Source organism: Oryzias latipes, chromosome 20, assembly GCF_002234675.1.
Source record: "Oryzias latipes chromosome 20, ASM223467v1".
Lineage (NCBI taxonomy): Eukaryota > Metazoa > Chordata > Actinopteri > Beloniformes > Adrianichthyidae > Oryzias > Oryzias latipes.
This window is the reverse complement of record NC_019878.2, coordinates 9,776,041-9,828,768: the sequence shown is the minus strand read 5'-3', so window position 1 is coordinate 9,828,768 and position 52,728 is coordinate 9,776,041. Positions and strand designations below refer to the sequence as shown.

Genomic DNA, 52,728 nt, shown 5'->3' with positions numbered 1-52,728 from the left:
AATGTAAGTTACACCTTTTTTGTTTGATTGCAAGAGACTGGACAAGATTCAAATTTACACTTTTATTGTTCATATTGTAATTTGTTGACAGACCATGTCATACCAACATAGAAAAACCCACTGCAAACAGTAACACAATGAGGAAAAAAAGATAGGACAATATTCTGTACAACAGTACAGGCAGTGCAGTAGGAATTGGTGTGGTCTTACTACACCTCTTGTCATTCCTGTATGTTAGGCCACAAATTCTCATCCACATCAGCGAATATCCTCTCTTGCAATGCAACGAAATATGTTTGTCACATTATGACAACTTGGTCAACGTTTTTGCAGTTAATGACTTATACGATGAACTACTGATTAGGTGTTTTGAGGAGTAAGACTATTGCACAGTGAACTATATAATACATTTTGATCAACATGACAAACAATTGATAATGTAGCAAAGAGCAGATAAATGTACATAATCATTTGCATGGATGTACCAAAGCAATTGCAACTTGTTCAAAGTGAGAAGCTGCTTATATGATGTGCACAAGTGACATCATGATGTGAAGATTGAACAAATAGTTTTGGGAATTTCATTCTGATCTGAGAATTGTACTAAAGCGACTGAAAAAACTGTAAGTTGTCTATCCAAAGATCGTGATACTCTGTTACGGGGCTGTGCCGAAGGTCAATCGCAGAGTGATTACTTCTGAGAACAAATTTTGTATGTGTGTTAAACATGTGAAAAGTTTACTTTTTCAACTTCAGTCATACGGTTCCTGTTACGGCCCCTTTGATGTATAGGGGATGTCTAGCATAACATGAAATTAAAGATTTGCCCTGACTATAACAAAAACACTTAAGGTTTCTCCAGCCAAAATATACCATATGTTTTTACAATTAAGAAATAACAAACAACAATAACTTAAAAGTGAAGCAAAAAGGCTTCAGGGTAAACCAAGGCCAAAATAACAACCAAAACCCCACCTAACTGGAATATGTAATCTTACCTGTCAATTAAAGAAAAGGGAAATCAATGACAAAACACTAACCAACCTAGGCTAACAAAAACAGGAGAAAACGAGTAATAAATAAAATGGCAGTTCACCCTTGCAGCTTCACTTAACCAAATCTACACTAAACAAAAGACAACACAGAGTGGTTCTGGTTACAAAACCACAACATTACAAAGTGCAACACAAACTAAAACAGGTGGAGAACTACAAAACAAATGGAGAAGAGTGCCAAGCTGCAGCAGAGACAGGTTGCAGCAAATCTCCTTTCTCGCAGGTTGGAGGTCTACATGGTGCTTTTAAAGGCCGCCTCGATCAGCTGGGGTCCGAATGGAAGCCACACTCTTTCCAGCACAACACATGAAAATAATCACACAAACATACAAAGATGCACAAAAACAACAAAGTCCCACTCTGATAGAAATAAAATGTACAAAACAGAACAAAAAGAAACAAACAAAACCAAATACGGCCACAAAATAAGTGTGGTATTTTGACTTACATAATGGCTGAATAGGTCATACCTTTGTCATCTTACATTTCTGTACAGCATTAAACCTTAAAAGACTGCAAAACTACAAAGCATCAAGCAAAAGAAAAACTTGACAAAAGCACTTGAAAGACATGAGACATCCGTCTGGTAGTCATTGGTGACCTGTATCTCACCTGATCCTGATAATCTGCCAGATTGCATTTGGAATTTCGAAAGACGTCTGTATTCATTATCCTCATCACTGGTATCTTCATCCATTTCCTCATCTTGGAATTGTAAATCAAGTTCTGGATAATCAATAGTCTCATCTAAGATTGGATCTACATAAATATCATCAACAGGTTAATGGACTTGTGCAATTACATTCTCATAGTCATTATCATTATCATTGGTGTCTTCATCCATTTCCTCCACTAGACTTTTACTCTCAGCACTCACACACTTTCTTTGGGATTGTAAACCAAGTTCTGGATAATCAATACTCTTGTCAAAGACTGGATCTACATAAGTATCATCGACTGGCTGATGGAAATGTGCAGTTACATTCTCATAGTCATTATCATCATCACTGGTTCCTTCATCCTCTTCATCCGTTTCCACATCCTGCCTGTTATTCTCCGTATTCAAACACTTTCTTCTGGATCGTGAATCAGCTTCTGGATAATCAATCTTCTCATCATATATTGCATTCACATAATCATAACTGTTTTCATCTTCTGATTCCTTTGTGAGTCTTGATGGAATGTGTTCTCCATCAGGATTTTCATAATCTTCCTCACTGTCTCTAGTGCATTCTTGAAGAGCCCCTGAAAAATTGAAACCAGAGTTAAGGGACTCTTTGAACAAACTGCTGTACTTTAAATATATTTTATCTTGAAGAAGACAGACTTTGAGTCTGGTAAAGAACCGCTGAATTCTTGAGTTTTCTTCTCCTTCGAACCAGACAGATCAGGATCAAGATGAACAGCAGCAGAAGAAAGATTCCACCAGATATCAACAAGATCAACAACAGGGACTCTGGAAGACACAATTGATCCACAAAACAAGTCTAGTTCATTTCCAGCACAGGTTTTTTTTTGACGATTTTACAAAAATATTTTGTTTATAACTAAAAATACTTGCCTAAACATAACACATACATTCAGATCTTGAGAAACTGCATAGCACATGATCTCATACATTCTTGTGTAACTAAACTACACAAAGCACATGCTTAGTACATGTGTGTTGTTTTCCTTCCATTGTTCACCCACAAATGACCATAAAAGATCCATGTTAGACGGTCCACCATTTATTGGCAGCTATAAGTAACGTGGTCATAAAGTCAAAGCTTGTATAGCCAAACCAGCTTTCTCCTGATTAGCCGACGCAGGTGATCCACATCCTCATTGCTTTTTTTATTCACTGTTTTACTATTAAAGTGAGCACTTCTTCATAACACTGCTAAGAGTGTAAAGTTTACTTACGTTCAACAACAACAGTGATGGGTGCTGATGCAGCAGAGGTGAACGTGGTTGTAGGCAGGATGACCTGATACACACAGCTGTAGTTACCTTGGTGTTCAAACTCTGCCTCAGGAAAGGTAAAGGAGGCTAAGTTGTTGGCGGCTGGGAGTCTGTTTGTCTTGTTGGAGCCATGAAACATGAGGAGGAAATGACCCTGAGGAACGTCATCAGGGATGAAGCAAGTTAAGTTAAAGCTGTGACCCCTGGTAACCTCCGCTTCTCCAGGACCCCAGACCAACCCCACTCCAGGAGACGTGAGTGAGATATAAGGCATCTGCAGTTCCGCTACAACAATAAACAGGACATGATTAGCACATGAAACCTGCAGAAATTTCATTTAAATTAAATCATTTAAATTTCTGCCTTTCTCTGTCTCTTCTGGTGTGCCCCAAGGTTCTGTCCTAGGTCCCTATTCTTTTCAGTACTCATCTTTACCCCTTAGCAATATCTTCCATAAATCTAATATACAATTTCATTGTTTTGCAGATGACACCCAGCTCATCTAGCAAACTTTACTTCTCTCTTCCACCCTCCTTCCTCCACTCCTGTCTAGCTAAAATCAAAAACTAGTTAACCTTAAATTTTCTAAAACAAAATAGTTATAAAACCAAGCTACTTCTTGTCGGTTCCGAATCGACCATCTCAAAAAGCTACAGATTTTAGTCTTTTCATTGACTTATCGTCTGTCTCCCCATCTTCGCAGGTATAGAGTCCTGGTGTCATCCTGGACGGTTCAATATCTTTTCAGTCTCATATCAATGACATTGATCGGGGTGCCCATTTCCATTTACGTAACATTAATCACCTACATCCCTCCTTTTTTTAATTTTATTTTTTTAACTTGTCCTGTCCAACAGCTGGGCAGGCAGATGAGAACTGAGGGCCTCTTGTGTTGGACATATTTTACTTTAACAACAGGAGTTATTAATCTTCAGACAAACCAAAGGTATGTCTGAATAAACCCCTTTTGTAATTGAGGCCAAACTTTATTAATTTCAATCATGTTTGAAAATCTTTGGTGTTGGACCAGACGGAAAAGAAGAAGGGGAGAAGAGAGAGGAATGTTAGAGAGGGGGGAGGAGGGGGGTAAGAGGGTGATAATAGGAGGGGGGGGATAAGACCATGAAGCAGCATAGAGCAGCAAGTTTACTGGTAGTTTATCATTAAGGTACGGTTCAAATGTAGTACAAAAAGGGCGGGGCCTGTCCACACACACACTCAAATGTTATCAACACACCTGCTGGCTGCAAAAATGTCCACATGTCAACATGTACACAAAACAGATAGTGTTCACACACCCATACTTATGCCTTCAAACCAACTAGTGAGAAATATTTCATTCATTCAATCATGCAAACTATTAGTGCAAAGGTGAGCTAACACCTGTGCTCAGGCGAGTGTTTATGTTCTTCTGAAATGGACGGTGGAATGTGAAAAGAAGGAAGGAGAGTGCCCAGCCATCCCCAAACCAAGACCCCCACCGCAGCAGCAGCGGCAGCCAGAACCCCCCAACGCCACATGGCAGCAGGCAGAGAACAACCGCCCGCCGGGCGACCAAATCCGCCACCCAGGCCAGGGCCAGTAGGACCGCTGCGAGACCCCCAGAGCCAGAGAGCAGGGAGGCGCGGGGGAAACAGAGCGCCGCCCCAGCCCAACCAGGAGAGCAGCCCCCCCGCCGCGCCGGGAGAGCCCAACGCAGGGCCCCACCCGAGAAGGGCGCCCACAGCCCCAGACGAGCACCCCATCACCACCCAGGAGTTCTGGGCATCCCCCCGCCCCAACCCGAGGTACAAGCCAGGACCCCCCAAGGGAGAGGGGAGGGGGACAGATGGTCCTAGGTCCCACCTTCCTTGCAAAATGTGTGTGCGTGTATGTGTGTTTGTGAAGGTGTGTGTGTGCATGTGTGTGTGTTTGAATGTATATTTTGAGGGGGGAGGGGTGTGTGTACTAAGGGGGGTGCAGTTAAAATTGGCGGGTAGGGCACTGAGGGGACATCTCCTGATTACTCACAGTGATGTCCCCTCACCCTCCCCACCAAGGGGCCCTAAATGTCTAAGGTGCGGTTAAAATTGGCGGGTAGGGTGCTAGGAGGACATCTGCTGCTTGCTGGCAGTGATGTCCAAGCACCCCCCCTACCAAGGACCCTACATGTCTAAGGTGCAAATAAAACCGAAAGAGGGGGGGCCCACTCCATACGGACACGTATGGAGTGGACTCCAGCCAAGCCACAGTCAAGTACTCCAGCTACGCCACAGTCAAGTGCTCCAGCCACGCCACAGTCACGTATATTCAGCCACGCTGCTGACTAATGCTCCTGTCACGTCAAGATCAAGACCCGACTTCTCAGCACTCGACTCAATCGAGTCTCCGCCACGAACTCTGAAATGCTTCACCCTTATCTTCATCCTCGCCTCAGTCTCAGCTCCGCCAGAGTACCAGTCTCACTATTCACCAAGACCCGCTGGTTCTACAATAAAACTCATTACTTACCTCTCCACCTACCTGCCTCATCCTTCCCGGGTCCAGCTTCTGGGTTTGTCTCGTGTTCTGACCATGACAGAACGAAGTGGCCCAACTCCCGACCCAGCTGACCCGAAAGAAATCCGTCTCATCCTCTCACAGCAAGAAATCATTCTTCACCAGCAAGCAGATGTTATAACCCAGATGTCTACAGCGCAATATGATCTTTATCGCCGTCTTGACAGTGTGTCACAAACCTGTATGGAATTATCTGGACAAATTTCTAACTCCCCAGATACTACTCCACTCTTGTCTTCCGGCAACATTACAATTTCCGCTTCCCCCTCGACCCCAGAAAACTATCGTCTTCAGCCGGAGCCTTTGTACGGTAACGTAGAAGCTTGTGGGGGTTTTTCTCTTGCAATGTCAGCTCTTGTTCCAACAGTCCCCCGGATACTACCACACGGACCACAGTAAAATCACCATGATCATCAACTCTCTCAGGAACAAAGCGCTACAATGGGCCCAAGCCTTCCTAGCAGCTAACCCCATCACGTATCTGCCGTTTGAACGCTTCATGGGTGAGTTCAGACTCATTTTTGTTCAACTCCGAAAGCAGGAAGAAGCCACCAAACAAGTACTAAGGCTCAAGCAACGTAATCGATCTGTCAGCGATCACATGATCAACTTCCGGATCCTAGCGGTGGAAGCAGGATGGACCGATCCAGCGCTTTGAGGTATTTTTTATCAGTCACTCAACGAAGTTATTAAAGATCATCTGTGTACCCAGCCCGAAACATCATCTTTTGAAGAACTTGTTGCTGCCGATGGCAGTTGTTAACCAGGCTTCACACATAAATATGTAAAACTGTGGGACACAATCATGAAGTGGAATGAAATTTATTGGATATTTCAAACTTTTTTTAAACTAATAAAAAACCTAACATAATATTGGGCGTGCAAAATTATTTGGCCCAATTACTTTCATTGCAGCAAACTCTCTCCAGATGTTCAGAGGATCTCCAAATGATCCAATGTTGACCTAAATGATTAATGATGGAAAACAGAATCTACTTGTATGCATTCAAGTCTCTGTAGAAAAGCACCTGCTCTGTGAAACCTACAAAGACCATGCCGTCCATCTGAACTTTCAGCTCAAACAAGGAGAAGACTGATCAGAGATGCAGCCAAGAGGCCCATGATCACTCTGGATGAACTTCAGAGATTTACAGCTGAGGTGGGAGAGTCTGTCCATAGGACAACAGGCAGTCATGTACTGCACAAATCTGGCCTTTATGGAATAGTGGCAAAAAGACAGACATTTCTTAAAAATATCCATAAAAAGTGTTGTTTAAAGCTTGACGTAAGCCACCTGAGAGACACACCAAACATGTGGAAGAAGGTGCTCTGGTCAGATAAAAACAAAATCAAACTTTTTTGGCATCAGTGCAAAACATTATGTTTGGCACAAAAGCAACACAGCTCATCACCCCGAACACACTATCCCCACTGTCAGACATGGTGGTGGCAGCATCATGGTTTAGGCCTGCTTTCTTTCAGCAGGGACAGGGAGGATGGTTAGAATTGATGGAAAGATGAATGGAGCCAAATACAGGACATTTCTGGAAGAAAACCTGCAAAAGACATGAGGCTGGGATGGAGATTTGTCCTACAACAAGACAATGATGCAAAACATCAAGGAAAATCTGCAATGCAATGGTTCACAAATAAACATACTGTATCCAGGTGTTAGAATAGCCAAGTCAAATCCAGACCTGAATCCAATCAAGAATCCGTGGAAAGATCTGAAAACTGCTGTTCACAGACGCTCTCCATCTAATCTCACTGAGCTCCAGCTGTTTTGCAAGAAGGAATGGACAAAAATTATGGTCTCTTGAAGTGCAAAACTGATGGAGACACACCCCAAGCAACTTACAGCTTCAATCACACCAAAAGGTGGCGCTACAAAGTTTTAACTTAAGGGGGCTGAATGAATTTTCCTGCCCAATTTTCAGTTTTTCATTTGTTCTAAAGGTTTGAAATCCAATAAATTTCTTTCCTCTTCATTATTGTGTCCCATTTTTGTTGAGTCTTCACAAAAAAAATACAGTTTTATGTCTTCATGTGTGTAGCTTGAAATGTGGCAAAAGGTTTATAAGTTCAAGGTGGCCGAATACTTTCACAAGGGACTGCAAGTTTCCTCACGTTGAACATACAAAAGTATGACAGATTCTCCCAAACCTGCTTTCAAGAGGCAGGGGTATCTCTTTCCAACAAGCTCACTTCTGATTGGCAACGATGTTGCCATAGAAATATTGATTTGATAGACTCTGACCAACCACTGCTTACTGATGACTTCTGGCTCCAACATGGTGGCATGTGTACCATGAAAAAAAGGCAACTGGACTGACTTTATTGATAACGCTTTCTTTTACAGTACAGTACATACAGTGCACTTAAGTGGTATTTACATGGTACTTATTGTGTAACTACTGGGTACTTTCAGGGTATTTACATGGTACTTTTTATGGGACTTACTGGGTACTTACATAGTACTTTTTTGTGTCTATTCTGTACTTACATGATACTTACTGTTTATTTATGTGATACTATTTGGTTCATACCTATGTGGTACATACTGGGTATTGAAGATATACTTACTTCATGATCCACTTTTGCAGCATACAAAGTGTCATCACATTGACATTTGTTTTAGGTTCTCAACAAAACAGTAAAAAGGAGCATTCCAAAGAACGTATTCTTTTTCATATTATTTATCTTTTCTTCCAGAGTTTTGTGTTATTCCCGGAATGATTTGCACTCGTTTGGCAGTCAAGCATTGCAGTCAAAGCAATAAATAATTCACAGAGATTTATCAAACTCATTACAGAAATGATTAAATAAGTAAAATATATTTTGCATTTTAAAAGTCATTGTGCTTTTTACGTTCATTTGAGCTTCTATTGTGATTTTTCTTGCAGTTACAAACCTTGAAGAAGTCCTGCACCGTTACCAAACTGCCAAAGGAGTGCAAATTATTCCTGGAACAACACAAAACTCTGGAAGAAAAGATAAATAATATGAAAGAAAAATCTGTTCTTTAGAATGCTCCTTTTTACTGTTTTGTTGAGAACCTAAAAAAGAATGTCATTGTGATGACACTTTGTATGCTGCAGAAGTGTATCATATTAAAGATTGTTGTTTTCACTGCTGTCTTGTTTCTCTTTACATTTGCCTCATGTTACAAGACGTAATCAGGCCAGAATATGTTTTTACAATGCAGTTACTTAACCTTTACCAACAAGTTTGCATTGTGTCATTTATAAGGTCAGAAGACCAAGTGTGTTTGTAAACTGTACGGGAAGGTAATACGTGAACATGTCCAGCATTTACTACTGAAAGTACCATGTAATAGAGTGGAAATAGGGCTGACTTTCTTTTACAGTCCAGTTTCATTGTACTTAAGGGGTAAGTACCAAGTAATGTTCAAGTGAACATACCCGGGATTTACTACTGAAAGTACCAAGTACTAAAGTGGAAATAGGAATGACTTTCTTTTACAGTCCAGTTTCATTGTACTTAAGGGATAGTTTCTGTGGTAAATTCATGGTAAATACAATGAAACACACAAGTGCAGACCTAAAGGTCAAGGTATTTTATTTGTACTTACCTTGTTCTTACATGTGGTACGTACCACAAAAGACACATTTGTACGACATGTAAATACCCAGTAAGTATATCTTCAATACCCAATATGTACCACATAGGTATGAACCAAATATACCACATAAATACACAGTAAGTACCATGTAAGTACAGAGTAGACACAAAAAAAAGTACCATGTAAGTACCCAGTAAGTCTCATAAAAAGTATCATGTAAATACCCAGCAAGTACCCAGTAGTTACACAATAAGTACCATGTAAATACCACTTAAGTACACTGCAAGTACTGTACTGTAAATGAAAGCGTTACCACTTTATTTTGTTGGAGTGGGCAAAAAGTCATTTTCTATGGGTGAACCCACACTCAGTCCAGTTCTCATTCAGTGTTTCTAACTTTGAAGGGTAAGATAAACCTTTTGAAGGATGTACTATGTACTGACTAGACAAAAATATGTTTGTTAAAAAGTGAGATTTCTACTTTTCATTTAAGATTAAAAAAATTTATTTTTTTTAAATGCATCAACATTCCAACATGGTGATGGTCTGGAAATGGTTTGTAGCTTCAAGATCTGGACAATTTGTGCACATTTTATGTAATCTGGAGTTATTTTCAGTTTAACCAGAAAACTCTTGGAAGAGCATGTTTGGCATTATATTTTGCCCAAAAAGCTTGTCTTTTGCAGCAAAACAATGACCAAGCACATAACAATTTTAAATGAAAAAATGTTTTAAATAGATTTTGGAAAGTGCCTAAAATTTCCTCCTTAACTTCAAGCTCTAAGTGTTTTACAGACAAAATCTAGACGGTAATAAAATGTTGCTAAGCAATAAAAAAGAGAATTGTTTGTAATAGGCTGCAGAGAATCATGTTTGACACTTGTTGAACAGTTAGAGGTTACACTCAGTATGTTGAATAGAACAGAACAGAATAGAATAGAATAGAATAGAACACATTAGAATAGAATAGAATAGAATAGAATAGATCTTTAATAATCCATAAGGACATTTAAAATTGGCCATCTGCTCATAAAACACACACAAATGTTAAAAACAATAAAAATGTGCTGAGGCCAAAAAGCAGAAATCTACTTTTTGACATTTCATAAACTACAGAGAAGGAACTATAACTTGCTAAGGTATTACAGCAGTAATTTAAATTCTCTAAAAAGTAAAATAATGCTCTTCTGTTCTTCTCACTGATAAGGCTCAAATTCTGAGGGGCACTTAGAGGTGAAGTGAATGTTTGACCAGAAACTTTCTCGTAGTGACACTGGTACAATCCGTCATGATCAAAGTTTACTTTTTATGGAAGCGATTCTGTAGCATAAATAAAAAGCAAAGTCAAAACCAGAAATGCTTTTTAATTTTCAAAATGAAGCTGCATTTTTTGACTCAAAAATAAAATGAAAAAGCAATCCACCAAAATGCTTTTTCATTTCCTTCCTCAATACAGCTTTTTCTGTCACTTAATTAAAATGATAATGAAAATGGTATTTGACATTTCAATTTCAAGACGTTCCATGGTAAATGTGTAGCATAATTCATTTAGAAATGTCTAATTTGACAATTAAAATGGATTAATAGAAATGCTTTTTAATTTTCAAAATGAAGCTGCATTTTGTGACTCAAAATTAAAAAGAAAAAGCAATACTTCAAAATGCTTTATCATTTTATACTTCAACACAGCTTTTTCTGTCACTTAATTAAAATGATAATGAAAATGGTATTTGACATTTCAATTTCAAGACCTTCCATGGTAAATGTGTAGCATAATTCATTTAGAAATGTCTAATTTGACAATTAAAATGGATTAACAGAAATGCTTTTTCATTTTCAAAATGAAGCTGCATCAAATGACTCAAAATTAAAAAGAAAAAGCAATATTTCAAAATGCTTTTTCATTTTATACCTAAAACCGCTTATTCTGTGTCATAATTAAAACGAAAATGCAAAGAGGGGATTGCATTTGCATTTTAACATCCACCCCGCGCAAGTTGTCACAATATTCATTTAGAAAAAGCAATAGCAGAGGGGAGGCGGGGCGATGACGTCACTGCTTTCTCCGTGTGTCCGGCTGCTGACTGACGCACACACCAGGAGCAGACTGTGTTAGTGGCAGAGAAGACGGCTTTGTGATGGTTGTGAACTTCTGATGAGTTTCCACAGCTTCTCAGGACTAAGTAGCTGCATGTCCGCCTTCTGCGGTCCTCCTCCGGACCCACCGCGGACAAGCTTTGTTCTTCGGACCGCCAGCTGCCTTCGCATAGCCGAGCGCGAAGCTCCCGACGATCGCTGAAGGCGGAAATGCTGCTGCGATCTGAGAAACCATCATATGAATTTGTGTTTCCAGTGGTGTCCAGAACAAAATAAAGACATGTAATTCACAGATATTTACACCTTGATCTGCAGCTTCGCGGTGAATTTGCTGTTTGATTTATTAAGATCCAGGAATCCAGGTTTGAGCAGGCCAGGTCCAGCGGTTTTTGAACAGGACCCGGTTTTAGGTGATCTTAATGTGAAAAATGCAGCAGAATGTTCCTTCAGCTCCCTCGCGAATCAGAAGCTGTGAAGCCAATGTAAGCCAACTTTAGCGTCGTCTGACCGCACGGATTTAAAAACATATGATCGAGCAGGGCAGGCCCTTAAATATTACCATAAATGTAATAAAAGCACATTATGAAGATAGTCTCCTGGAGCTTCGCGCTGAGTGAGTGTTTTGGTCCAACCAGCAAACGTTTAGCATGGAGAAATCTGCTATCTGTTGATGGGGCTCCAGCTGTCATCAAACAGTAAATTCACCGCGAAGCTGCAAATAAATGTGTAAATATGTGGGAATTACATGTCTTTATTTTGTTCTGGACACCACTGGAAACACAAATTCATATGATGGTTTCTCAGATCGCAGCAGCATTTCCGCCTTCAGCGATCATCATCGGAGCTTCGCGCTCCGCTGTGCGAAGGCAGCTGGCGGTCCGCAGAACAAAGCTTGTCCGCAGTGCGTCAGGAGGAGGACCGCAGAAGGCGGACATGCAGCTACTTAGTCCTGAGAAGCTGTGGAAACTCATCAGAAGTTCACAACCAACTCAAAGCCGTCTTCTCTGCCACTAACACAGTCTGCTCCTGGTGTGTGCGTCAGTCAGCAGCCGGACACACGGAGAAAGCAGTGACGTCATCGCCCCGCCTCCCCTCTGCTAATGCTTTTTCTAAATGAATATTGTGACAAGTTGCGCGGGGTGGATGTTAAAATGCAAATGCAATCCCCTCTTTGCATTTTCGTTTTAATTATGACACAGAATAAGCGGTTTCAAGTATAAAATGAAAAAGCATTTTGAAGTATTGCTTTTTCTTTTTAATTTTGAGTCAAAAAATGCAGCTTCATTTTGAAAATTAAAAAGCATTTCTATTAATCCATTTTAATTGTCAAATTAGACATTTCTAAATGAATTATGCTACACATTTACCATGGAACGTCTTGAAATTGAAATGTCAAATACCATTTTCATTATCATTTTAATTAAGTGACAGAATAAGCTGTGTTGAGGAAGGAAATGAAAAAGCATTTTGGTGGATTGCTTTTTCATTTTAATTTTGAGTCAAAAAATGCAGCTTCATTTTGAAAATTAAAAAGCATTTCTGGTTTTGACTTAGCTTTTTATTTATGCTACATAATCGCTTCCATAACTTTTTACTTTAGAGATGGTGAATGTTGCAGCGCGGCTTGAAGAAATTTGTTTCTGTCTGAAGGAACCTGAGCTTTTCTGGAGAATAAATGTTTTTTCCAAAAGTTCAGCTGCAATGGAACAAGTATTTCTAACTTCCCAACCACACCAGATCTCTTCAGCATGATCCATGGAGATGCTGGGGATTCTCAAGGATTTCTGTGGAAAGTTTAGGTAAATAAAAAATTGACTGAAGAAGTGTCTTCTGACATTAGAAAAATCAACCACTTTATTAGCTGTTTTCAGATAAGTATCTTTCAGTCTTCCCTGATATTCACATTAAAGTTGGGAGAATGTCAACTGTAGACATAGATCTCTGTAAATATTACGTTGATATGACATTCCAGACTGGAAATAGTTCAGAGCCTCAGCAGAAGATGACTGCATCACAAACTCTGAGTCACATGTCAGGAAAAGTAAAGGATTTTCATAAAACTCACAATAATGTAAGAAATCTCCTTACCTGAACAGATGACACCAGCATCTTCACCGTGATTACAGTTATGTTTTCCATAACCATTGTGACCACACTGAGTTAATGAGCTTTCATTGCCTGAACATGCTACATTATCCAGCCAGATTTTGTCTGATCCTTGACCAAAATGAGCTGATCCAGGAGCTTGAAGAGCTGTCCCACAGGACAACTGTCTACAGACTACATTTGCATCCTTTAAATCCCATTCATCACCACAGACTGTTCCCCAAGATCCTTTGTGTTGGACTTCAACTCTTCCAGAGCAGCGAGTCGATCCAGACCCAACCAGCCTGATCTGATCTTAAAACACATAACAAAAATGTATTGTTTCCCTGGAAATGGTTCAGAGACTCAGCAGAACATCACAGCTTCACAAACTCTGAGCAGCATGTCAGGAACAGTAAAGGATTTTCATAAAACTCACAATAATGTAGGAAATCTCCTTACCTGAACAGATGACACCAGCATCTTCACCGTGATTACAGTTATGTTTTCCATAACCATTGTGACCACACTGAGTTAATGAGCTTTCATTGCCTGAACACGCTACATCATCCAGCCAGATTTTGTCTGATCCTTGACCAAAATGAGCTGATCCAGGAGCTTGAAGAGCTCGTCCACAGGACAACTGTCTACAGACCACATTTGCATCATTTAGATCCCAGTCATTATCACAGACTGTTCCCCAGGATCCATTATGTTGGACTTCAACTCTTCCAGAGCAGCGAGCCGATCCAGACCCAACCAGCCTGATCTGATCTTTAAACACATCACAAAAGTGTGTTGTTTCCTTGGAAATGGTTCAGAGACTCAGCAGAACATGACAGCTTAACAAATTCTGAGCAGTATGTCAGAAACAGTAAAGGATTTTCCTAAAACTCACAATAATGTATGAAGTCTCCTCACCTGAACAGATGACACTAGCATCCTCACCGTGACCACAGTTATGTTTTCCATAACCATTGTGACCGCACTGGGTTAATGAGCTTTCAATGCCTGAACACGCTACATTATCCAGCCAGATTGGGCCTGATCCTTGACCAAAATGAGCTGATCCAGGAGCATGAACAGCTGTCCCACAGGACAACTGTCTGCAGACCACATTTGCATCATTTAGATCCCAGTCATCCTCACAGACTGTTCCCCAGACTCCATTATGTTGGACTTCAACTCTTCCAGAGCAGCGAGTTGATCCAGATCCAACCAGTCTGATCTGACCTTAAAACACATCACAAAAAAAGTATTTTATATCCGTAGATTAACAGAAATTTATGAAGAGGAAGAGATAGGAAAAAGAACTAACCTGAGGCAAATGAGTTCCAGGCACAAAAGACTGTAGTATTGGAAGAAACAGAATGTGTTAAATGAAAAATTAACATTCAGATTATTAAAAATAGAGGTTTTGAGTTAATCAGAGTAATGTGTAGTAAACAATACTTACTGAATATCAGATGAAGGAACTTTTTTTGTAGTTTGTTGAGCATGGCTGAGATTAATCTGCTGTGTGACCAATTTGAAGAAACAAGAAAAACTGAAGCACATAAGAGAGAGAAATATTTCCTACTGCCTTTACAGAAAAGTTCCTCTTTCTGAGAATGCATCTTATAATTTCCTTTTTCTTAAAAATAAGATCTATTCTAAATTTAGCTGCAGCGCTAGGTTGTATTTTTTCTTTTTCTTTTTTTTTCTTCATAATTTTACGTTCAGTCTCTTCTCTTTCTCTCTCAAGGCGACGAGTGTAAGCAGCAGTTTCTTGATCTGCTGTTATTAACTTATTCTCAGCCTCAAGTTTCTCCAACTCTTCTCTACGACACTCTTGCTCAGCCATAATCTGCAACACAGCCCGTGTGGCTGCATACTCTGCTGCTGCTTCTTGTCTACTGAGTGCGGATGCTACAGAGTGACTCAAAGTCCTTTTAGAGTGGTCAGAGACCGAAAGTGAAACACTAGAACTTGAAGATGCGAACACTGAACTAGCATCAGGCCAAACAATCTCCTCCCTTTCCCCTCGTGTCTGTGACTGTGCATTTTTGATTACAATCTTGGTTACTGACACAGCCTTATCCAACTTATGGCGCATGTCATGAGGTGGACTATCTGTACATCTGTACTCATCATACACACTGTTTAGTGTTAACAGTTCCTTTTCTACAGAACTAATGTGTTCCTGCAGAATGTCATTAGGATCCTGTCTCATTACAGATTTTTTAGCCAACTTAGTTAAGGCTTTCCATCGTTCGTAGATGGTGTCAAAACGTAGCATGAGTCCCTCTAACCTTTCTCTTTGAAAGACTTTTCCCCTTTCTGTTAATGTACGGGCTCTTTCACTTCGACGAGGTTCTTCATGTTGCTCTGTAGCCACGTCTGCTGGTTCTGGCTCTGCAGCATGTTCTGTATTGCTTTCAGTCCTTTCATCAGGTTGCAACATTTTGATTTATAAATGGTAGTTATCCCTATTCTAACTTCAATATAACAGAATTTTCTTACATATCTAAATCAAACATAAACCCAGAAACTTCAATAACAAAATTAAAAGGAAACTTATATATATCAACTTATCAAATGTCAAATGTCAGTCTTTGTCACACTTCAAAACAAACACTTGTTTATCCGTCTTGTGAACATCTTCTCGAACTAACACAGGTGCAAAAGCGTTTGTTGTAGCTTATCTGCAGTTCCCGTCTAGATGAACTGGCGGGACGGTCTGGTGACGTCACGCTGATGAGCAGGCTCGAGTTTGACTTTCGCTCCCTCATGAAACACGGGACCACGGTTCTTCATACAGATGAATTTATTGGCTCTTTATCCACAACTTCAACAACTCCACCAACTTCGCCAACTCCACCAACTTCGCCAACTCCACCAACTTCGCCAACTCCACCGTCAAACTGACAGAACAAATAAATACACATATAAATTGTATAGACATTTCACAGAAATATAAATAATACAAACAAACATACCTCGCTGGCCGCATATATAATGAGGGAGGGATGTACGTGAAGGAACAACAAATATTCAAAACACTTTAACAGCTCTTAACTTCACTTGAACTTCTTTTCTTTTCGATTCACACGTCTTTTCCAGCTCTCCTGTGTTCTCATTAGAATTGTCCGTGCACAGCACATCACGCCACAACATTCCGCTTTGGTTTTCCTATTTAACTAAACAAAAACACAACACAAAAAAATACAACCTAGCGCTGCAGCTAAACTAAAGAACCAAACAACATGTAGAACTTTAAGCCTTTTCTTAAAATAATTTGATCATCAGTTCAACTAGTTCTTGTCTATGTTTCTGTGTGCTGTACACTACTGGGGTGCAAATATTGTCTTATGGAGGCTCTAAGGGCAGTTTCTCATTTGAATTTTTGCCTACATAAGAAAATGTCATAATTCTTTAGTAGGCTAGAAGTTCCTCCCTTTCAGTTAGTAAATGAATAAAAAGTTGAGTTCTGTTCTTTTGCTGCATCACTAAGGCCATTTTGAGGTTTGTGTGCAGATGGGTGCTTCCTGTTACTGCTCAACAAGTGTGAAATATGAGGCTCTGCAGCTCGTTACAAACATCTTAACTTTTACTCTTAACACTCACACTCTCTATTGGATTGTGTCAGGACAGATTAAGGGCTGAACTCAGACACAGACTTTCAGAGCCTTTAATCTCAGATAATGGCAATTTTTGTGGTACAAGATACGACCAAACACACTGGCACAGGACAATATGAGGAAGGGAATCACAGGTGGAAACAATCAGGGAGGATTAGACAGTCACGCCTGTAGAGAAACACACTAGGGCTGGAAGTAACAAGGCCTAAAACGAGAGGAGTGTTAGTGTTTCAAAATAAAACAGGAAGTTCAACACAAAACAACACAAGTGGCAGACATTGACCAAAAGTGTACAACTCAGGACAAAACCTAAGACTGACGACACATGACAGGTTGTTAACCAAGCTCCGGATAATCAATACTCTTATCTAAGACTGGATCTACATAACTATCATCAACAGGTTAATGGACGTGTGCAATTACATTCTCATAGTCATTATCATCATCATTGGTGTCTTCATCCATTTCCTCCTCTAGACTTTTACTCTTAGCACTCACACACTTTCTTTGGGATTGTAAACTTCTGGATAATCAATACTCCTATCTAATACTGGATCTACATAAGTATCATCAACAGGCTGATGGAAATGTGCAGTTACATTCTCATAGTCATTATCATCATCACTGGTTCTTTCATCCTCTTCATCCGTTTCCTCATCCTGCCTGTTATTCTTCGTATTGGAACACTTTCTTCTGGATCTTGAATCAGCTTCTGGATAATCAATGTTCTCATCATATATTGCATTCACATAATCATAACTGTCTTCGTCTTCTGATTCCTTTGTGAGTCTTGATGGAATGTGTTCTCCATCAGGATTTTCATGATCTTCCTCACTGTCTCCGGTGCACTCTTGAGGAGCCCCTGAAAAACATTAAAGCCAGAGTTAAGGGACTCTTTGAACATCATCATCATCATCATCATCAAAGTGACGTCCGCTTCCTGCCATTCTGCTGCTCGGTGAAACCAGAAGGTCCCACGGCCCACACTAACCGGACTAAGCCCTCCAGCCACGACACCAGCTGTATTCAAGCCTAGACTACCTCCACTATTTACATTACCATACCTGGAGAAACAATAAATTCTTTTCTCGCCAAAATCACTTACCTGTCTTTTTCTGGGTTCCAGGGTCTGGGTCCTCACGCCTTGAGCGTCATGACAGTAATACTGCTAAAAAAAAATTGGAATTAAACTTTACTTACGTTTAACAACAGCATCAGCAGTTACGGTTAACTGCTGATGCAGCAGAGGTGAACGTGGTTATAGGCAGGATGACCTGGTACACACAGCTGTAGCTACCTTGGTGTTCAAACTCTGCCAAGGTAAAGGTAAAGGAGGCTGAGTTGTTGACTGCTGAACCTAAGGTTGTCTTGTTGGAGCCAGAAAAACACGAGGAAGAAACGACCCTGAGGAATTTCAGCAGGAATGAAGCAGGTTAAGTTAAAGCTGTGACTTATGGTAACCTCCGCTTCTCCAGGACCCCAGACTAACCCCACTCCAGGAGACGTGACTGAGATATTAGGCATCTGCAGTTCTGCTACAACAACAAACAGGACATGAAACCTGCAACAATTTCATTCAATTTAAATCTCTGCCTTCCTCTGTCTCTTCTGGTGTGCCCCAAGGTTCTGTCCTAGTTCCTCTTCTTTTCAGTACTTATCTTCTACCCCTTAGCAATATCTTCCATAAATTTAATATACATTTTCATTGTTTCGCACTATGAATCTAGCAAACCTTACTTCTCTCTTCCACCCTCCTCCCTCCACTCCTGTCTATCTGAAATCAAAAACTGGTTAACCTTAAATGTTCTAAAATGAAATCGTTATAAAACCAAGCTACTTCTCCTCGGTTCCAAATCCACCATCTCCAAAGCTACAGGTTTTAGTCTTTTCATTGACTCGTCTGTCTCCCCATCCACAGAAGTACTGTAAAGAATCTGGTTGTCATCCTGGATATTTCAATATCTTTTCAGTCTCATATCCATAACATTGTTCGGTCTGCCAAATTTTCATTTACGTAACATTAATCACTTACATCCCTCCTTAACCATCCGCTCTGCTTTTATTCTGGTTCAGAAATCCTCTGTGAGCTTCAACTGATCCAGAACTCAGCTGCCTGCATCATATCCGGAGCTCCTTCCTTCAATCATGTCACCCTGGTTCTCCACCAGCTGCACTGGCTTCCCATTACCTCCACAATCAAATTCAAACTCTTCCTATTTACCTTTAAGAACCTCCATAACATCTTATCCATATCTTTCTGTCTGACCTACTCCATATCAAAACCCCTCTTGTTTTCTTCGGTCCTCTTCTGTTCAGCTCTCTGTTCCTCCAGCCTGACTCGTTACCATGGGAAGCAGAGCCTTCAGCTGCTCAGCTCCCAAACTGGAATTCCCTCCCCAGTGACCTCCGTGACATAGACTCTTCACAAACGTTCAAATCAAAACTCATCTGTTTAATTATGCCTTCTCATTTTGATTCACTTTTGATTTTCTGTCAATTTCAATTTATTGTGCTTTTGAATTAATATTGTTTTTACCTTTGTTTTGTACAGTGTCCTTGGGTTCCTTGAAAGGTGCTTTTAAATAAAATGGATTATTATTATTATCATTAATTTTGTCCACCAGATTGAGGTATTTGTTATGCTTGTTTTTGTGTTTCTTTGTATCGTTATCATTTTCTCAAATGCTTTGTTATGTTTCATATATAATTTTCACAGTGTGATTAGAGCGAAGGCATGCATTGTAACCAACAAGAAGTATGATGCCATAAAGATGTGCACATAAGTGTCTGTGTCAAGAACTGACCCGTGTTGTCACGAGAAGAGCTACAACACTCTTCGGAATAAATAAACCTGATCTCTAAACCTCATCCTTGTCTACCATGCATTGTAAATAAGATATATAGTCAATGCTCACGTTTAATCGCTTTTTTTTCACTATCGTAAAAGAAAGTGTTGCTAAGCCCTTAAAGTTCAACACGTTTGTAACAAGCTGCAGAGCCTCATATTTCACACATGTTGAGCAGTAACAGGATGCATCCAGTTTACACACAAACCTCAAAGTGGCCTTAGTGCTGAAGCTTAAGAGCAGAACTTAACTTTTTATTCATTTGCAGCAGGAACCAAAAAGGAGGAACTTCTACTTTAGTTTTCTTATATAAGCAAAAATGCAAATGAGAAACTGCAAAAAGGTTTACCTAAAATGTCAAAAGAAAATATGTTTAGATATTTTTTCCATCTCCCTGCTCAAAGTCAGTTGGTTTAAATGTTCATCAACATCTATCTTCATCCTGTTCAGTATTTATAATCACATATCACTGATCATATCTTGATGTATCCTAACAGCGTTCCCGGTGGTCTTTTCATTGTGATTGTGGCATTTTTGCCAACATCAAATTCAAATTCAAATTCAAATTAATTTTATTTATATAGGACCTTTCATGACAGCAAAGACAGCTAAAGGTGCTGTACATAAAAACAAAATCAAATGCAATAAAATACAATAAGATACATTAAATTAGCCCCACACAATAAAATACACAAAGACAAACACCAGTGGAAAATAAATAAATAAATAAAGATAAACCAGAGAAACCAGAAGACGCCATCTGCCCTGTCAAAAACCTGTGTTGTTTTCTAGGACATAGTTTCTGCAGAGCAGCAGTGTTTCATCAGACATTCACCTATTGCTATTACAAGAGAGTGTGTTCAAGTATATGAGAACTGGATTGAGTGACCCCTCCCTCCTGGCGTTCCAGACAAGAAGTACCCGTAGGTTCCAGGAACCCATAATCCCAGGGACTTCTATTGAGACATAGAAGTCTTTCACTTTTCCCTTCAGGGGTTGCCACAGCAAATAGGGTTCCTCCATCTAACCCTAACTTCAGCATCCTCCACTCTAACACCAGCTACCATCTACTCCAGGGGTCGGCAACCGGCGGCTCCCGAGCCGCATGCGGCTCTTTCATGCCTGTGCTGCGACTCTGTGGTTTAGTAAAATAACTATTATGTTGTAAGATTTTCGTGGTGCCTTTAACACCGTCAGGTAGTGCGAACGGGCAGGAGGAAGAGAGCAGCGTGAATGTGGAGGGGACATGGAAAGTTCTTCTAAAAAAGAAAGTCAGTGGTGATCTTGTAGGGGACACATGAGCGCCCCCTCCCCAAAAAAAGCATTTTCCCCCTAGACTAAAACCACCTATTTCCACCTATTAAAATGAATTAAATTTGTGTTTGGGTGCCCCTACTATCCTGCCCCCTTCTGCTATGATGACCGTATGTTGTGCTGTCAGTGTAGAACACACTAGAGCAGTGTTTTTTAAACTTTGTTGAGCCACGGCACACTTTAACCTTGAAAAAAATCAGCATCCAAAAAAAAAAAAAAAAAAAAAACGGAGCAACTCATAGTCTGTATTGATCTACAGCCCCTCCATAATATTACATGCATTTTTGTGATAATTGTGGCAGAAAAAGCTGGAAGTTGCAGCTGTTTTTTTTCTAAAAGATGTAATAAAAGTTAAGTTAGAAGATTTAAAAACTGTTTGATGGGTGTTCTTTGTGGGTGCAAGACGTTTAACAAGGAAGACTCATTGTGCACTGAGACCCTGTCACTTTAACCCAATGCATCATGGGAGATGTAGTGTGAAGAGCTGCCGAACGCAAACAGACTCACTTCTCTGAGCTTCATTGTTTTGTTTACTTGTTCCACGGTCTGATACCAGATTCTGTGGAAAGCTACACCGCTAAAGACGAGCTTTAGCTGGTATTTTTGTTGAATCAGTCATGAGAGACTTCATGACTGATTCGGAACAAGGAATTGAAGACTATAGCCACTTCTGATTGGTCAGACTGATGATGTGGGATTAAGTCTCCAAGAATGATTGGTGGAGACAGTTAAAGGACTTTTCCCAAAAACAGCTGAAGCTATGGCTAAATCGCGGTACCGTCATTCTTCTCAAAGTGTCTTTAATAGAATCAAATAAACACAAAGAAAAAAAGTATTTTATGATCTTTTATAATCAGGAGAGAAAAACCCAAGAACAGGAATTAACGATTCAGACCCACTTTCCAAAATGAGAAGGCTTTAATGCCAAAACCACAAACGTAAACTGGAGCATAGAATAGGAGATGCTCAGATACAGAATCAAGTACAGCCATAGCTTAAGTAGACCCAAACCTAATTAACATAAAATCAGAATACCTGTGACTCTCGCAGGGGACCTCAGGAAGGAGAAGGGGCTCCAGGAGAGATCCTAGCAGAGAGAAATTCAAGCCTTTTCATGACAGAACCCCGACCCCTACGTACCAGACGGACGACGCATAGGTTAATCAGGGTGGTCACGATGGAAACAAGCAACCAGGGATTGGTCAACAATGAAATGGTCAGGAACCCACTGGCGATCCGCCGGACAATAAGCCTCCCATTCCATCAGATATTGCTAACATCAACCCACCCTTCTGGAAGTGTGGAGAGCCTTGACGGTGTACACGGGACCCCATGCACGATACGGGGGGCTGCAGAGGATGCTGCGAGGGGAGTATCTGGCAGGTTTCTGCTTTCTCACATGAAACACAGGATGGATGCGTAGAGTGTGATGAAGATCCAATTTAACAGCAACAGGATTGATGACTTGTGTGATGGAGTGTGGACCAATGTAGCGGGGAAGTAACTTTTTAGATAACCCCTTTAACGGAACATCTGCAGAGGAGAGCCATACTCTGTCTCCCACCTTATACTCTGGAACTCTTGTCCTCCGGCGATTGGCCACCACCGTGAGACGTTCTTGTGTACGCATGAGTTCGAGCCTGTACTTGCTCCAGGTTCGGCGACAGCGTCTCACGAAGGTAGCGGGTCCAGAAGAGGTGGCCAGTTGTTCCTAAAGAGGAAACACAGGTAGCTGATAACCATAGGCAGCCTGGAAAGGGGAGTATCTGAATGAGTTCACCAGGGAGTTATGGGAGTACTCCGCCCATGGGAGCTGAGAAGACCAGGTTCTGGGGCTCTTGCTGCACATGGCTTGTAATATAGCCTCCAAGTTCTGGTTGTGTCTCTCTACCTGGCCGTTAGTCTGAGGATCAAAGCCAGAATTCAGACAAACCTTGATCCCGAGGAGGTTTCCGAACTCCTTCCAGAAAGCAGCAATGAATTTGGGGCCACAATCAGAGGTGATGTTCTGATGGAAATCCATGTAAGCAAAACAGATGTTGACTGACGAGCACAGTCAATTCCTTGGCTGACGGAAGTTTCTGCAGGGAAATGGCATGACATCACACAGGTAGAGGGTGAAGCAACCCAGCAGGCGGGGTCCGGGGGGTCTTGACACTGGAACATGTGGGACAAGCAGCCACAAAGGCCCTAATGTCGGAGGACATAGCGGGCCACCAAAAACGCTGAGCCACCAGAAAACTAATCCTGGTCACTCTGGGATGAGAGGCCAGTCGGGAGGAATAACCCCACTTTAAAACAAGGGTGCTTAGGTATGGAGGCACAAAAAGGCTGCATCTGGACAGCCAGCAGGTATGGTGGCAGGATTAGGAACTGATGCCTTTACCTTGCGCTTTAGCGACCAGCGAGTGGTTCCCAACACCAAGTGAGGAGAAATAATGGTGGTGGTGGCCGCAGGCAGTGAGACACAGCGTCAGCAGTGACACCATCCGGGCCTCAACGGATTGTTTAATCTGTCATGGCGGTTTCTACGGCTTGTCAAAACTGTTGCTGTGACCAAATGAATGAAACTGTCACTAAGCTTAAGGATGAACTAGTAAACTTGCTGATGTACTCACCGAGAAAGAGACCCTCCTTTACTGCGCCTATCAACTCGCTGCAAAGCAGTCGCAGGCAATCACCAGTTTAACCGTCACCCAGGACACACTTCTGTGCGACCTGGAATGTATGCGGCCTTCCTCCTGCTCCACTCCAAGAGACCACCTATCCTGAGGTAGTTGTTCGGGATGCAAGCATGAAAATCCTAGACGAGGCCGACACCGCCATCAACGCCTCCCCAGGTCACCCTCTCCAATCGGTTCACCGTTCTGAGAAACGAAGACGCAGCCGTGGCTGGGGCGGGCATGGACTAGGATCATCTTCCGCCACATCGGCATGGTTGCCCGGCGGAGCGAAATGCTCCCCCACAACTGCAAATGACAACCACACTGGGGGATCCGGTCATCCTTTGCCCACAAGTGGCCGAGATAGGCCCCATGCAGCCGCGTGACCCCGAAAGGGAATAAACGGAAGAAGATGAATGAATGTTTGTAATAAGCCGCAGAGCCTCATGTTTGACACTTGTTAAGTTCCTCCCTTTCGGTTAGTTAATGAACATAAAAAGTTGAGTTCTGCTCTTTAGTTTCAGCACTAAGGCCATTTTGAGGTTTTTGTGCAGACTGGGTGCTTCCTGTTACTGCTCAACAAGTGTGAAATATGAGGCTCTTCAGCTCGTTACAAACATGTTAGCTTTAATGGCTTAGCAACACTTTCTTTAAATTATAGTACAGGGAAAAGGTATTTACTTCAATCACCATTGCCTTGATAATTCACTCAAATTCTTCTAAAAATGTTTTTCTGAGATGGTGATAACACTTACCAGGGTTATCACTTCTGATCCTGATAATCTGCCAGGTTGCATTTGAAAATGCACGTAGCCAGAAGTGGAATACCTGAAAGCCACAACTATATTCTCCTTTGTTTCTGAATGTTTCTCAACAGGCAGTTGTAAATATAGTTACATTCATGTATTCATTATTATTATCATCATCACTAGTTCTTCATCCATTTCCTCCTCTTGACTTTTACTCTTAGCACTCACCCATTCTATTGGATTGTGTCAGGACAGATTCAGGGCTGAACTCAGACACAGACTTTCAGAGCCTTTAATCTCAGATAATGGCAATTTTTGTGGTACAAGATACGACCAAACACACTGGCAAACGACAAGGTATCACAGGTTGAAACAATCAGGGAGGATTAGACAGTCACATCTGTAGAGGAACACACTAGGGCTGGAAGTAACAAGGCCGGAAACAAGAGGAGAGTTAGTTTTTCAAAATAAAACAGGAAGTTCAACACAAGACAACACAAGTGGCAGACATTGACCAAAAGTGCACAACTCAGGACAAAACCTAAGACTGACGACACATGACAGATTGTTAACCAAGCTCCGGATAATCAATATTCTTATCTAAGATTGGATCGATATAAGTATCATCAACAGTTTGATGGAAATGTGCAGTTACATTCTCATAGTCATCAACATCACTGGTTCCTTCATCCATTTCCTCCTCTTGATATTTATTCTTAGCACTCACACACTTTCTTTGGAATTGTAAACCAAGTTCTGGATAATCAGTACTCCTATCTAAGACTGGATCTACATAAGTATCATCAACTGGCTGATGGAAATGTGCAGTTACATTCTCATAGTCATTATCATCCTCACTGGTTCCTTCATCCTCTTCATCCATTTCCTCCTCCTGACTGTTACTCTTCGTATTGGAACACTTTCTTCTGGATCTTGAATCCGCTTCTGAATAATCGATGTTCTCATCATATATTGCATTCACATAATCATTACTGTCTTCGTCTTCTGATTCATTTGTGAGTCTTGATGGAATGTGTTCCCCATCAGGATTTTCATAATCTTCCTCACTGTCTCCAGTGCACTCTTGAGGAGCCCCTGAAAAACATTAAAGCCAGAGTTAAGGGACTCTTTGAACAAATTCCTGTACTTTAAATATATTGTATCTTGAAGAAGACAGACGTTGAGTCTGGTAAAAAACCGCATAATTCCTGAGTTTTCTTCTCCTTCGAACCAGACAGATCAGGATCAAGATGAACAGCAGCAGAAGAAAGATTCCACCAGATATCAACAAGATCAACAACAGGGACTCTGGAAGACACAATTGATCCACAAAACAAGTCTAGTTCATTTCCAGCACAGGTTTTTTTTTGATGATTTTACAAAAATATTTTGTTTATAACTAAAAATACTTGCCTAAACATAACACATACATTCAGATCTTGATAAACAGCATAGTACATGATCTCATACATTCTTGTGTAAATACTAAACTACAGAAAGCACATGCTTAGTACACGTGTATTGTTCTCCTTCCATTGGTCATCCACAAATGACCATAGAAGATCCATGTTAGACGGTCCACCATTTGTTGGCAGATATAAGTAACCTGGTTATAAAGTCAAAGCTTGTGTAGCCAAACCAGCCTTCTCCTGATGAGCCAACTCAGGTGATTCCACATCCTGTTTGCTTTTTTTTAACTCACAATTTTACTATTAAGTTTAACAATTTTTCATAATAAACTCAGTAATAATGCTAAAAAAATTGGAATTAAACTTTACTTACGTTTAACAACAACAGTGATAGGTGCTGATGGAGCAGAGGTGAACGTGAGTGTACACAGGATGACCTGGTACACACAGCTGTAGCTACCTTGGTGTACAAACTCTGCCACAGGAAAGGTAAAGGAGGCTGAGTTGTTGATGGGTTGATGAGTTGTTCTGTTTCTCTTGTTGGAGCCAGAAAACATGAGAAGGAAGTGACCCTGAGGAACTTCAGCAGGAATGAAGCAGGTTATGGTAAAGTTGTGACCCCTGGTAACCTCTGCTTCTCCAGGACCCCAGACTAACCCCACTCCAGGAGACGTGAGTGAGATATCAGGCATCTGTAGTTTCACTATAAAAAAAACCAACAGGACATGATTAGGACATTATTAGGATTAGGACATTACTGCAACAATTCTGTCCACTTGTTTGAGGTGTTTGTTTTTGTGTTTCTTTGTATTATTTTATCCTGTTTTTATTTTCTCAAATGCTTTATGATTTTTCATTTATAATTTGCTTAATTTAGAGCGAAGGCATGCATTGCAACCCACATAAGTGTGATGACCTGCAGATGAGCAAAAAAAAAAACGCCTGTGTCAATAACCGACCTGCGTTGTCATGAGAAGAGCTACAACTTGCTTACTGATGCTGTAGAGCTCTTCAGAATATATAAACCTGATTTCTCAACCTCATCCTTGTCTACCATGCATTCTAAATAATACGTATAGTCAATGCTTCCACGTAGCAATGAAACTAAAAACCTTTGATGGTAGCTCCTCCCACACCCATCAGAACAATTAAGTTCATGGAATCATTGTGGGACAAGCGTCAAGCTGTGAATTTAATTCACACCAAAACAGAAGCAGCGGATGTGAGTTTGATGCATGCATGACGTTTGGTGTAAAAATACAGCATAAGTTTTGATGTCAAACTAAAACATAATTAGATAATTACAAAAGTCAAACATGTTGGTGGTAGTGTGATAGCACTGAGATGTTTTGTGACTTCTCGAGCTGAAAACTTGGAATATATTGGAACCATGAGTTATGTTTATTTTAAATAGAAAACCCCATATCCTGGCCAAATGCTCCTGAGGACTTGTCGTTTGGACCAAGACAATAACATACTTTAGCATATAAAAATATTTTGAACAATAAAAAATGAACATCTGTTCAGTTTTAGGGTCTGTAAACACATTTTTAGTCAAATTCGACTGAATTAGAAAGGCAATAGATATGATTAAAATAAGTACCAACTGACCTCCAGCAGAGAGATGGACAAAAAATATCCAAACGTATTTTTTTTTGACTTCTTAGGTTAACTTTTCGGAAGTTTCTCGTTTGTATTTTTGCATATATAAGTAAATGTCTTCATGCTTTAGTCGGCTAGAAGTTCCATTTCAGTTAGTAAATGAACAAAAAGTTTACTTCTGCTCTTTAGCTTTGAGGTTTGTGTGCAGATGGGTGCTTCCTGTTACTGCTCAACAAGTGTGAAATATGAGGCTCTGCAACTTGTTACAAACATGTTAAACTTTAATGACTTAGCAACACTTTTTTTGACGATAGTTCAGTGAAAAGGTATTTACTTTAATCACTATTGCCTTACTAATTCAGTCAAAGTTTTCTTAAGATGTTTTTCCAAGACCCTAAAACTGAACAGACGTTCATTTTTTATGGTTCAGGTACTAATATAGTGTTTACACTACTCACCTGAACAGATGACACCAGCATCTTTACTGTGATTACATTGATGTTTTTCAAAAACTCTGTGACTACACTCTGTTAGTGACATTTCACTGCCTGAACACGTCACATTCTTCAACCAGATTTGGCCCGATCCTTGACCAAAACCAGCTGACTCAGTCGCAGTAAGAGCTGGCCCACAGCCCATCTCTTTGCAGACAACATTTGCATCATTCAGATCCCAGCCATTATAACACACTGTTGCCCAGGATCCATTTTGTTTGACTTCAACTCTTCCAGAGCAGCAAGTCGATCCAGACCCAGCCAGCCTGATCTCACCTGAAAGAAAGAAAAAATGCCTTCCTACATTGACAGTAACTATAAATAGGTTACACAGGAGAAAGGACTGACCTGAGACAGATGAGCTCCAGATCCAAGAGACTGAAACATTAGAAACAAAGATTTGTGTGTCAAATATTTAAAGAATTATTCAGGTAACAAAAAAAAAATGTTTCTCAGTTAATCAGAGAGTAATTTGTCGTAAAATAAAGACTTACATAGAGTCAGTAGGTAAAACTTTCCTTGCTGTTTGCTGAGCATACCTGACATGAAACTACCATCTGAACAATTTGAAGAAACCAGAGCACATAAGAGAGAGCAGCAATACTTCTTAGTCACTGCTTTTACAGAAACTTCCTCTTTCTGAGAATGGATCTCATAACTGAGCCTGTGACCTGACATGGGTAAAATAATAAATATCTCGTCCCCACAAATTAATATATTGTTCCCACAAAATAATATCTAGTTCCCACGCAATAATTAATTTGTGGGAACGAAATAATTATTCACGTCATTCATAAATATGTGTTTAATATATTTGTATATGTGTATTTAATATTTGGATTTACAGCAGATACAGTCCCTTCAGATTTCTGTATGTGTGTTTCTCATTACATTGCATTGAAGACACAGAGGATGTTTAGAGATCAGATTTATTTATTTTAAAAACCAAAAAGCATTGGTAATCACGTTTTCATGTCTGGGTTCATTCTCATCCCTCTTTGTCCGCTGCTGCAAAAGCCGCTTCCCGCGGCTAGTTCAGTGTCTCTGTGACCCACATTCGTTTAAGAGGCGAAAAATAAAAAATAAAAACAAGAATGATCGATTTATTATGGTCTTGATTAAATTAAGAAAAATATCATAAGATTTAGGATGCCCAAGCTATATTCTTGAATTTCTGATTTTAAGATCAGAAATAAAACTTCCACATAGAAAGTGGAACATTACATTATCATTAAATAGTTACTGTTTATTTCGCAAACACAATGTTTTCAGAATCAGAAATACTTTATTGATTCCACATGTGGGAAATTTGTGTGTTACCGTAGCAGCATTGTAATCATATAAAGAAAATAGAATAATATAAAAACTGTCATGATTCAGCTACGAGACAGATCCAGACGCTGGAACCCAGAAGGAAACACACAGGTAAGTGAATTGGTAAGTAGTGTTTATTTCTCCGTTGAGGGCTTGGTTTAGTCACCATAAGGGGCAAGGAACTGGTGTTGAAGCTGAAGCTGGGTCTCATTCAGTAGAGCAGAGCTTGAGTGAAGTGAGTGATCACAGCTGGTGGAGTCATGAGCAGAGCAGAGGGGGAGGGGGAGGAGAACTGACAGAGGCACCATGACAAAAACAAAGTAAATGTAAACAAACAAGGTGGTATAATAATTAAAATGGTTTGTTTCACTTCACCGATTTAATGGATAGGGTGGTAATTTTATTGTGGTGATAAATTAACCTCATTTTGTGTCTTCCATATATTTGTCTCACTGTGGACAGTTTGTCTTACTTTTTGGGTTTAAAACCACAAAACTCTCAAAGAAAAACCTTTTCAATGTGGCATTAGTTTCAACAATCTGTGAGTATAAAAAAGGAGATTTTTACCAGTCAGTCATACCAGGTTTATCATTCAAACAGCCATGAACACACAACTTTGCTAAATGGACAAGCAGGGCTACCTGACAGCACGCCTTTGGGTTGGTAGTGGGCAGTCAGATGTTGCAGGTGAACTTGGTTTGTCTCATCAGCAGTGTCACAATCAACTCCACCGCTTTGACCTGGATGCCAGATGACAGTTGCAAATGACTCCACTGACATCAAATCAACACCGTGAACGGCCATGTGACCTGGACAATGCAGCAAGGGTCTTCCGTCCTGTTCACTGATGAGTGTTGAGTCACTTTGCATAGAAATAATGGTCTTCAGCATTACTGCAATACGTCGAGGTCAACGTAGTCTCTGGGTGGAGGAGGTGCAACTGTCTGGGCAGACATCACCAGTCAGTAAAAAAACATTTTAGTTATTGTAGATGGCCCAGTCACTGCATGTTCTTACTTCAGAGACATCATAGAACCATCATCATCACCTAATTCCACTAGCATACCCCCAACATGACAGTGCTCCACCACATGGTGCCAAAATGGTGTCATAATATGTAACCATGGTGTCACAATATATTTTCATATGGTACAGCCAGCAATGTCCCCTGACCTGGAGCCCATAAAGCACATCTGGGAACAGCTGAAGCAGAGAATGGATGATCATACCCCACAATCTGAATCTTCCAGAATGACTCTTACATAAATGAAGTAAAGTTTTCAGTGAAGGAGCGAATATTTCCCACTTCCTCTTTTGAAGAACACAGGTTTTGTTTCACTTTAAAACTTTCAAGTAGGGTGTTTGATGAAGGACTTAAAATGCAGAGACTGGAGGCACACGGTTCCAAGTCAAGGGGTTTTAATTCCATAAACAAAAAGTGCTGCTGAGCAGCGTAACCTAACACAACAAACTGTAGACAAACCAAGTAAACAGGAAGAAGAGGCTCAGGGATATGGCGGTATGCACCAGCACAAGAGGAAGGCAGAGACAAGACTTAAATACAAAGAAGACTGACAAGGCACAAAATAAAACAGGAAGCAGAACTCAAACATGACAGAAAGAAAATGGAAAGGCAAAAAAACCCAAACCATGACAAAAACTAAGTTTCTTGGTCCCTATGTCATTCTGCAGATAAAAAAATAATATCATGCAAATTGTATTAACACCAATGCATAACAACCCCTTATAGCCAAAGCACAAACATTAAATTACACAGTTGTTTCATCAGCAGGAAACTCGTTTAGATAGCACTAGTCCAACTGCCTGGCTGGAGTATTTTAGGGCTGTACTTCCTGCATTACCTCTTTTGGCCTCACAGCGGAGCTGCAAAAGGAGAAGCTGGGCCACACCCATAACGTGGAGCCCCTTTAAGCACTGACAACTGAAAAAAACGGTGATGTTAATTAAACAGATTACCAGGTTGAGTAAACTGTACCAAAATAATAAAATGAGTGTGCTACTGATAATGACTTATGAAAACACCAAACGATAAATCTTAAATAAAAAAGTCTACTCATTGTAGGAAATCAAAATTCTGAATCTGTAAACACAATAAACAGTACAAGTGTGAAGTGCACTGAAGTTTACCGCCAATTTTTCTGTAGAACTGGTAGAGTATGCTGCCATCACAATAAATTAAATTCTCCAAACTAGGAAGAATGCAGGGGAATCAAACTCCCATTGTCTTTTAGTGATTTGAGGTGTGTTAAAAACAAACACAAACTTGAAACAAGCATTCAGTCCCCAGCACAGTGAAAAAGACAACCTGACATTATGTACAATAGGTCAGAATGCACCAACACTTCATAAAAAATAAAACATGTGAGGAGAAACAAAAAATGAAGAACATGGTTTAAGTTCTGTACTAATATAGTGATTTCTATCTTGATTTAGACCCAAAGTACTTTACAGTCACATTCACAGCCCCATGCACACACACACCATTACACACAGATGGTGGCTCCCCGTCATTCATGGCACCAACTTCTCACCAGCTTCTAACCATCAGAAGTAAGACAGGGTAGTGCTGTCATGTCATGTGACATTGTGGTGCAGTAAAAGATCAAAATACAACTAAAAAAGTGGCTTTATGAAGTTTTTCTTTTGGAGCAGATGAACAAGGGGTATTATTTTGTATATCAAACTTTAGAGGAAAAAAAAGTTCAGAGTGCTTCAATTCAACACATCAAAAAAAGCAGAATCACTTCTGAGCAATCCCCAAAAAAATTTACCATAAACTTCTTATTAATGCCCTACCATAGTGCATATGTTGACCTTATTCCACATATTTCAGCTGAGTTCCAATAAAACATGAATTTAAGTAAATAGTTGGAGACTTGTTTTATATTCTATTTAAGAAAACGACAATAGTCATGTTAAAAGAGATTTGTTCTCCATTAGGTACTCTTTTCTCCAGAATGTTTGCTTGTTTTGAGATCGGAGTCTTCGGCCCACCTCCACTAGCTCCATGAGAGGAGTTAGCCTAGCTAATCATCAAGGATTGATTTTAATGCCATCATTGTCACTTATTGCTCTCTTTTTCTTCGGGACCATGGTCAGCTCTATTTTTTGGACATAATCAACTTTTAAGTCGCTTGAAGAACTACATCAGAGCTGCTGACCGCAAAAAGGTTCATTGAGTGACATAAAGAATTAACTTTCCATTTTCAATTTACAACTGTGAAAATATCTATTGCACATATTGCTTATATGTGTAATCTGTTGCAATTATGTTTATTACATAAATGGTTAAAGAGTCACAGTAAGTCATGGAATGTCAACACTGGAACTAAAGCTCTGGTGTTAAAGGGTTAAGCAAAAGTCTTGGATCTGGGAACAAACCAAACAAAGCTGTAAATCCTAAATCAGAGCCAGATTAAACCATAACTGAACAGTTTACTGGACAGGCAAAGTCACAATGTTACAGTAGGTTTTGTCATCGCTGGTTTCTTTGTTTTCCTCCTTTTTTTCCTCTGTTTGTTTTTCATTCTTAGCACTCGTGCTCTACATTAATGATGGTGGACTAAATTCTTCATTAAGATTTGTCTCATCTCCATAATCAATTCCTTTGTCTTCATCTGCTTTGTTCGTAGGTTGAGATGGAAAGGGTTCTCCTGGAAGATTTTCGTGTTCTGCCTCACAAATCCCTCGGTCCTCTCTGGTGAACCCTGAAACCCCAAAAAAGACAATTAAATGGCCCCTTCACAAAATGCTAAACCTAAATATCTGGGAACCTCGTGAACACACACTTTGAGTCTGGAAAAGAACCGCTGGCTGTTTGGGTTTTCTTCTCCTGTGGACGAGATAGACCAGGAACAAGACGAAGAGCAACAGGAGCAGGATTCCACCAAATACTGTACAGATCAGCAGCAGCAAAGATTCTGGAAGTGACAATATTTTACAGGTTTAGATCAGTTCAGGAGAAATAAATGCTTCTTTGTTGGGAAACATCAACAAGGGGTTTAAGCTTTGTTAAGTTAGAAGCAATTGTAAAAAGTTGAAATTAAAAAGATGATTTACAGAAAATATCAAAATGGCACAAATTCTTTTTAAACCAAAGTGTTTGGGCCAAGTCACAGAAGAATCCAAGGAAAAGCTTTGTGGAATTGTACACAAAACAGTCAATTACAAAGAGCAGAGTAATGCTAGACTTCTGATGGGTTCAAGCTACTGCTGAAGAGAAAGTATGTCCCCAAATGTATAGTCTGAAGTAAAACTGGGCGTCCTAATGGGCCCTTATGTGTCATGTACTTGGGGCAGGTGCTGGCACCTTACTAAAACCTAAAGTGGGAAATAAGGAGACCTCATGTCAGACATCAGTCATATGTCATAAGTGTGTGCAATTTACATTTGGCTTACAGATACTTTACGATACATATACCACAGAAATGCACAACATTCATACGTTTCATTTCGGTGACACCCCATAAGGTGGTTATACAAGCCTAAAGGGAACTGAGAAACTCACCTATGCTCAACCCCCCCCCCCTCCCCATGCAGGTGCATGTGCTTAAGAATAAACCATTATATAGGTCAACTACTATGAAAGAAATCAATTAGGTTAACTCAAACTTTAAACTGACGACATGGATCGGTTTGGGAGGGGATACAATTTTGGAAAAACTAACTGTTGATTATTGTGGTTATTTGTGGCTGCATCTTGTGTTACTCTGCTTATGTACAATTAGACAAAAAGAAATAATTTTCTTCTGACGGACCACCCAAAACCAGCCCCCAGAGGTCATATTATGGACTGCAAATGTTTATATTGGTGTGTTTCACTTTACTTACGCCTCACAACAACAACAAAAATAGAAGCTTATGAACAAAAATACAAAATTTATATTCCAGCCAAAGAGATGTAGTTTTTCAAGACTTTCCAGATTGTGTGGATTTCTTACCGTTTACAGAAACTCTGACAGAGTTGCTTAATGGAGAAGTGAAATTTCGATGTGGTCCTTTTTTCTGATACTGACACTGGTACGACCCGTCATTTTCAGTGTCAGCTTTGGAGATTGCAAAGTTGGCGGAAATGTTCTTTGAGGTTTGAGTCTCTTTAAATGAACTCTGAGTATTCATCAGGATGAAAGTTCCACCAAGGACTTGAGTTGGAATTGAACAAGTGAACCCAAATCTCTGACCCCAGGAAACATTAGTAGAACTAATGCCTGGGAGAGTCTGGGCTTTAGAACGCTCACTGAAAAAATGCAGAAAATAATATAAAAAACAGTGAATCTGACTCCTTTCTCAATTTTTCAGTGCTTAAATTTTAATAAAAAAAAGAATTATATTTTTCTTAACAGTAACATTAAGTAGGTCGCTTAGAGGTGAAGTGAACGTTTGACCAGAAACAGTTTTCTCGTAGTGACACTGGTACGATCCATCATGATCAAGATTCACTTTAGAGATGTTGAAGGTTGCAGCGCGGCTGGCAGAAATTTGTGTCTGTCTGAAGGAACCTGAGATCTTCTGGAGAAAAAAGGTTTCTCCTAAAAGTTCAGCTGCAGTGGAACAGGTGATTCTGAGTTCCTGACCCCAGGAGACCTCTCCAACAGGATCCATGGAGATGCTGGGCTTTACAAGACTTTCTGTGGGAAGTTTAGTTAAAGCAAATTTAAACACTAACTGTGAATTTTAGTCTAGCTGACATTCTAAATAAGAAATAGTACAGTAACTCACCTGAGCAGATGACACCAGCATCTTCCCCATGATTACAGTTATGTTTTCCATAACCGTTGTGACCACACTGTGTCAATGAGCTTTCACTGCCTGAACACTCCACATCATCCAGCCAGATTTTGTCTGATCCTTGACCAAAAAGAGCTGATCGTGGGGCATGTAGAGCTGTCCCACAAGACAACTGTCTGCAGACCACTTTTGCATCATTTATACTCCACTTGTCGTGACAGACTGTTCCCCAGACTCCATCATGTAGGACTTCAACTCTTCCAGAGCAGCGAGTCGATCCAGATCCAACCAGCCTGATCTGACCTTAAAACACATCACAAAAAGGCTATTTCTATTATTTGTTTTGAACTGCAAATTAAGCAAAGGAAATAGGAGAATACACTTACCTGAGGCAAATGAGCTCAACAGACATGATACTGAATTGTTTGGGGGAAATAAGGTTCTTAATTAAATTAGAGACACAATTTTAAATCTTTTAGAATGCCTTCTTTTGTAAACTGACTCTTACCTAAAGTCAGAAACTGAGAGTTTCTTTGCTTTTTGCTGAACATGGCTGAGATATTCCTGCAGTGTGTCACCAATCTGAATGCAAAAAGAAAAATGGTGTTACATTTCTGCAGGAGAGCAAATGTTTCTTACTTCCTCTTTCTGTGAATCATTTGTTGAGTGAGTCATTTTTTTTTAAAACAGGGCGTTTTTTTATGTGTTTGTCATTCTATAGAAAACTGCTGATTGTGTTTTCCATTTTAAAAAAAAGAACTTGGGATGATGTCATGATGAATGTGCATGACTTCTTGTTTCCATGAGTAAAGGTGATGAGATTTTGTTGGTAAATTGGCAAGAAAAATGTAAAGCACTTTAAAAATGCAAACAAGAAATTGCAGCAGGAAAGTATCACTTACTCACAAAACCATGCACACTCAGTGAACACAGCAAAAAATAGCTTTAAAGAAATTCACCTTTCAGCTCTCCCTTATGGACATTCTTAATTCCTCCAATTCTTGCCAAAATCGAAGCACAAGCAGAATTTGACTAAATGTCACCCTCTCTAAAGACTAAATAGTTTCGTTAATGAGCAACATACATTTACAGAAAACATTCTGTCCACATCCCAGGCGTGCAGATTTGCCATCTTAATTCAAATCTAACTCCATGTGTAGGCACCTGTCCTCTCTTTGTTCTGACACCTACCTTAAAGCTGAGTCAATTTAAGTACCTTTTAGTACCTTTTGCTGTGTCAAAAAGTATTTGTTAAAGTCCTGTAAGATATAAAAAAAAGGAAATCCTAATCCTTTTTCATCAAATCAGGTTTTTCATTAAATCAGAGAAAATTTTAAATCTTCCAGAATGTCAGATTTTGTAAACTGACTCTTACCTAAAGGTCAAAAGTAAAGAGTGTTAAACCTTCCATTAAATCCATTGTCTTTTACCCATTTATCCAAATGCTTGATTTTTGAAGGATCCTGACTTTCCCCATACTTCCAATCCTTGCTCTGCAAATTTTTTTGTTGGACTTTCCTTACTCTGTGCCTTTCCCATTTTTCAAAAACACTTGTTTAATTAGCAGTTCAAAAATACAAGCTGCAAATTCAGCGATTTGCTAAACAAAACAACGACAACAAAACAGAGCAAATACAGCTATTACCAAAACACAGCAACAAAAAAACAAACAGCAACCGGGTTCCGGTTCCGGGTTACAGCAGCAGGACGCGTGGCGTGCCTCTCTGCGATTACAACTATCTTCAAATTACTTAAAAAGTTGATTTTTCTCCAAAAAAGAGAGCTGACCATGCCCCCGAAGAAACCCCAGGAATATGAAGATCTCAAAAAGTCTCTTGACATTATTCAAGAAACGCTGAAAAGTTTTATGGATCAAGTGTCGGCTAAGCTAACGCTACTATGGGAGATGATGGAAGAGTTCCGAAGATTTCGGGCTCAAAACGAGCAGCGAGAAAACCGGGTCGAGATTCTGGAGAAAAGACTGGACGATGTGGAACAGCAAGTAAGGATGAATAATGTCATTCTCACTGGAGTACCGATCAAGCCTCGAGCTAGCACTACTAATGCTAGCGCTAGTGTAGCTGGCAGTGCTACTAATACGGAGTTCGGTGGAGAGTCTCTGGAACAGCAAATACATTCATTTCTCACATCTAAAGGGATTTCCCTGGATCTCAATACCATCGAGACCTGCCACCTGCTCCCCAGGAGAAAGGAGACGGATAAACCAGCGATCCTCATCAGGTTTGTGAATCACAAACACAAGCTAGCTCTGATGTCTTTCTCCTTGGGTATACCGTCAACCTTTCAGACTCCAGCCAACGGGATGGGCACCAGTTCCAACAAAGGGATGACTCACCTAGGAGTCAGCTGTGGCCACAGTCTCCTGGGGCCCACCACGCTCACTGAAATCCTCAGGTATGCTGGTGTCCGGCTCAAAGGACCAAATTACTGTTGGGTTAAGACAACCTGCAACATCATAACAATTCAAAAAGGAAAGAAAGACAGACAGACAAAGGTACCTTTTATGAGGAGAAGGAACAGCGAATAATGCCCAATTACAATCTCTCTCCGCTCTGTGGCATATTCCTGTCGCTTCCTCTTTTATTAAGTTTGTTGGGTTTTCCCTAATTTACATATGCGCTTAGCTCTAAGGAGGGGAAACAGATAAAAACACAGCTGCAGTGCTATCAGAAAACATTAATTGCAACATGTCCATCCTTTCACAGGGTTCCCACATCATCTCTGGACCTGCAAAGCCTTTTCTCACGGATTAACTAACACAGAGCGTACTTTGATTCATTCTAGACACAGCTAACACAGGTTCTCAGGAAAATTTTGAGAAGACGCAAAGATAATCATTTTCTCTCACCTTCACCTTCCTGTGAAACAGAGTTGGACACAGACACTTTTCCGAACAGGATTATATCCCCTACATATAGCTAGGTGATGCATAAAAAAGCAAATAAGAGATAATTTATATACATTATTCCAACACTCTGCCCATCAAACCTCTAGACACCCCGATCAAAGCTGCGGGTTTGGGGGGGACAACACCTCTCTCTTATAACACATCGTACTAAACCCATACTCCTTATTACTTCCGGTAATCACAGGGAATTTATTCAATTTTTTTGTCACCTACTCTCCTCAGACTCCTGTTGTTTTAGATTTCTCTTGGCTCAGATTGCATAATCCCCAATTTGATTGGACTCTCCAACGTATAACCAATAGGAGCAACTTTTGTATGGCTAACTGTCTGCAGTCAGCTATTCCGTCAGTCACTCCTTCTGTTGCCAATGCTTCGGAAGATGTTGATCGATCTAAAGTTCCCTCCTGCTACCATGATCTGAAATCTGTCTTCAGTAAGGTCAGCACATTACCACCTGATAGGCCTTATGATTGTTCTATTGAACTACTCAAAGGTGCCACGTTACCCAAACGAAGACTTTAATTTATCCGGGAAAGCAGCTATGGAAAAATACATCCAGTAGGCACTTTCCTCGGGACACATCCGTCCGTCATCGTCACTGGTTGGTGCTGGCTTCTTTTTCGTCGAGAAGAAAGACAAGTCCTTAAGACCTTGCATTGACAATCGAGAATTTGATCAGATAACTATCAAAGACAAAGACACATACTCTGTCCCACTCATTGGCTCTGTTTTTGATTCCGTCCTAGAAGCTCGAATCTTTTCCAAACTAGACCTTCGCAACACTTACCTTGTTCGCATTAAAGAAGGTGACGAGAGGCCCCGAAGGGTCCTCTGGGCTTGGGTGTGGGAGTGCGTGGTGGGGGGTGGGGCGGTGGTCTAGCTTGGCTTGGGGGGTTGGTCCCTTTGCCTGTGCTGGGGGAGATTGGCGGGGGGCCCTGCTCGGGGGGGGGGGGGGGGGGCAGCGGCGCTGGATGGGCTGCCCATAATACACCTGGGGCTGGGATCAGCCCTTCCCTGGCTCTGGGACGGGACAACCCTCTTGGGACCCCCGGTCGCTCTGGGTGTCATCCGCTTCGGATGCGGGGTTTGGGGTGGGGGGCTTGTCGGCCCTGTCCTGTGGGGGGGCGTTCTGGGGGGAAGCCCACTATTGGTACGGGACATTGGGGGGTTGACGGGTCGGGGGTCTCTGCTGAGGCAATCGGCGGTTGCCCCGGCCGGTTGGCTGCCTCGGTCCCGTCGAGGCCTGACCAGAGCTCTTCTAGGGCCGGCGCTTGGGGGTGGGGGCCTGGACTTGCTCCGGGGGGCCGGCACTTTCTGGCTCCTCTCTTTCTGTGTGGGGTGGGTGGTGCTGGGCCTGGGGTGCCTGGGCTGGGGGTGCCTGGCCCCTATGCTGGGGGGGGGGGGGGGGGGGGACAGCTGTCTGACCACCGGGGGACAGTCTACCAGCTGTCCCCAACTTACCCCCTTCCTCATATAACCTCATATTAGGGTGAGGGGGTGGGGGGTTTAGCCTGCGATGTGCCTTGGGGGGGGGCTACTTGGCAGTGGTCCCCCCTCCCATGGTTGCCATTTGGAGTGCCCCCCCCCCTCTTTTGGTTTTATTTTCACCTTAGACATGTAGGGCCCTTGGTAGGGGGGGTGCTTGGACGTCACTGCCAGCAGGCCGCAGATGTCCTCCTAGCACCCTACCCGCCAATTTTAACTCGCACCTTAGACATTTATGGCCCCTTGGTGGGGAGGGGCAGGGGACATCACTGTGAGTAATCAGGAGATGTCCCCTCAGTGCCCTTACCGCTGATTTTAACTGCACCCCCCTTAGTACACACCCCCTTCCCCCCTCAAAATATACATTCCAACACAAACACACACACATGCACACACACCCTCACAAACACACATACACGCACACACATTTTGCAAGGAAGGTGGGACCTAGGATCATCTGTCCCCTACCCCTTCCCTGGTGGGGGTACTTGGCAACGGCGGCCGTGTCCCCTGGGTGCCGGTTTCCTGGGCCCAGCGGGACTCTCTCCGCGCGGAGGGGGGGTTCACATTACACCTGAGCCGGGGGTGTCCGTGTCCCTGGGGGGTGTCCCTGGCAGGGGCCACTCCTGGGCGACTGGCCCCTGCCTTGCTCCTTCCTGGACCAACCGTGGGCCGGGTGGATGGCTGCCTGGAGCGCGGAGCGGGTCTCCCTTGGCGGGTCCTGGCTCGTACCTGGGGTTGGGGCGGGGGGGATGCCCAGAACTCCTGGGTGGTGATGGGGTGCTCGTCTGGGGCTGTGGGCGCCCTTCTCAGGTGGGGCTCTGCGTTGGGCTCTCCCGGCGCGGCGGGGGGGCTGCTCTCCTGGTTGGGCTGGGGCGGCGCTCTCTTTCCCCCCGTGTCTCCCTGCTCTCTGGCTCTGGGGGCCTCACGGCGGTCCTGCTGGCCCTGGTCTGGGTGGCGGATTTGGTTGCCCGGGGCGTTGTTGTTCCCTGCCTGCTGCCATGTGGCGTTAGGGGGTTCCGGCTGCCGCTGCTGCTGCGGTGGGGGTCTTGGTTTGGGGATGGCTGGGCACTCTCCTTCCTTCTTTTCACATTCCACCGTCCATTTTAGAAGAACATAAACACTCACCTGAGCACAGGTGTTAGCTCACCTTTGCACTAATAGTTTGCATGATTGAATGAATGAAATATTTCACACTAGTTGGTTTAAAGGCATAAGTATGGGTGTGTGAACATAATCTGTTTTGTGTACATGTTGACATGTGGACATTTTTGCAGCCAGCAGGGGCCTGTTTCAGAAAGGAGGTTAAGTGTAAACTCTGAGTGCATTAACCCTGAAATCAGGGAAACCCTGGGTTTTCCGTTTCAGAATGGGAGGTTTGTTAAACCAGAGAAAGCAGAGTAAGTCAAACCCGTTTCTGAAAGAGAGGTAACTTCTACTCGGAGTCAGTATCCATGGTTACTTATGCTGTGAACCTAACCTGGTCGGGAGCAGGTTTTATTCTCCAAACTCGAAGTTTCTGCCGGTCCCCTCCCCTTTTTAAAGAGGAACGACGTATTTTTCGCTTTAACCTTCATTGCCCACATGTCCGTCACACAGAGACGGTCTAAGTGACAAGAATGGCTTGTCCTTTCTTGGAGGACCCAATAGACGAGGAGGCTGCATTAATTCATAGAGAATTATATTTACCTCGTACGAGGATTTTGAGACCTAGACTCGATTTCTTTTTCACTTTTAGCTGCTGCCATGTTCTTTTAATTCCTGCAGGATTGCATCTACATGAAAATGAAATCAGGGACATTGAATTAGATTAATGTAACAATTACTTTTTGGAAACACAATTTTCTAGTACTGCTTACTTTCTTAATCCCATATAAACCTATACCCCTTGATCAATACAAGGGTAGTGTTGCAGCGTGTGTGTGCTGAGCGGGGTGCGATCCACGAGAGACAAGGGGAGGGGCGATTGCAGGTGCAGATGGGGGGGGGGGGGGACGGAGCAGAGGTGTGTGCGTGGTAATTATTGTGTGTTCGGAGGACGGAGCACTTAGTCAAATAAAGAGAAGGTGTCATTCCCAGAATAACTGTTTTGGAGTCATTCTTAATCCGCTCTGGAGGTTCAGGGTTTCCAACGGGAAGTGAACCCCGAAGGAGAATTCCCTTCGGCCCTGAAGGAAATCTCCCCTGCGCTTCTGACCACGGTCGGAAAGACGAGAGAAAAGAAAGGAGAAGTCTTCGCGCAGCGAAAGGTTCAACAGTAGACAAAAGTTCACTTTTAAAAACACAATTGCATGTATTAATATTAAACTGACCAACGTTTGCAAGAGGGGAAGGTTAACAAAAAAGTCCTCTAAACATTATCAACGTTAAATGCATTTTCCCCCAGATTGGTTCTATACACTATGCAGCATTTCATGCATTTACACCAGGAATAACACTTAACTTAACTTAACAAAAGTACTCCTAAATATCCCCATTTTTTATTTCACTCCTTACGCTATTTAGAAAGTTATTACAGTCAATATTTTATAACAATGATTTAAATGCAAACTTGCGCATTAACTTGAGCAGCTATGCTTTCCCACGCTAACTGTCTCTGTTTTGCAGATGCAGCGGTGTTGCTTTTCTTCTGGAATATGTGCTCATATTCACTCTAACTCTGCAGCAGCACGTCAAGTTCAGCTGGCGAAAAATACGCAGACCTCTTTTTTTCACGGTTGCCATGGTGACTCGTGATATCTGCGCTCCATTGATAATGGCTTCTTATAGTCGCGGTGCTCACGCTCACCTCCGAATCAGTCCACTCAGAGTTGATTGATCTAACTCGGATCAGCTTCTCTGAAACAGAAAACTCAGAGTTGTTAATCTCCCGATTGACCAACTCAGAGTTCAAGTTCAACCTCAGAGTTGGTCGAATCTCCTTTCTGAAACAGGCCCCAGGTGTGTTGATAACATTTGAGTGTGTGTGTGGACAGGCCCCGCCCTCTTTGTACTACATTTGAACCTTACCGTAATGATAAACAACCAGTAAACTTGCTGCTCTATGCTGCTTCATGGTCTTATCCCACCCTCCTATTATCACCCTCTTACCCCCCCTCTCTTTAACATCCCTTTCTTTTCTTCCATTCTTTCCTTTTCCATCCGGTCCAACACCAAAGATTTTCAAACATGATTGAAATTAATAAAGTTTGGCCTCAATTACAAAAGCGGTTTATTTAGACATACCTTTGGTTTGTCTGAAGATTAATAACCCCTGTTGTTAAAGTAAAATATGTCCAACACAAGAGACCCTCAGTTCTCATCTGCCTGCCCAGCTGTTGGACAGGACAAGTTTTTAAAAAAAAGGGGGTGACGAATGGAAAACTGCGTTTAACACTCCATTAGGTCATTATGAATATCTTCTTCTTTCTCTTTCGGCTTTTCCCATCAGGGGTCGCCACAGCGAATCATCCTTTTCCACCTCACTCTATCATGAACATCTTCTACCCTAACGTTAGCCAACTTCATGTCCTCTGTTAAGACATCCATGTATCTCCTCTTTGGCCGTCCTCTTGCCCTCCTGCCAGGCAGCTCCATCTCCAACATCCTTCTACCAATATATCCACTATCCCTCCTCTGAACATGTCCAAACCATCTCAGTCTGGCTTCTCTGACTTTGTCGCTAACACAGGCAACATGAGCCGTCCCTCTGATGTACTCGTTCCTTATCCTGTCTAACCTGGTCACTCCTAAGGGGAACCTCAACATCTTCATCTCCGCTACCTCCATCTCAGCCTGTTGTCTCTGTCTCACTGCTACCGTCTCTAACCCATAGAGCAGAGCTGGTCTCACCACTGTCTTGTACACCTTTCCTTTGAGTCTTGCTGACACTCTTCTGTCACACAACACTCCTGACACTTTCCTCCAACCGCTCCAACCTGCCTGCACTCGCCTCTTCACCTCTTTTCCACAATCCCCATCACACTGAACTGTTGACCCCAAGTACTTAAACTCCTGCACCTTCTTCACCTCAGTCCCCTGTAACCTAACGCTCATTATGAATATCTAGTTATGCCTTTCTGTTTGACTAACGGTCCTGCCGTCTTCCAAAGGCTAGTTAATGACGTTCTCAGGGATTTCATCAACCGTTTTGTATTTGTCTACTTGGACGACATCCTAATATATTATAAAGATCCCACTAAACATAAGACCCATGTCCGCCTGGTTCTGGAAAGATTATCAGAGAACCAACTCTTCATCAAGGCCGAACAGTGCGAATTTCACGTTTCTACTATCCCCTTTCTGGGTTACATTTTTGAGGCGGGTAGTATTCATCTTGATCCAGGCAAAGTTGAGGCTGTCTCCCAGTGGAAACAGCCCGATACCCGTAAAAGATTACAACAATTTTTGGGGTTCGCAAACTTGTCGCGCCGTTTCATCAGAAACTACAGCAGTATCGCATCACCCTTGACTCAACTCACTTCCACCACTAAAACTTTCAAATGGAACCCAAAGCACAAGCTGCTTTTGACACCTCAAGAAACTTTTCATCTCAGCTCCCATTCTCATTCAACCAGATCCCACTAGGCAGTTCATCGTGGAAGTGGACGCCTCTGATTCGGGGGTTGGACCAGTTCTTTCCCAAAGGGAGGAGTCCTCTGGCAAGCTCAAACCTTTTGCTTTTTTCTCCGGAAAACTCTCTCCCGCAGAATGCAACTATGACATGAGTAAAAGAGAACTGCTAGCTATCAATCTTGCCCTGGAGGAGTGGCATCATCGCCTGGAGGAGCAGTTCAACCATTCATCGTTTGGACATACCATAAGAACTTGGCTTATCTTCGCACTGCTAAGAGGCTCAACTCACGGCAAGCACGTTGGTGCCTTTTTTTTATCGTTTCAACTTCACTATCACGTACAGACCCGTTAACCACAACATCAAACCTGACGCTCTCTCCTGAAAATACAGCTCTTCAGAAACCCCTCCCATTACCACCATCCGACAGCCCACCTGAATTGTGGGAAACCTCACATGGGACATTGAAACTAAAGTCCTTTGTGATCAAGGTGAAGAACCAGACCACGCGCCTTGCCCTTACTGAACTCTTTTTGTACCATCATCCCTCAGGTCCAACGTCCTCACCTGGGGGCATTCCTCCCGCATTGCTTGTCATGGTGGAGTTCACAGAACCCTCAACCTCATCCGCAGTCGCTTTTTCTGGCCATCCATGGATAAAGATGTGCGATAGTACATTACTGCTTGCACCACCTGTGCTTGTTCTAAGTCGTCAAAATCCCCCCCCCCCCCCCCCCCCCCCCTTCTGGTTACCTCCATCCTCTGTCAATGCCAAGCTGCCCATGGTCCCACATTGCAGTGGATTTTGTCACCAGACTACCTCCCTCTCAAGGCAATACTGTTATATTTACTGTCATTGATCGTTTTTCCAAGTCTGCTCACTTCATCCCCCTTCCTCAGTTACCCACTGCCACAGAAATAGCTAACATTTTGCTCCATCATCTATTCTGTCACCATAGTATACCTGCAGATATGGTGTCTGACCGCAGCCCTCAATTCATCTCCCAGGTTTGGAAAGCTCTCTGTTCGGCATTAGGAGCCACTGTCAGTCTCACTTCAGGATATCATCCTCAGCCCAACGGTCAAGCAGAGAGGGCTAACCAGGAGTTGGAGGCAGCCCTCTGATGTCTGGCTGCTCAAAACACCCTGGACTGGTCCAAATACCTGGTGTGGATTGAGTATGCCCACAATACTCACCTGTTCTCTGCCACAGGGATGTCTCCGTTTGAAGCCTTCCTCGGGTATTCACCACCTCTGTTTCTGTCCCAAGAACTTGACTTGACAGTGCCCTCGGTTCAACAACATCTCCAACGGTGCAAGCACATTTGGCGCCAGAACAGGGCTGCTATCCAAGGACCAAGGAGAAAGAATTAAAGAATTAGCACCTCCAGTAATTGTCTTGAAGTTGAATCATGGCATCTGGACCTAAAGTCTTCTTTTTTTAAATATATTTTACTACTCATCTAAGTGACTTTAACAGTCTCTGTGGTACACGTATATCCCCTGGGTGGGTAACCAAAATACCCCACACCCAAAGAAAGAAGAAGCACTGCAGCTTACACTCACTGAGCAGTTTTAAAGGCACACCAGTCCAACTGCTTGTTAATGAAAAATTCTCATTAGTCAATCACATGGCAGCAGATCAATGCATTTAGACAAGTAGGCATAGTCAAGACAATCTGCTTCAGTTCAAACTGAGCATCACAATGAGGAAGAAAGAGGATTTTAATGACTTTAACAGTGACATGTTTGTTTGTGCCAGACCACCGTCTGCATATTTCAGAAGCTGCTGATATACTGGAATTTTCACACACAACCATGATTATTGGTTTACAAAAAAAGGTCTAAAAAGAGGAAATAACCAGTGGGTGACAGAAATGCATTGTTGATGTCAGAGGTCAAAAGAGAAAAGCCAGGCTGGTTTCAGTAAATGAAAAGAAAACAGCAACTCAAATAGGTCTGCAGACGAGCATCTCTGAACACACAACACGTCCAACCTTATGGCAGATGGGCTACAGCAGCAGAAGACCAGACTGGGTGCCACTCTTTTCAGCTAAGAACAGGATACTGAGGCTAAAATTCACAGACTCACCAAAATCTCCATTTCTGTGACCACCTTCAGATGGTAGGGTCAGAATTTGGCATCGACAACATTAAAGCATGAATCCATCCTTCCTTGTATCAATGGTAAGGGTGGTGGTGGTGTAATGGTGTGGGGGATATCCTTAGTACCAATTGAGCATGGTAACGTAGCACAGTTGAAAGTTATGGCTAGTGGATAGTGCTGTTGCCACGTCATCGTGACTGAAGTTGCATCTGTTGTTCTTTGAGAGATACCGTAGCCCCGGCTAAAGTTGGGTCTGTGCGCCATTTTGATTGCAGAATGTCTGTTACTCCTTTGAAAGGGGAGCTACAAGGTGGCGGCTGAGCATTACACAGATGTATGTGAATCTGAGTTCCTTTGGGAACAAAATAAATACCTGCCTTGTTCTATTTGGTCTTCGCCTCAACTGCAATCCCTGAACCAACTGTTGTGTCTGATGCTCCGTGCGACACTTCCTCTCATCAACATCAAAAACACAACGCAAAAACACGGGATCCCTGGCGAGGTATCAGTAAGGGAGGGTTATAGTTACAACGCCACAGCCTTCCTGAGTATTGTTGCTGACCACGTCCATTCCTTCATAAGCACCATCTCCTGATGGCTTCTCCCAGCAGGATAAGGCGCCAGGTCACAAAGCTTTAAGAAGAATGTTCTTGTGTAATTAATGAGTTTATCATGCTTGTCAAATAAAGCTATTGATAAAGTCCTACCTAATTAAGAAAAAAAAATATATCATCAATTAAAAGAAAGAGTAGTTATAGTAAAAGAAAAATTGGATTTTTGGAGTGATGGATTTAAGGCAGATTCTTGCAACTGAGTCTTCATCAGAAGGGTCATGTCCCAGCTCTGGTTTTCCATTGTTTGTTGTTTAACTACATTTTATTCTAATGTGGTTTTTACCTCACTTTTAACTGTTTTGCACATTTAGTTTTTCATTTCAACTTGATACCAGACCCCCAAAGGAGGAATTAAGATACAGAACAAATTGTTTGTTTTTTTTATCCCAAAAGCTTAATGGAAAACTTTACCCAGAGACACGCTGAAGTCCACCATCAGTTTGAGGCAAAATTAGTCCAACAGGAGGTCTTCGAGCCTTCAAAGTTATGGCCTTCAGAGTTATGTAGATAATGGTTTGAGAAAGGCCTTTCTACCTGGTACTATAGCTTCTAGGTAGATCTTCCAGCATGACAATGATACCAAACATGCAGCCTGGGCAGCTACAAAGTGGGCAAAAATTGTTTTTTTTTTAGTGACCAAGCCAGTTTCGAGACCTCAGTCCAACAGAGAAACCTGTGGAGAGGGAGTCGAAGATTTGTGTTGCTCAGCAACAGCCCCAAAGACATCACAGCTCTCAAAGGTATGCAAAGAAGAATAGGTCCTGAACTTGATAGACTTAATCTAAAAGTAAGAGTTTTAAAGGTTTTAAAAGCAATCAAATAAAACTAAAACAGAGGAAACAAAATAAAAAATTAATGTAAGCATCTTAAAAGAAAATGTATTTAGCACATAAAAAATGTACTTTCTGTTTTCAATTTAAAATTATGAGAAATTTGATAGGGACAGTATGCTTATATATTTGTTCTGCTCTCAAACGAAATTCAAAAAATCTTTTCTGCCAATACCAACCATATTCTGTCATTTGCTCTTGTTTCCTGGATGAGATGATTTAAGTTTGATTAAATGTGACATGTCCATCTTTAAGGTATTTGTTTTAACACTTTACCACCAGAGCTGTTGGCAACAAAAGGAAATGAATGACCTTGGGAGAATTTCAGGCAGGCTGCTCAGCAGTGCGTTTATACCTCCCAACGGGCAGTTCAGCCCAATGAACTCATCTATTCCGTGTCCTACTTGAGAACTAGTTGTGCGCTTTACGCCCTCTTCATCCATTTCCGCGAGCACTGCGTTTTTCGCCCCACCCTCCTCCCTGGATTCCACCTGTGAGCTTCGTTAGGGGTAGTTTTATACCCGAGGTTTTCAATGGAGGTTTTGTTTTATTGTATCTGATCGGAGCCTTATGCCAAACTAAAAGAAATCATATGGAAAATAAAGCTTCCTCTATCGCATAAGCTGTCTGAAAATATGTTATTCCACAATTTATCACAACAGCAAGACTGTCCTTCAAATGGCTCTATGATGGACATGACAGGATCTCTATCAAATTCTTACCATCAATGAACGACCCTGGGAGACTTTCAGGCAGGAAGCTCAGCAGTGAGTTTACACCTCCCCGCGGGCGGTTCAGCTCAATGAACTTACCTGTTCCATGTCCTACTTAAGAACCAGGTGTCCGATCTACGCCCTCTTCATCCATTTCCACCTGTGAGCTCCGTTAGGGTTAGTTATACCCAAAGTTTTCTATGGAGATTTTGTTTTATTGTATCTGATCGGAGCCTTATGCCAAACTAAAAGAAATCATATGGAAAATAAAGCTATATCTGCAGCATGAGTTGTCTGACTGAAATGACACACGCTTTCCGAACTACTGTAACTTTTTGACCCTTTACACAATAATGTGATTCCAACAGATTCTAAGGCGGAGTAAAGCAGATTGCTGATTTTCTTCTTATTAGAGTCAGTTGGTTTGAATTTGTTGCATGAACTTTTTAATACTGTAGCACATTTTGAAGGTTCTGTGTTAAAACAACAACACTATCACAGGCAACATGAAGTTATATCCTTTTTGAACTACCACAAGTCCTCAACCTTTTATGCAATACCCATAATTCCAACAGAATCTGAAGCAAGACTCAAGTGTTGCATATCAGTAATAAGCTGCTTTTCTTACCTTGAGAATTTGTTGCAATTATGTTTATTACATAAATGGTTAAAGAGTCAAAGTAAGTCATAGAATGTCAACACTGGAACTAAAGCTCCTGTCATGTGCGGGGGAGGCTCGAGAGCCGGTTGGACCCAGAAGCAGAAGCACGAGGATCAGGGACTAGTGGTTTTAATACAAGAAAACGAACAAAAAGCGCTGCAGAGCAGGTTCACAGAACAAAAACAAAAACTTACTTGGCGAGGCATGAAACGTGGATGAGGCAAGAGACAGGACCATGGACTAGACAGGACATGCACACCATAACAGAGGTAATGAACCAGCACAGGAGGAAGGCAGAGACAAGACTTAAATACAGACAGGGCAGACAAGACACAGGTGAACACGATCAGGGCAGATGGGGACCAAAGGAAGTAAAGCACAAGAAACAAGACAGGACAGGAAACCTTTCAAAATAAAACAGGAAACAGAACCAAACAAGACAAAACAAGAACTAAAACGAAAAACAAGACACAACAAACTCAAACCATGACAGCTCCGGTGTTAAAGGGTAAAGCAAAAGTCTTGGATCTGGGAACAAACCAAACAAAGCGGAAAAACCTAAATCAGAGCCAGATTAAACCATATCTGAACAGTTTACTGGACAGGCAAAGTTACAATGTTACAGTAGTTTTCGTCATCGCTGGTTTCTTTGTTCACCACCTCTTTTTCCTCTGTTTGTTTTTCACTCTTAGCACTCGCACTCTCTATGAAGGATGGTGGACTAAATTCTTCATAGAGATTTGTCTCATCTCCATAATCATTTCCTTTGTCTTCATCTGCTTTGTTCGTTAGTTTTGATGGAAAGGGTTCTCCAAGAAAATTTTCATAATCTGCCTCACAAATCCCTCTGTTCTCTCTGGTGAACCCTGAAACACAAAAAGCACAGTTAAATGGCCCCTTCATCAAATAGTAAATCTAAACTTTTGGAAACTTCATGAACACACACTTTGAGTCTGGAAAAGAACCGCTGGCTGTTTGGGTTGTTTTCTTCTCCTGTTGACGAGATAGACCAGGAACAAGACGAAGAGCAACAGGAGCAGGATTCCACCAAATGCTGCACAGATCAGCAGCAGCAAAGATTCTGGAAAAGACAATATTTTACAGTTTTATTTCAGTCAAGGACAAATAAATGCCTTTTGTTGGAAAACATCAACAAAGGTTAAAAGCTTTGTAAAGTTAGAAGCAGTTGGAAGAATTTGAATTAAAAATATCAAAATGGCACAACATCTAGTCAAACCAAAGTGTTTGGTTCAAGTCACAGAAGAATCCAAGGAAAAGCTTAGTGGAATTTACTCTGTAAATAAAACGGTCAATTACAAATAGTAATGCTAGACTTCTGTTGGGTTCAAGCAACTGCTGAACATAAAGTGTGTCCCCAAATCTATAGAAAAATGACTTCATGACTGGACTGCCTCCTTCTCATGGCAATACTGTTATTTTCACCGTTATTGTCCATTTCTCCAAATCTGCTCAATTAATGCCCCTTCCACACCTTCCTACTGATACCGCCGACATTCTGGTCAACCATGTTTTCCACCATCATGGCATCCCCTCGGACATTGTTTCTGACCGCAGTCCTCAGTTCATCTCTCTGGTCTGGAAGGCATTCTGCTCCGCTCCGGGAGCCACAGCTTGTCTAACGTCAGGATACCATCCTCAGTCCAACAGCCAGGCAGAGAGAGCCAACTAGGACCTGGAAGCGGCACTCAGATGTCTGGCAGCTCAGAACAATCCGGACTGGTCCAGGTTCCTGGTATGGGTAGAGTATGCCCATAATACTCACCATCTTCTGGCATGAGGATGTCTCCTTTTGAAACCTCCTTTGGGTACTAATCACCTCTGTTTCCGTCACAGGAACTCGATCTGGCAGTTCCCTCGGTCCAGCTCCACCTCCAACGGTGCCAACAAATTTGGCACCAGACCAGGGCCGCTCTCCTCCGCACCAAGAAGAGCCACTGCCAGATAGTCAACCGCCACAGGGTGGTGGGACCCACGTATCAGCCAGGTCAAAGGGTGTGGCTTTCGTTGCGGAACATCCCCATCCAGGCTACCTCCCGGAAGTTGGCTCCCCGCTACATTGGTCCCTACGTCATTGACAAACTCTTAAACCCTACCTGTGTCCGCCTCCGGTTGCCCGCTGCCCTCAAGGTACATCCTTCCTTCCACGTCTCCCAGGTCAAGCCTGTCCACAAGAGCCCTCTATGCCCGCCGTCCACTTCCCCTCCACCCGCCTGTGTCATTGACAGCGGGTACTGTCATGGTGCCTCTGGTAGCACTCCTCCCCCTCCCCCCCTCTCTGCTCCTGAGGATTCCCAGTTGTATTCACTCAACTCATCCTCCTGCAGTCTTAAGGAGATCCAGCCCCAGCATTCATTGCCAGTTCGTTGGTCCTCCATGGAAATACATACCACGAGTGTTTACCTGGGATTCACCTCCAGAGCTATCTGTCCTCTTCATGCCAACTCTCCAGGTCAGCCATCGCAGAAACCCTCCAGGCACGCCATGACTCAAAGTCAAGATTCCCCAGTTCTCTCCTTGTTACTCATCTGCAATCCTCAGCCTTCATCCTCGCCATTGCATCTGCGTCCCGCAACAATAAATCATCGAACTTACCTTACACTCTCCTGTTTTCCTTCCGGGTTCCAGCATCTGGGTCTGTCTCGGTTCTTTAAAATCATGACGGGGGATACAATTTTGGAAAGACTTACTGTTTAATATTGTAATTATTTGTTGCTGTACCTTGTGTTTCTGTGCTCATGTACAATCAGATGTATAGAAAAAAAATTCTTCTGACTGACCCTATTCTTCATGGCGTGTTTAATTTTGACCTATCTTGCATTCATTAATAAATTGGCATTAACAATAATCAATAAAAAAGGAATCAATGTTTTTCATACTAATGTAAATTTGTGCTTTAAATGTTTTTTTTTAGTGTACCCTTTAGTGCGGAAAAAAATATCTCTAATGTTTTCTGTTTTGTAGCTTTTCTTCACGATAATTAAAGAACCAGTAAAGGTTGAAAAAAATATTTTATTTTATTTTACCCTAAATAACTCATTTTGTAGATAAATTTTGCCTGTTTACTAGTGTAATCTGGTACCAACAATTTAAATAGTTACTCCCCTTGACAAATATTTTTTTACCAGTCGATCTGGATTATTATTTGTGCACAGAATATATATATATATATATATATATATATATATATATATATATATATATATATATATATATATATATATATATATATATATAAGAGAATATAGATTGTAGATATCAAGCCTGGTCTCCTGTATGCATGGTCCTTGTCCACCGGTTGATTAAAGAAAATATCAAAGTGGCAGAAACTCTACGAAAATGTTTTGTCCTAATTATTTAAAGTTTTCGAGGAATACAGTGAAAAGTTTACAAAAATTGTTTTTATAATCACTCACTGTAGCATAGTTTTTAGCCACACACACCATTTATTATAACTCGAAGGTACTGATAAAACTGAGTTGATGTATTCTTTCCTGATCTAATCCAACCTCATCACCCTCAAAGAGATAGGGATAGAGATATTCTTTATTGATCCCACGTTGGGGAAATTCGATTGCTACAGCAGTTCAGTGCAAAAAAAAAGAGAATAAGAGACATAATATTATGACATGTTATGCGTAATAATAAAATTAAATAAATAAAGTATAAAAACAGAATATACGGATGGGCTATGGATGCATCCTAACCGGTTTGTACATGCATATTTAAACTGTGGCATTGTACAACCTAACAGCTGT

General features: G+C 41.6%; 2 protein-coding genes and 1 long non-coding RNA gene across 4 annotated transcripts; all 3 read right to left on the bottom strand.

Moving 5' to 3' along the window:
- Positions 1 to 1,044: 1,044 nt before the first annotated feature.
- On the bottom strand, positions 1,045 to 16,423 carry LOC101168750 (deleted in malignant brain tumors 1 protein-like). 2 transcript variants are annotated; one of them, XM_023950392.1, is made up of 9 exons: positions 16,281 to 16,423; positions 14,759 to 16,205; positions 14,621 to 14,650; positions 14,224 to 14,535; positions 13,765 to 14,076; positions 13,306 to 13,617; positions 2,961 to 3,284; positions 2,383 to 2,511; positions 1,045 to 2,300 (listed from the first exon to the last, which is right to left on the bottom strand). In XM_023950392.1, exons 2-9 carry the CDS (start codon positions 14,916 to 14,918, stop codon positions 1,837 to 1,839), a joined length of 2,043 nt encoding a protein of 680 aa, XP_023806160.1. In that variant the 5' UTR covers positions 14,919 to 16,205; positions 16,281 to 16,423; the 3' UTR covers positions 1,045 to 1,836. The 2 variants fall into 2 exon arrangements, with proteins under 2 accessions (XP_023806160.1, XP_023806159.1); XM_023950391.1 differs by having other exon boundaries at positions 14,759 to 16,423.
- Positions 16,424 to 24,770: 8,347 nt separating this feature from the next.
- On the bottom strand, positions 24,771 to 28,610 carry LOC111946683 (scavenger receptor cysteine-rich type 1 protein M130-like). The gene is made up of 6 exons (XM_023950395.1): positions 28,494 to 28,610; positions 28,348 to 28,377; positions 27,964 to 28,275; positions 26,277 to 26,606; positions 25,674 to 25,802; positions 24,771 to 25,589 (listed from the first exon to the last, which is right to left on the bottom strand). The coding sequence occupies exons 1-6, from the start codon at positions 28,543 to 28,545 to the stop codon at positions 25,063 to 25,065; spliced, it is 1,380 nt and encodes a 459-aa protein (XP_023806163.1). The 5' UTR covers positions 28,546 to 28,610; the 3' UTR covers positions 24,771 to 25,062.
- A 2,105-nt stretch (positions 28,611 to 30,715) lies between these two features.
- Positions 30,716 to 34,178, bottom strand: LOC105356657. Its single transcript, XR_910758.3, has 3 exons — positions 34,165 to 34,178; positions 33,123 to 33,254; positions 30,716 to 33,041 (listed from the first exon to the last, which is right to left on the bottom strand). It is a non-coding gene; the product is annotated as an uncharacterized LOC105356657 (long non-coding RNA).
- Between the last annotated feature and the right edge of the window lie 18,550 nt (positions 34,179 to 52,728).

Bases quoted from the DNA above. Each gene is read 5' to 3' on its own strand.
- LOC101168750 (XM_023950391.1), bottom strand. From the start codon at position 14,918: ATGCATTCTCAGAAAGAGGAACTTTTCTGTAAAGGCAGTAGGAAATAT. The intron at 14,077-14,223 runs GTGAGGAGACTT...ATGTGTTTAAAG, and splicing joins TGCTAGTGTCATCTGTTCAG to ATCAGATCAGGCTGGTTGGG. The intron at 3,285-13,305 runs GTAAGGAGATTT...TTATTGTTGTAG, and splicing joins TGCTGGTGTCATCTGTTCAG to CGGAACTGCAGATGCCTTAT.
- LOC111946683 (XM_023950395.1), bottom strand. From the start codon at position 28,545: ATGTCAGGTATGCTCAGCAAACAGCAAGGAAAGTTTTACCTACTGACT. The intron at 28,378-28,493 runs GTAAGTCTTTAT...CTAATGTTTCAG, and splicing joins GTTTTACCTACTGACTCTAT to TCTCTTGGATCTGGAGCTCA. The intron at 28,276-28,347 runs GTCAGTCCTTTC...TCTTTCTTTCAG, and splicing joins CTGGAGCTCATCTGTCTCAG to GTGAGATCAGGCTGGCTGGG.